The following is a 72,089-nucleotide window of genomic DNA, read 5'->3' as shown; positions in this document are numbered from 1 at the left end:
ATACAATGATTGTGTGAGTTGCATCTGAACAAGTCCTATAATAAGTCTTAGTTCCCAAGACTCAGTGGATTTCAAGCAGATTTTCTTCAGAGCCATTGCAAAAATCAACATCTCTCACAGACCTATCCAGCCGCTGTCGTAAAAATCAAAGTGAGGTTCACGCCCAAAACAGCACATGTCCCATGTACATACACAGCGTATAGTGAGTACAGGGATACCCTATTAATGAACACGAGCAGTAGCCGGACAGCCGACACGTATGTGCGCGCAGTGTTAGGACTTGGGACTATCTGGGCCTCTAGAGGCCGCTATGTTACCTTTGTTTTTTGTTATGTTTGTTTTGACAGCTAGAGGCCGCTATTGTCTCTGTGTTCTGTGTTTGTTTTGACAGCCATGTGCTCCTTTGTTTTCATGTGCCTTTTGCCCCACCTGTTCGTTATTTTCTGCCCCGCCTAGTTTCTTAATTACCCTGGGTATATATACTTCCTCAGTTTGGTCTCTAGTTACTGAGTCTTTGTTCTGTTTCTGGCTAGTCTCCCCTGGGCCCTGTACTACGAAGCGGGTTTTCTGGCTTACCAGGGTAACTTCGAGAGTAACTTGATCACGTGCAGCGTAACTTCCCGATTAACCCATACTACGAAAGTTGGCTATGTTCAAACCGAGGTATGCTGCCATGGCAACTTACGCTGCATTTCAAACCTGCTCGTCTCAGGTTATGTTCTTGGTTAACCCGAGGTTTCCGATTAACCACACCCTTTTTAAACACCACCTCTCCACCGACATTTCCTCTAGAGACAATGCCAGCGTACCTGGATGACCCGTGCGATATCGGAGCGCAGATTAGAGATGGGATTTATGGCTCTTTGATCGGATCCGCATCTTTGTGATCTGTTCTTTGAAAAGAGCCGTTCAAAAGACTGGCTCATTTGGCTCTTTTTAAATATTTATTCAGTTTTAAGAAGACAGCGTCTAAAGAAGCCAGATCCCTCTGCTTAGACAGTGACATCAATATTTCTGGACATACCTTTTATATAAAGCAACCTAGACTTACATTATTGTATTAACCCCTAAACGCTCATAAATAACCATTAAAAAACAATGAGGGCTTCAATGAATGTCCATGCAGAACGGCTTTTCTGTTAAAAAAAAAAAAAAACACTCAAGAACATAGTTATCAAGAACGCAAGAATATTTTATCGAAAAACACTTGTTTTACAAAAATTTTTAAGTCTGAGATACAAAATAGATACAACTACAATAAATATAACACAAGAACTAGTTATCACACAAGAACATTTTAATAGAAAAAAAACAAACTTTCTATATTAAAAATATTGAAATTGTAACAAAAATAGATACAACTAAACAGTCAGATAAATAGATAAAGTTATAACAAGAACACAAGATTATTTTAATAGGAAAAAACAAACTATTAATGCAAAAAATATATTATTAGAAAAATAGATACAACTAGACAAACAGATAAATAAATAAAATACACATAAATAGAACAAACAAAATGACGATAGAATAAATTAAATGAACGTCCGTGCAAAGTAGTTTTCCCACAATATTATCATTAATATCACACAACAACATTATAAACTATATACAAAACAATTTGAACTATTAGGCAAACAGATAAAACTTGAATAAATAAAAGGCAAATGAATGCTTGCTTGCACGCACGCACACACACACACCATTATGAATGATGTTTTTATATTTCATTTTCACCTGTTGCCAGGTGCGTTTGGCACTGCTGTTGCCTCTGAAATGTTCACAGGACATAAACCAACTTAGTCAAAGGGACTGAACAGTCAGTCATCCTAATTCATGTGACTCTGTGCACATATCAGCTTAAGTAGGCTATTCCATGAATTTACCATACCAAATTTTATTCAGGATTTTTCGGACATTAAACAAGCTATATATGACTGGGGCCATGTCGAAGGACCATTTTCTGTGACTTGTGATTGATCATGAAGCTTTCTCTCATCCTATACTTCTGTTCTGGAACATGTAGAAGGGAGAATGTACTTACGCATTTACCCGATCGGCAATTCGTTGCCAACATGCTTGCCGCTCCTTATTGGCAGCCGCTGTGTTAGATTTTTCTCTTAATGTTGTTTTGAACTCCTCGTAGCTTTGCATTATGACAGCGCATTCTTCCTCCGTGAAGTACGGCGACCGTGCCATTGTGAACAGTGGTGATTTGCGCTGATAACCTCCCCTTTCACGTGAACGCGCATTAACCCTGATTAGGTTAAACCAGGTTCAACAAATCAACTTCATAACTGGCGTCGTAGTACCGTTTAACCCCAAACAAGATAACCAGGTTTTGTCAACCCCGGTTTAGCAGGGGAACCCTGGGTTACTTCTGGGTAGGTTGACCTCCGTTCGTAGTACAGGGCCCTGGTCTGTGTACCTTTGCCTGTGTGCTTTTGGGGATTTTGCTTTCTTGGGACTTTTTGGATTGTTCTTTGCCATTTTGTATCTTCTGAGCGTTGGGATTTTTGCCTCTTCTTTCTTGGGACTTTTTTGGACTGTTTATTTGCCATTTTGTATCTTCTGAGCGTTGGGATTTTTGCCTCTTCTTTTCTCGTTTTGGATTTTACTTTTGTGGATTTTGTTTTGGACTTTTCTGATTTTCTGAGCTTTGGCATTAAATTGTTTTGAACTCTACTTTTGTCTCTCTCCTCTGTATTTGAGTCATTCCCCTGGTGGCCTAGTGGGGGTTTGCTGGGTTACCATGCCAGCGACCTGGGTTTGATTCCCAGCAAAACCTAACATGCAGTTTGCCTGCTGCAGCATCTCATGTTGGCTTGTGAACATGCATGTTAACGATACCATAAACATAAAAGGATGGTGCACACCCTTTACGGTACATGTAGTCTACAGTGCAGTCCGGGAATACAGTATGTTATGTCGTTGCACAAAGTTCCCATGCCTTGTTAAAATCCAGCAGGACTCGCCCAGCTTGCTTTTTACTGCATTCGCATCATGAGCGGAAAAAAAAACTAAGCTCAGACATACTATTAAATATAAATTTATACCATAAACTCTTCAGCTCAATCCCACAGAACTATTTATTTTGTTAAAACATTATTAATTAAGGGTGGCATGGTGGTGTAGTGGTTAGCGCTGTTGCCTCACAGCAAGAAGGTCCTGGGTTCAAGCCCCGGGGCTGGTGAGGGCCTTTCTGTGTGGAGTTTGCATGTTGTCCGTGTGGGTTTCCTCCGGGTGCTCCGGTTTCCCCCACAGTCCAAAGGCATGCAGGTTAGGTTAACTGGTGACTCTAAATTGACCGTAGATGTGAATGGTTGTCTGTGTCTATGTGTCAGCCCTATGATGACCTGGTGACTTGTCCAGGGTGTACCCTGCCTTTTGCCCGTAGTCAGCTGGGATAGGCTCCAGCTTGCCTGTGACCCTGTAGAACAGGATAAAGCGGCTAGAGATAATGAGATGAGATTATTAATTAAATAAAAAACGGCAGGCATATCTCGGTATCTGCAATACTAAAACTTTTTTTTTTTTTGATAGGGGTCACACACCAGGTGCGCTCTCCCTTAAATTCTCACCAGTGTTCTTGAACATCTCTGCTATCGGCCTGAGACAGTCTTAAAGTGATCCACATAACAATAAGTGAGGTATCTGCTGAAATCTGGTAGATGTTTCGGTCGGGGGGGGGGGGTTGGTCTTTTTTTTCGGGTCTGTTGGTCATGGTTAAAAACGGGGACATTTCTGGGGACATCTCCAGCCAGGGACAGGCCACCAGGGACTTTCCCCAGAAAACGGGGACATCTGGTCACTCTATGTTTTACTGAATGAACACGAGGCTAGTTTTTTTGTCAATAAAAATAAGTGTTTAAAGTGAGTTATGATGATGGTATTATATTTTTGTCCATCGCTGTGTCTGTACGCTGCTGCTTTGAGGTCACTGTCAGGGACATGACACAACATCCACACGCAGAGATTATTAAAGAGCAGCAGGAATAAAAAGGAGAAAAGAAATAAAAACACAGAAAGCATTCAGAGAGAGAGAGAGATGAAGGAATGGAGAGATGATCCTGTTGGACATTAGCATGCATCTCCTTCAGCAGAGAGAGTGACAGCCTCAGAGGGCCGAGAAGAATTTTATCTCTCCGTTCTGTCAGTAGTGAGCGTGGAATACTGATGTGGAGAGAAAGATTACTTATTTTTTTCTCTTTCATTTTTCAAGTTATTTCTTCTCTCTTTCTTTCATTCTTACTCTGCCATTCTCTTTCTCTCTTTCTTTTTCTACCTCAATCATCATCAGCACCTGTAGCTTTGTGCTATAAGCACCACCCCTTCTGTCCTGTGGTGCATGATGGGAAGGTCTCATCTCATCTCATCTCATCTCATCATCTCTAGCCGCTTTATCCTTCTACAGGGTCGCAGGCAAGCTGGAGCCTATCCCAGCTGACTACGGGCGAAAGGCGGGGTACACCCTGGACAAGTCGCCAGGTCATCACAGGGCTGACACATAGACACAGACAACCATTCACACTCACATTCACACCTACGGTCAATTTAGAGTCACCAGTTAACCTAACCTGCATGTCTTTGGACTGTGGGGGAAACCGGAGCACCCGGAGGAAACCCACGCAGACACGGGGAGAACATGCAAACTCCACACAGAAAGGCCCTCGCCGGCCCCGGGGCTCGAACCCAGGACCTTCTTGCTGTGAGGCGACAGCGCTAACCACTACACCACCGTGCCGCCCCGATGGGAAGGTCAGTAGAGGAAATGTCCATCCAACACACTTCATATGTTTGGTCAATTTTCATTGTGAACCTTTTATAGGAACTCAGGAATTTTTTGTCTGCTTGTTTTTGAAATAGTACAAAAACCGGGAATCTCTTCAGGAACACATGTACATTTTCTATGATTTTACTTCCTGGACTTTTGTACAGGAACCTTTTTATAGTTCCTACAACAGTGTCCTTACTTTTCTGTGGAGCTTCACAGTGACTTTCATTTTTTAACCAGGAACCTGTGGAGGAACCGTGGTGTTTTATTTCAGGAGAGAAAGAACTCTGTAAACGGTGTGTCTGCAGTCAAGGTTTTAACAGTGTTGCCTGATTCACCTGTAAAGTGTGTGAGAGGCTGCATTATTGTATGATCAGGTAACACAGTGCAGCGTGTATTACACGACTCTGTGTTTGTGTGTGTGTGTGTGTGCGCGCACGCGCATGCGTGGTGCCTCTGAACTGCTTGAGTGTGTGTGGTTTGATCAATGTGAATGGGTCAGCAACTTCATTTCCTGTGTGATGCTGTACATCAGGAAGCTTGTGCTTTTTATCCCAGGAGATGGAGAGGGTCAGACAGATCATGAAAAGGAGGCAGGAGGAGGGTGGGCTAGATTGGAGGAGGGAGGAGAGTGAGATAGATCATGAGAAGGAGTGAGGGTGAGATAGAGCAGGAGGAGTGAGGAGAGTGAGATGGAACAGGGGATGGAGGAGGGTGAGACGGATTAGGAAAAGGAGTGAGGAGGGTGAGACAGAGCGGGGGATGGAGGAGGGTGAGACAGTGAGGAGGGTGAGACAGATCAGGGGCCAGAGGAGGGTGAGATGGCTCAGGGGATGGAGGAGGGTGAGACAGAGCAGGGAATGGAGGAGGGTGAGATGGATCAGGAGAAGTAGTGAGAAGGGTGCGACAGATCAGGGGTCAGAGAAGCATGAGATGGATCGGGGGATGGAGGAGGGTGAGACGGAGCAGGGGATGGAGGAGGGTGAGACAGATTGGGGGATGGAGGAGGGTGAGACAGAGCAGGGGATGGAGGAGGGTGAGATGGATTGGGGGATGAAGGAAGGTGAGACAGAGCGGGGGATGGAGGAGGGTGAGACGGATTGGGGATGGAGGAGGGTGAGACGGAGCGGGGGATGGAGGAGGGTGAGATGGATTGGGGGATGGAGGAAGGTGAGACAGAGCGGGGGATGGAGGAGGGTGAGATGGATTGGGGGATGGAGGAGGGTGAGATGGATAAGGAGGAGTGAGGAACAAAGGAGCGTGAGAATGAGAGGTGACAGAGGAGGGTGAGATGGAGAGAGGGACACAGGAGAGTGAGAATGAGAGGGGGATGGAGAAGGGTGAGAATAAGAGGGGGACAGAGGAGGTTGAGATGGAGACAGGGATAGAGGAGGGTGAGAATGAGAGGGGGATGGAGGACAGTGAGATGGAGAGAGGGACGGAGTAGGGTGAGAATGAGAGGGGGATGGAGGAGAGTGAGATGGAGAGAGGGACGGAGGATGGTGAGAATGAGAGGGGGATGGAGGAGAGTGAGATGATGAGAGGGACGGAGGATGGTGAGAATGAGAGGGGGATGGAGGAGAGTGAGATGGAGAGAGGGATGGAGGAGGGTGAGAATGAGGGGGGGTGGAGAAGGGTGAGACAGAGGGATGGAGGAGGGTGAGAATGAGAGGGGGACAGAGGAGGGTGAGACAGAGGGATGGAGGAGGGTGAGAATGAGAGGGGAATGGAGGAGAGTAAGATGGAGATGGGCACAGAGGAGGGTGAGAATGAAAGGGGGCAGAGGAGAGTGAGATTGAGATGGGGATGGAGGAGGGTGAGACGAATTGGCAGACAGCCTGAAGAGTTGAGAGAGATGAAGGAGAGTGATGGATCTGTCATGAAAGCATGTTGTTCTCTTCCACTTCACTCGCCCTTCTCCTCCTCCTCTTTTTTCTCCCAGGACTCTGACTATCACCCCTTTTATCTCTTTGTCTCTTAAACGTCGTGCAGAATCGACTTCTTCACTTTTCTAATAGCACACACTGCGAGTAAACGCTGAGATCTGCACTTCCCGACTTCACACACCTGAATCTCTCTCTCTCTCTCTCTCTCTCTCTCTCTCTCTCATATTCTCTTTTGGTCTCTAGTTCATACACTTTTCTTTGTCTGATCTCCTTGGGATTCTGGAAAACCTGGAAATTTATGGAATATTTTAGCAGTAAATGAAAAACTCCCTGATGATTTTCTTAAAAGAGTGTGAATCCTGATGATTCCTTTGCAAGAGCAGGAGCGCTGTCGAGTCCCTAAAAACAGCCGGAGTTCTGATGATTCCTTCAAACAACAGGAATCCTGGTGATTCTCTAAAAACAGAGCAGGATTCCTGATTATTCCATAAAAGAAGTGTATCCCTGATTATTCCCAGGAATTAGCCATTTTTTCTTGTCCTAAGGAAACGGGGGATGTGTTTGTGGCTGCATGCTCCGGTGTTTAAACTCTTATAGGTTTTGTATGCGAGCTCATCCGTGGTCAGGAAGAACATATGGAGCACCAATCAGATTTCAGCTGTCAGACTGTCCCTCCAGAGAATTCCTGATCCAGAAGAAAACCTCATGCATCCCACGCCATGGACAGTAAAATTCCACATAGTCAATGGCATCCCACTTTTATTATTTTTATGGTTTTATTTCCACCCTAATGGAGGATGAAAAGTGAAAATTTCAGAGGAAATAATGTGAGCGTGAAGGTCTGGAACGTTAAGTTATTAATGCATTTTTAATCGAGGAAAATCGATGTGTGTTAGCGGTGAAATCGAAGCAAGCTGTCGGACACGCAGGAATAAACGAAGACAAACGAGTGAAAAGATGTTCATTAAACGACAATAATGGAGTCAATTAGTGCAGCATGCATGATTCATTAACACTCTAACCACACACGCACACTCTCTCTCTGCACACACACACTCAACACAGACAGAAACACACACACACACACACACACACACACACACACACACACACACACACACACACACACACTCTCTCTCTCTCTTTCTCTCTCTGCACACACACACTCAACACAGACAGAAACACACACACACTCTCTCTCTCTCTCTCTCTCTGCACACACACTCAACACAGACAGAAACACACACACACACACACACACACACACACACACACACACACACACACACACACTTTCTCTCTCTCTCTCTCTCTCTCTGCACACACACACTCAACACAGACAGAAACACACACACACACACACACACACACACACACACACACACACACACACACACACACTCTCTCTCTCTCTCTCTCTGCACACACACACTCAACACAGAAACACACACACACACACTATCTCTCTCTCGCTCTGAACACACACACACTCTCTGAACACACACACTCTCTCTCTCGCTCTGAATACACACACACACACACACACACACACACACACTCTCTTTCTGAACACAACACACACACTCTCGTTCTGAACACTCTCTCGCTCTGAACACACACACTCGCTGTGAACACACACACACACACACACACACTGTCTTTCTCTCTCTGAACACACACACTCTATCTCTGAGCATATTCAAAATATGTCTGAGTAATAATATATGCACCGTACATTCACGTCAACTACTGCACAGAGTTTTATAAATAATCTCCCAGAGTTATCAACTTTGACTGGGTCACTGTCAGCCCCCGCAGAACTTGATCAGGGAACTGAATGCTTCGAGTCAACGTTTCGCTATACTTTAGATAATGTAGCTCCACTTAAAAGGAAAATGATTAGAGAGAAAAAAATAGCACCCTGGTATAACGATGACACTCGCACATTAAAACAGACCACTTGAAAATTAGAACGTAAATGACATCAAACAAAATTGGTAGCGTTCAAATTAGCATGGAAAGAGAGCCTCCTGAAGTATAGAAAAGCTCTTAGTGCTGCTAGATCAACATATCTCTCCAACCTAATAGAAGATAACAAAAATAATCCTAGAGTCCTATTTAATACTGTAGCAAAATTAACTAGAAAAAAAAACACTATAGGCACATGCACACCTGCAGCATGTAGTTGCAACGACTTCATGAATTTTTTCAATGGCAAAATTGAAAACATCCCAAAAAAATTCAAACCACTAATTTAAGGTCAGACAACTTAAAGCAGATACGCAGAACCATGGCCTCACTTTCGTTTATAAATGCCTTGAGACTTCAACAATGGCACAGGAATAGTTTCAAGCATTAATAAATCTAATATAGTAATTTTTACGATTAAAGTAATTCATATCGGTAGCGGTCTGAGTGAATGACCTTGACGTCTGTAACGTCACAGCAGGAAGTCTATCAGTCTCATCGCTATTTCTGCTATACTAAAACACAGAGCTGACTGCAACTCCAATCCTCCATTTTGAGCTAATTTATCGCCATGCCACGTAGATGTGTTGCTGGCCGGTGCAGCAACACGACAGAAGGTGAATTTATGTTGCATTCATGGTCCAAGAATGTTCAAACTGCAAAGATTTGGATGCATTTTGCGAGAAGTTTACGGGCACATTGGGCGCCTATGAAGTGGTCTCTCCTCTGCTCTGCTCATTTTACTGAAGACTTGTACGAGACCTCTGATCTGTTGAGGAGCGTTGGCTATAAGCCCGTATTGAAAGAGGGTGCAGTACCAACAATTAAACAAAACTACAAGAAAAGGAAAGTATTTGTTTCATTTATTTTTTTTAAAAAGTAAGTTCAGTTGCACCAGTTCTCCCAGAGTGTGAGCCAAGGGTTGTTGGTAAAACCTGGGATGGGACATATCGCTCAGGCAGTGACCTCCCCGTGGTTGTTGCTAAAACAGGTGACGTCCCGTTCCATCCCGGGTTTTAGTAATTGCCTGAACCGAGCAGTAATGGCGGAGTACTCAGTCATGGAGAAAATGGAGAATGAGTGGTGCAGCCGTCTGATTTTCTCCACTGGATATCGCTGCCATCTCACCCTTATGTGGAAGAAGCAAATGAAGGGAGAACTGAACAAACAACTGAAAGTCAGATTGTTTTAAAACAATCGGCCATAAGATCGGCCTTCAGGAAGCGAGGACACAGACGGGTAAGCTGCGACTCTCATTTGGATAAAAAAAACAACAACAAAAACAACTTGTTGTTTACCTGCATTTAGATTAATACATGTAACTTGTATTGTGTATTTAAGTTACCAGTATAAGATTATTTAATTTGCTTCAGAATGTGATTGTCTCAGTTCATCTAATTATTTAATTAGCCTTATACGTTTTATCAGTGAAAATGCATGCATGTACATGTATGTTGCATAAGTTATAACGCCTATCCTGTTTTAATGAGAGTCAACTCACAATCAATAAAGTCAAATCAGTCTTAGTTGAGCAAGTCGGTAACGCGATTTCTTACTTTCACCATAAATTTTTATTTATATGACTTTGGTCAATAGCTGTAAAAGGCCTCAGCCTAAAACCGGTTAACACAGTGACGTCACGCACTCAGGGCTGGCTGGCTCAGCAGGGCAGCTCGAATGCCAACTTTGCGGTCGATTTTAACTCTCAAAAATATATATTTTTTTTATTCCCATTTATGCAGCATACAAGAGTTAAGGATGGAGATACTATCCACTCAGAAATTTATTTAAAAATAAAGGTTCTGCGTATCTCCTTTAAGTGACAATTTAAGTAACCCTGTAGTTAACAATATAACTGTATCAGATCAGCAATTAGAATGTTTTACTCCCCTTAGAGAATTTGAACTAATTCCATTAATCTCCACATCAAAATCCTCAACTTGTGTACTAGATCCCTTACCTACATGTCTATTCAATCAGATAACACCTGAAGTAATTGAACCATTTCTAAAAGTAATAAATTATTCTCTTACGATTGGCTATGTACCCAAATCCTTTAAACTAGCAGTTATCAAACCCCTGATTAAAAAAACCTGACCTTGATCCCTGTCAGCTGTCCAATTATCAGCCAATATCAAGCCTCCCCTTTATCTCCAAGAGCTTTGAAAAAGCTGTGGCACAGCAGTTATATACAGGAATAACATCCATGAAATGTATCAGTCAGGATTTAGAGCTCATCATAGCACTGAGACAGCTTTGGTTAAAGTAGTAAATGACCTACTGTTGGCGTCTGATCAGGGCTGTGTCTCGCTGCTTGTGTTGCTTAACCTTAGTGCAGCATTTGATACCATTGATCATTCCATTCTTCTGGATAGACTATAAAATGTTGTGGGAGTTAAGGGAACAGCCCTCTCCTGGCCCAGGTCTTATTTAAAGGACATGGGACATGAAACATAAATGCACGCTATATCAGTTTCTTTCCATTAAAAATATGAAATAATTGCATCAACAAATACAAAATTATCTATTAAATTCAGCAAAATCGTTATATTCGTGATGATTATATGGCATTTCTGCTCGAGCTCCGATATGCATATTTTACAACCGGAAGAGCCGCTGTCACGTGATCATACATCACAAAAACTTTCGGGCACAGCACAAGCGGGTAGATGAATATGGAGAAGTGGATGGCAAGAAAATTGTTTTTATAGTCTTTAATGTACATTGAACATCATGGTGTATTGTGCTGCTTATGGTTGCAATAATTCCAATGGGAAATGCCCTGGAGTAAGTTTTTTTGCATTCCCCAAGGACCCGAAGCTGAGGAAAGTGTGGGCTCACTACTGTCGTAGAAAAAACTTTGTACCTACTGTTTCCCACAAACTGTGTTCGGACCATTTCACAGAGGATTCTTTCAACATTAATACTCAGGTACTGAGCGATATTAATTGCCAAGCCAAATTTAAGAGGTTACTTAAAGATGGAGCCATTCCCAGCGTCCCAATTCAGGAACAAGACGGCGGAGTGAAACCCGAAGTGCTACGGCCACCACGAGGTGCATTCGCTAAGCAACTGAAAGCCGAGGTAAGGATTAGTATTATAATTTTGGGTGTATCAATTATTGATTATCATAATTCTGACTCATCTCTTTCGCCAAACGGCGTAGTGTTGTTGGCTGTGTGATGGCGTTTCGCCATTTTGAATGTTTTCATCTCGGACTCTGGAAGCATTGTATCCAGGGTTCGAATTATAAATTTGACCCTATGGGGGTCTCTATTTAAAAAAAAAAAAAGCAATGCATACTCGCTCTCCTGGACCAGCGCACTTTTGCGCACTGCAGTGCACAGCTTTCACACACAGGTGCGCGCATGCACGCACGCACGCACACACACACACGGTGTTGCATATATATATATATATATATATATATATATATATATATATATTGTTAAACAAAGGAAGATCGTTGTGAGATAGAGGACAAGTCTTCTTCGGACGTAACTTCACATTCGATTTCGCAGGCTGCAAATTTCAGTTTGCACGCATAGTGGTGTGGTGGTGAAGTACAGCCATACATGTTGCGGTTTAATAACACGTTCAATACAAAGTTATGGCTGCATGGTGATCGGAAATGAAACGAGTTTTATTTATATTTATATGGTGATATAGGCTATTCAAGCTTATTATGGTGATATATGACGTATTTGAGAGACTTCCACAGAAAATTAAGTTTGCTTCTTTTATGGGAGCCTGAGGGAATGGGAGCTCAGCTCCCACTGGCTCCCACGTAATTCGAACTATGATTGTATCTCAATCAATCTCGAAAAATATCAGCAAAAAAAAACTAGCTTGCAACGGACTTTAGCTAGATCTATGATGAACTTTCAATGTATGATACAAAAATAATACTTCTTTCAACAGATCATTAGCCTTTGAGCAGAATTGTTTTTAACTTACCAGGATGTGTTATCGAGCCGACCGCTTTCAGTTTCATGGGGATTGAATGAACTCTCACTCTCAGAATCATCTGACTCGTCAGAGTAAAGACAAGATCCATGTTCATGTGAATTTCCAGCTATCGGTTCGAATTGATAGGGTCTAACTTCACATCTCTGTGAAACATCGGGAATGTCACTGTCGATGGTGTCCATTTCGGTAACCTGTTTACATTAGATACCCACTGGCTCCTTGGAAAGTTTTTGTGACGTCACGGGTCACGTGACCACCTAGCTAATTAACGAATCATTGTTTTATGCTGATGTATAAAAAAGCTGAATAATGTGATGATTTTCACATTTTTGACACCCTGCAGTGATTTAGATGGCATTTCTTATGTCCTTTATACATAATTATACCCAGAAAAAAATCCATGTCCCATGTCCTTTAACTGATCGCTATCAGTATGTTGATGTAAATGGTGATTTTTCTATGCATACTGAGGTAAAGTTTGGTGTTCCACAAGGTTCTGCCTTAGGCCCACTGCTTTTTCCTTTATATATGTTACCTCTGGGTGATATTATTTGTAAACATTGTATTAGTTTCCACTGTTATGCTGATGACACACAGTTGTATGTTTCTGCAAAACCTGATGAGAGACACCAGCTTAATAGAATTGAGGAGTGTGTAAAGGACATTAGACACTGGATGCTTATTAACTTCCTTCTGCTTAACTCTGACAAGACTGAAGTACTTGTACTAGGACCACATGCAGCTAGAAATAAGTTTTCTGATTACACAGTAACTCTGGATTGCCTTTCTGTTTCTTCACGTGCAGCAGTAAAAGACCTCGGAGTGATTATTGACCCCAGTCTTTCATTTGAAACTCATATCGATAGCATTACCCAAGTAACTTTCTTTCATCTCAGAAATATTGCTAATATAAGAAATTTAATGTCACTACATGATGCAGAAAAACTAGTTCATGCTTTCGTTACCTCCAGGTTGGATTATTGTAATGCCTTACTGTCTGGATGTTCCAATAAGTGCATAAACAAGCTCCAGTTAGTTCAAAATGCAGCAGCAAGAGTCCTTACTAGAACTAGAAGAAATGACCACATCACCCCTCTCTTATCCACACTGCATTGGCTCCCAATCAGATTTCATATTGATTATAAAATACCACTATTGACCTTTAAAGCACTGAATGGTCTCGCGCCACAGTACCTGAGTGAACTTCTGCTCCTTTATGATCCGCAACGCCTACTTAGAACAAAAGGTGCAGGCTATCTGCTGGTACCTCGTATAATGAAGGCTACATCAGGGAGCGGAGCCTTTTCTTACAAAGCCCCACAGTTATGGAACAGCCTTCCAAGTAGTGTTCGGGAATCAGACACAGTCTCAGTGTTTAAGTCGAGGCTGAAAACATATCTGTTTAGTCAAGCCTTTTGTTAATAGTGTTTATGAGGTAAAGGTGTAGATCTGGAGGGTCCTCAGGCATAGAGTGTTTTGGTAAACTGGGATGTATGGATGCTGTCAGTCCCCCGCTCACTCGGGTTTGTTGACAGTGTAGTGGCTGCTGCTTTATGTCCCGGGGATCCCTCATGCCTGTGTTACCTTCTGGCTTTCCCCTTTTAGACACGCTGTCATAGTTAGTTTTGCCGGAGTCCCTGCTTGTACTCTGCGCAAAATGTATACTGTTCTTATGCATCAGGTGATATTGGGCATACCTAACAACCTGTCTTTTCTCTCTCTCTCTCTCTCTCTCTCTTTTTCTCTTTCTCCCCTCTCCCCCACTCTGTCTGTCCCTCTGAGTTACATGTCAATCCCGAGATCAAGATGCGGACCTCTTCTGCTCCTTGGACCTGCCTGATCCATCCTGATGCCCGACATCTGGTTGGAGTCTCATCGCATCACTCCTGTGGAGGACGGCCCCATATGGACAGTTGAAAGTCACACTTGGAGGACACTCTGGACACTTACAGTAATGCTTTTATGGCTGAGGACTACAGTTGACTTGCTAACTTTACGGCTGCAGTTGTCATGAACAGTTTTGCACTCAAGTTTCCATCAACGAACAGTTTATAACATCAACTAAACTGACTTCATGTTAAGACTGTTAAAAATGTTATAATCACGTTGTCTGTTTTTGCCCAAATGAGGATGGGTTCCCTTTTGAGTCTGGTTCCTCTCGAGGTTTCTTCCTCATGTCGTCTGAGGGAGTTTATCCTTGCCACCGTCGCCACAGGTGCGCTCATTGGGGACAGATTAGGGATAAAATTAGCTCATGTTTAAAGTCATTAAAATTCTGTAAAGCTGCTTTGTGACAATGTCTGTTGTTAAAAATGCTATAAAAATAAACTTGACTTGACTTCACACACACACTCTTTCTCTCTGAACACACACACTTCATTAAACACCCACTAGTAAGAACGCTGAAGCTGGCCAGTGGTTTGGGGCAGAGCCTGACTTGTGAATTATTCCTGAGCTATTATTGTTACTGTCTGTGTCTATGTGTCAGCCCTGTGATGACCTGGCGACTTGTCCAGGGTGTACCCCGCCTTTCGCCCGTAGTCAGCTGGGATAGGCTCCAGCTTGCCTGCGACCCTGTAGAAGGATAAAGCGGCTTGAGATAATGAGATGAGATGATGAGATGAGATTATTGTTACTCATTTAAGACAGAGGATCTGTGTTTGTGAGACTGTAAATGGTTTATTATGCGGTAGTTAATATGAGTGTAAAACAGACACATGGAAAATTAGTGAGATTAGAGTCTGACTTTATTCATAAAATCTGGGTGTGTTTAACGATAACAGCTTTAGAACCCTCATTACACCCTCGTTACACCCTCATTAAAGCCTCGTTAAGGTTATTCGTGTGCTTGTCCTTGATAAGGCCGCAGTGCACTCTGCTCACTTGCTCACTCCCTTCCAGAGGTCAGATTCGGGCTGAACCCAGCCTTCTCCCATAATGCTCTGCAGGCTGAAGGGCTGGAAATACTCCAGACGGTGACTGAAAACACACACACACACACACACACACATTATGCTTTTCTGTATGTCTCTTCTAACAGCACTGTCACTGTCCGATTCATGTCTGTTAATAATGATACAGATAGGAAGGATAATCTCTCACAAGTCAGGCCCCTGCCCGGGGACCAGGTCCCCAGGGGGGATAGGGTAAAGAGCCTCGTAAGTACGTCCCGCCCCTGAGCCATGGATAGCGTACGAGTTCATCTTATTGATCTCTCGGGGGAAGAAGCTCCAGGGCAGTAGGGCCTCACCCTTCCACATGTCCCCCGTTATGGAAGCACTGAACACCATAGGGAGCTGTTGCTGAAAAAACACAGCAAAACACACGAGTGTGAAGTGAACCTGGTGAGAGCTGTGCTTTTATGCACACGCTCACTCTGTACATCATTTATTATCTCATCTCATCTCATCTCATTATCTGTAGCCTCTTTATCCTGTTCTACAGGGTCGCAGGCAAGCTGGCGCCTATCCCAGCTGACTACGGGTGAAAGGCGGGGTACACCCTGGACAAGTCACCAGGTCATCACAGGGCTGACACATAGACACAGACAACCATTCACACTCACATTTACACCTACGGTCAATTTAGAGTCACCAGTTAACCTAACCTGCATGTCTTTGGACTGTGGGGGAAACCGGAGCACCTGGAGGAAACCCACGCGGACACGAGGAGAACATGTAAGCTCCGCACAGAAAGGCCCTTGCCGGCCACGGGGCTCAAACCCAGACCTTCTTACTGTGAGGCGACAGCGCTAACCTCTACACCACCGTGCAGCCCTCATTTATTATTATTATTATTATTATTATTACCTCATCCGGGACGGAGTCCACCAGGGGGCAAGGTATTGTTTTCGGTGGGGTTTCTTTGGGGTTTTTTTGTAAACGATATTACGGGAAAACGGCTGGACCAATCTTCATGAAACTTTCAGGATAGATGCACATTGGTCTCAAATAGAACCGCCAACATTTTGAGTGTCATCCGGTCAAGGTCACCAAAAAGGTCAAAATAAGTTTTGTTGTGGCTACTGCCTCATATAGAGGCGCTAGCCACGATGTCACTGTGCTGTAAGAGTGTAACAATTGCGCACTGCACATGCACGTGTTCCAATTAAAATGGCCGGTGAGTGTATACAATTCGGTTCACCATTCAAAATAAATGGACGAAAGAAATCGCTTTCAGACATGTTTATGCTAATTACAGAGGGAAAATGCGTTCCACTGAGCTCTAGCGCTGGGCCATTTCCGGGAAATAAGAGTTTCAGTCATGGCAACAGCGTGTGTATGTCAGCCTCGGTTCGGAGGTTTCAGTTTCGAAAACTGTAAGAAGTAAGAGTAGAATAATATAAAGTGCAGACACTTGGTATATTTTACTTCTATGATTTTTAAATTGTTCGTTTTTGGATTACACTTAATTTTTGTGGCTATTGCCTCAAAGTAAATATATATGCTATATTTACTGTATGGACATGGTATCAGAAAACTATCTTATTTATAAGCAGTAGCCACATGTACCCATAGGGTACCTATTTTTTTCATGATATCTTCCTTCATATTCATCATAAGTGCTACCAGGCGAGGTTTGTTTTGCCTGGCGACAATTATTATTATTATTATTATTATTATTATTATTATTATTATCTGATGGGTGAGTATTGATCAATTCTATTATTCTGTAATCTTTTTTATGTTTACTACAAGCTTTATTTCAGCTTTTATGTAATATTATAATACAGTATTGTATATTATTTGTTGAGTTGCTTTTACTGGTTATTTTATAATTATATACAAATTTATACATGCATGCATATGTGCAAATAATAAAAACCTCATGCATCTACACACACACACACACACACACACACACGTATCCGTGGTCTGTTGTCTCACCATGAAGGCGTTGTGTTTTCCGTTCAGCAGCAGAACCAGGTGCTGTCCGTGTCTGTAATACAAGAACTGTGTTTACTGATAAGTCACAGTAACCATAACAACATCAACATCATCATCATAATAATAATAATTTAAAAAATGATAATATCACTGTAATTTATCAGAACGGTGATAAACTGCACCACTTACGGACAGACTTCAACCTCCAGATACTGCTCAGTCCTGTTGTTTAAAAAGAATGACTCAACCACTGCACAGCGCGCACACACACACACACACACACACACACACACACACAGAGTCTATGACAAATCAGCCTGCTGAATAAACAGCTGCAGAAATGTCTCCTCATGTTTTCCAACTGATTTTAATCACAATCATTCATGATTCAGTGACAGACCCAGATTAACTATACTGTTATAAATATATTCAGCATTTATTTAATCAAATCATCCATCCATCCATTATCTGTAACCGCTTATCCTGTGCAGGGTCACGGGCAAGCTGGAGCCTATCCCAGCTGACTGTGGACGAGAGGCGGGGTACACCCTGGACAAGTCGCCAGATCATCGCAGGGCTGACATTAATCAAATCATATCACATTCATCTTCTATAGACATAATCACTAAATACTGTAATATTTAGGTGCTTTGTTGTCTTTCTGCACATGACCTGAAGTTTTATTCCATTCATATTACAGTGACTCTCATTACGGCTGCTGAAAAAGTGTCTCTGATGTTTTTCAATACATATTAATATTTTATTATTACCACAAAACGTTATCAATCTCATATTCAGATTAAAATCTGGAAGATTTATGGTTAGTTATTATTCTTGAAATCTCTTCACACACACAATATATATATATATATATATATATATATATATATATATATATATATATATATATATATTTCTTCTACAGGTACGATAATAAAAGTGTTTTCCAAATAACTTTCAATGTTTTAATAAGAATGTTTTGTAACGAACACGTCTCCTACCTTCATAGTCCCAGAGTCCGGGGAACGGATGTCCCGGAGGACCAGAAGGAGCTGCTGGATCGTTGAAGAACGGAGCACAAACCTCCATCTTCAGACCTCCAGAGCCAGGAGAGAAACAGATCTTCACCGGGGCGTGATCCACAGGCTTACTGTCCCATGTGTGCTTGATGCTGAACTCCATCTAAAAGGAAAAAAGAGGAACAGAGTGTCATTTTTGACCAGCAAGATAGTACACTACTTTAGAAAAATGGATGTCACTGTTCAAAAAGAATTATTTCACCAAATCTGTACATCTAGATTTGCTTCAGAAAAAAAGAGTTTCTATAAATGAGGGTAGTTCACGTCTTTTCCTTAATGCAGCATTCAAGAAGAAAGTTCTAAACCCTGCAATGGTGGATTATAATCCAGCTGTGTGACTTTGTTGTTGTTCTTATCATTACCTCTGCAGCACATCTGATTTCCTCAAACTGAAGTAAAGGAAGTGTGGGACTCCACTTTTTATAGTGTGATAAAGCTGGCAGTCATATCATATACCATATCATATCATATATATCTCTCTCTCTCACACACACACACACGACTCAGGCCAGAAACTTCCTGGATTGAGTAAAACACTCATCTCTAGGGAGGATGACATCAATTCAGTATTTTTATTATTTTTTTGCAGTATTTGTGTAACTGAAATGTGAAAACATGTCATTGCAAGTGTAAACATTTTATTTGTAATAAGGAAGAAAATAAATAACATTTAAAAAATAAAAAACCCTAAATTAAAGGCGAAACAACCCGGAACCTTCAGCACTTGTTTTACTGTTTGTCCGGGGACGTTTTTAACGGACGTACCGTATGTTTTTGAAGCGTCTCCAGAAGTGACTCTGATTGGCTGCTCAGTTCGGCTTTAAACTGACGGCGGAGGATTTTTCACGGTAAATATTTGACATTTCTGTGATTATCGACGTGGTTTATTTTGTTAGATCGTTTCCACAGCGACATGATATTAATTTTTAGGATTTAAAATGTATCTAGTTTTATCGTGTTGAAAAATATTGGGATTGTTTTGTATTAATGCGGCTCCATAGAGATCTGTGCAGCCGGAACGCTAGTTAGCATGTTGTCCCTGTTACCGAGTTCCATCATCCAGCTGAACATGACTCCGTTTTTATCGTTAATATAATTTATATTTATATCCTGGGTGCGATTTGCTGGGGGGGATCATCCCCCCTCTGGTTTTCATCTCTGCTGAAAAAAAAAATCCTCGGGGACAACCCCGTCAGTAAAACAAACAAACCAAAAAAAAAAAAAAAAGTTGACATGACAGGCATGTTGTGACACAGTTTTCTATGGTCTACATTGCACTCACTTTCAAAATGACCCGAAGTGGCAGCTTTGATGTTCACGAACGTCCCCAGCAAATAGATACATTGTAGATAATAACCAGAGTGTGAACGTGGATTTAGCGCCATGAATCACATCCTTCCTGATGAGCGCAACAGAATGAATGTATCCACACTGAACAGCCTTCTTTTCCTCGCTGTCAATGGGCCAGACGTGCGTTCCTTCCCTGCTGAGAAATTCGCAGAAATGTGGATTAAAGAAGGGCGAAACGCGGCGGATAGCGCACCGACGGGAAAGTAGAAAAGGCCACATGAACTGCGCCATCAGAGCAAACTGTTCATTTACACTGTAAAAAAGAATAGTTGAGAATACTTGAAATTTCAAGGCAATAGTCTGCATTAATAATTTTATGTTTTGGCAACGATGTGCCCATGATAATCCAAACTCTGATAACACTGTTATCTTTATTAAGAATTCTTAATTAAGTCAATTTTCAATTCCTCATTCTGCCAACATAGATTTCTCTTTTTGCTGAACAGTGGCATTCACAGTAGTACAAAAAGGCAATTGAGGTTATCACAATTTTTTTGGGGGGGGGGCTTTTTTCACCTTTATTTGGATAGGACAGTGTAGAGACAGGAAATGAGCAGGAGAGAGAGAGAGATCAGGAAATGACCTCAAGTCAGAATCAAACCCAGGCTCCCGGATTTATGGTATGGCGCCTTATCCACCTGAGCCACGACAACATGAACTTCAACCGGAGAGAGAACCACATTGCCCAGCCCTTGCATTTGGGAGAGGAAACCCCGTGTCTTGGTCATTCAGAGCATGCGCTGAATAAACACCTGTGACAATTATGTATTTTCAATTCAGATTATTCACTATTGTATATTTACACATCATTGAGGTGCACCCTATCAGTTTGATGTGGATTTTTCTTGATGTGGATAATTCTAAAAAATAGAATTACGCTTTGTTCAAGTAATTCCATATTCACAATTGAATGGACAAGAAAATATGAATAATTATTAACGAACAGAAAAATCCACATCAAACTGATAGGGTGCACCTCAATGATGTGTAAATATGCAATAGTGAATAATCTGAATTGAAAATACATAATTGCCACAGGTGTTTATTCAGCGCATGCTCTTAATGACCAAGACACAGGGTTTCCTCTCCCAAATGCAAGGGCTGGGCAATGTGGTTCTCTCTCCGGTTGAAGATCATGTTGTCGTGGCTCAGGTGGATAAGGCGCCATACCATAAATCCGGGGACCTGGGTTCAATTCTGACCTGAGGTCATTTCCCGATCCCTCCCCGTCTCCCGCTCATTTCCTGTCTCTACACTGTCCTATCCAAATAAAGGTAAAAAAAGCCCCCCAAAAAATTGTGAGAACCTCAATTGCCTTTTTGTACTACTGTGAATGCCACTGTTCAGCAAAAAGAGAAATCTATGTTGGCAGAATGAGGAATTGAAAATTGACTTAATTAAGAATTCTTAATAAAGATAACAGTGTTATCATAGTTTGGATTATCATGGGCATGCATCGTTGGCAAAACATAAAATTCTTAATGCAGACTGTTGCCTTGAAATTTCAAGTATTCTCGACTATTCTTTTTTTACAGTGTAGTATTCATGTATTTCAGTGATTTTCGAGTCACTGTCCATTTAATCCGGAGGGAGAGAAACATCACAGCAACGCGACAAGCAATGCGAACTTTGTTGTGTGTTAGTGTTCGTGTATTTAGTCAGAGAGATAGGAAGATGAATTTACTATCTCTGGTTTAGTGTTATTCATTTGATATCATCGGATGTTATTGAGCTGTTAGCAGTGGTGTAGTGGAGATTTTTAAAGTGGGGGTACGCGATTCGTGACTTCTCCCCTCCCCCCTTCTGTTCCTCTCCCTCGCCCCATTCCCCCACCGCGGAGGCGGGGGCCGGCTCCACCCCATTCATTTCTATGGAATTAATTGAAAAAAAAAAGCACTTTTTCAAACGTCCGCTGCTCTGGCATGCTTTCACCTAGAGACGTGATTCAAACTCTAAAACGTAGGAAAACTTCTCCTCTGTGGATCTGGCGTTCAACTTTTCTGCTAGTTTCTACACTTTCGGATCAGTCCCGGCTCAAACGCCATGTGGGTTCCGGGAGAAAATCCGGCTTTATAATGGGTGTCTATTGCGTTACACACCAGTGGAGCTCGTTTAGTTAGAGTGTAGAGAGCTTGAAAAAATAGCTCAAACTTTCTCACTTAAACTGTGTTTTCAGCCACAAATTTCACTCTACAGACATGATTTTCTCAAAAGTAGTAGTCACACTTGTCCTGATTCACACAATGTGTCTACGTAACCGATAGGATTTACAGTTTTTGAATGAGAAGCCTCAAACTGAGGAGAGTGCAGCCGAGAGGCCTCATTGACACCCATTATAAACGTGACAGAAAAGTCACTCATTTTTAACTCGCTCTAGCGTCCTCATTTTTAACACTACAGACAAAAGAATTACATCAGTGTATTCAGGAGACCCTTGTAGCGCTCACTGTGAAATAATTTTGTGAATAGCTGCTTTCGTTTTTGAGTTATTTGTCGTTGTTCGAGGCCTGCTCCTGAGCAAAAAACAGCAGAAAACTGACAAGATCTTGTGTGACTCGGCGCTCCTGCTCAGGCCCGTCGCCATGCCGACTGGGGCCAGTGAGGGAGCAGAGAGGGGGGGGGGGGGGGGGCTGCTGTCTCAAGCACACACATAATCATTGTAGCTTCATAGCAGGTCACACATTCACGGCCAGCAAACATGCGTGACCAAATTGCTTCGCGCACTGCATCCTCTCACAATTTCCAGTAGGGGAATTGTCACCTCGGGAGAAGTGGGTGGACGGCGTACCCCCGCGTACCACGCCCACTACACCCCTGGCTGTTAGCCTATTGTTACCTTAATTTTGTGACGTTTCATGATTAAAAAAAAAAAACATCCCCCCCTTCTGTTTTTTTGACAAATCGCACCCTGTTTATATCTGATGATCACAGAAGAGCTGCAGTAGTCACTGTGGAGAGTTTATTCTCCGTGACAGCACAGAGGCAGATCAGGAGACGTTAATAAAACAGCGGCTACAATTATCGACACCTTAACGATCTTTTTGGCCGTTGCAGAAGGAAAAAGACTTTCAATACGTAAATTGTGCATGAATAACTACTCAGACTTCCACTGGGGAGGTTGATTCCCGATTACTTAGTGTCTCAGATCATGTGACACCATTCCACAAGTATTGACACCCTTGTCCACAGTTATCGACACCTTAACGATCTTTTGGCTGTTGCAGAAGTATAAAAGACTTTCAGTACGTAAATTGTGCATGAATAACTACTCAGACTTCCACTGGGGAGGTTGATTCCCGATTACTTAGTGTCTCAGATCATGTGACACCATTCCACAAGTATTGACACCCTTGTCCACAGTTATCGACACCTTAACGATCTTTTGGCTGTTGCAGAAGTATAAAAGACTTTCAGTACGTAAATTGTGCATGAATAATTACTCAAACTTCCACTGGGGGGAAAAAAGGTTGATTACCGATTACTTAGTGTATCAGCTCATGTGACTCCGTTCCACAAGTATTGACACTCTTGTCCACATTTATCGACACCTTAATGATCTTTTGGCCAAGCAGAAGTATAAAAGACTTTCAGTATGTAAAGTGTGCATGAATAATTACTCAAACTTCCTCTGGGGGGAAAAAAAGGTTGATTCCCGATTACTTAGTGTCTCAGATCATGTGACACTGTTCCACAACTATTGACACCCTTGTCCACATTTATTGAAACCTTAACGATCTTTTGGCCAAGCAGAAGTATAAAAGACTTTCAATACATAAAGTATGCTTTACTCAAACTTCCACTGGGGAAAAAAAAGGTTAATTCCCTATTACTTAGTGTATCAGATCACGTGACTCCGTTCCACAAGTATTGACACCCTTGTCCACATTTATCGACACCTTAACGATCTCTTGGCTGTTACAGAAGTATAAAAGACTTTCAGTATGTAAATTGTGCATGAATAATTACTGAAACTTCCACTGGGGGGAAAAAAAAGGTTGATTCCCGATTACTTAGTGTCTCCGATCACGTGACACCGTTCCACAAGTATTGACACCCTTGTCCACAGTTATTGACACCTTAACGATCTTTTGGCTGTTGCAGAAGTATAAAAGACTTTCAGTACGTAAATTGTGCATGAATAATTACTCAAACTTCCACTGGGGGGAAAAAAAGGTTGATTCCCGATTACTTAGTGTATCAGATCACGTGACACCGTTCCACAAGTATTGACACCCTTGTCCACATTTGTCGACACCTTAATGATCTTTTGGCCAAGCAGAAGTATAAAAGACTTTCAATACGTAAAGTGTGCATGAATAATTACTGAAACTTCCACTGGGGGGGGGAAGGTTGATTCCCGATTACTTAGTGTCTCCGATCACGTGACTGCGTTCCACAAGTATTGACACCCTTGTCCACAGTTATCAACACTTTAACAATCTTTTGGCCGTTGCAGAAGTATAAAAGACTTTCAATATGTAAATTGTGCATGAATAATTACTTAAACTTCCACTGGGGGGAAAAAAGGTTGATTCCCAATTACTTAGTGTATCAGATCACGTGACTGCGTTCCACAAGTATTGACACCCTTGTCCACATTTATCGACACCTTAACGATCTTTTGGCTGTTGCAGAAGTATAAAAGACTTTCAATACGTAAATTGTGCATGAATAGTTACTCAAACTTCCAATAAGGGGGAAAAAAGATTGATTCCCGATCAGGCCTGGAATTTCGTCATTTTAGGGGCAAGGCCACTTGGCCTTTTGTGCTGTCAATTTTTTGAGGCCACGAAGGCCAAAAGCCAGGGCACCAAGGCCATAAAATAAAACAATGATTTTAAGTTCATGTCAATAATGAATTTAATTTAAGGACTAATGACTCTTCTGAGGAAGATTGGAGTCATAGTTGAAACTATCAAGCAGGTAAAGAAACATCTCCTACACTATTATGTCTGAAGATAAGAAAATATTGAACACATCTAAACTTATCAATCCATCACTCACTTCAAAAATTGTAAAACTTATTAAACCTATATCCTCCCATAATTTTTGTTCAATTGACACAGAATGTGCAAGAGCATCTTCAGACTGTACTACTACGCAGATTTTTTGTTAATCAAAATTGAGCCTGGCGTTCATCAAAATGTTTGACTTTAAATGGAACATATACTAGCATGCAGGCTACTGATTAACCCATAAGAGCCCAGACCGATTTCTCAATCAAGGAAAATTATTGAGGAAATAAAATGAACTAAATAGACAACAAAGAAAACATTTCTGACCTTTTATTTTTTAAAATAGCACTTTCATGTCTCAAGATCTGAAATATTAAATTGCAAATTTGCAGAACAGGGGCGGCACAGTGGTGTAGTGGTTAGCACTGTCACCTCACAGCAAGAAGGTCCGGGTTCGAGCCCCATGGCCGGCGAGGGCCTTTCTGTGTGGAGTTTGCATGTTCTCCCCGTGTCCGCGTGGGTTTCCTCCGGGTGCTCCGGTTTCCCCCACAGTCCAAAGACATGCAGGTTAGGTTAACTGGTGACTCTAAATTGACCGTAGGTGTGAATGTGAGTGTGAATGGTTGTCTGTGTCTATGTGTCAGCCCTGTGATGACCTGGCGACTTGTCCAGGGTGTACCCCGCCTTTCGCCCGTAGTCAGCTGGGATAGGCTCCAGCTTGCCCGTGACCCTGTAGAACAGGATAAAGCGGCTAGAGATAATGAGATGAGATTTGCAGAACACTGCAACACTGTTAACCCGAAAGTTCATTCTATGCAAACAGTTTGAGTAAATACCACTTTTAAAAACGAGTGTATAACGAATAACGAGTGTGATCATGTAATAACACGTGTAATAATGTGTAATAACAATGTAATATAATAATGCATGTAATAACGTGTGTATTAATGAGTATAATAATGTAATAATGCATGTAATAGCGAGTGTAATAACGCGTGTAATAATGTGTAATAACAATGTAATGACGAGTGTAATAACAATGTAATAATGCTTGTAATAACAAGTGTAAAATGTAATAACGCATATAATAATGAGTGTAATAACAAAGTAATATCATATACCTCCATAATCTCTAACCAAACAGTTTAACTGCCAAAATTTCAACTTTCAGGTGAAATTTCAAATGTGTACACATTAATACTATTTAGGTCAGAAATAATTGAAACACTGGTAAAAGCTATCCTATAATCATGTATCAAAAACCTCTCAGAGACCCTGAAAATACACCTGAGAGCATCTATTTTCAAAAAAATTTCCAGGGGGATATGCCCCTGGACCTCCCTCATTTCATTTTGAGCCTTTGGCACTCGCTTTCACACCATTGGTGCTCAATTGTCTGTGTATTATCATGCCAGAATTTAGGGCTTTAATTTTTTACTGGGGAAAACATTGATATATGCTAGGAATTTAATTCTGACCTAATTCTATTTATTGTAATTGGATTCCAAATACTCTATAAGCATTTAATTATGCTATGAATCGGGGGAAAAAAGGACAAATCGCAGCACTTTTATTTTTTTTACCCAAAGATCAATCCATAACAGTCGTAAATGTCACTTAATTCCACAGGGTGTCGATAATGATGGACAATGATGAAAGTGATCACTATTATCAACACCTCACGTGACTTCTCAAACGCGCATTTAGATACAAAATGGCGGCTGTAAAATGAAAGAGTAAGAAATAAAGCAGGTTTCGACAAGGAGATCATGAAATATCTGTGAACTTGATGAGTAAAAACATGTCCGTGATCTTTCCACCACGCTTACCTGCGATGATGACGTCCAGGTTTTCCTCAAATTGCTGATCGTGCTAAAAAAAATTCCATCTCTTATAACAAGCTGTGTCATCGGACAAGATCAAAGGGCAACGGGGGTCTTTCGGTTGATTATTTAACCAATAATAGCTGTTGTAACTGCAACTTGCCTTTGTAAAATTGTTTTTTATTGGTAAATCTGAAAAGGTGTCGATAATTGTAACCACCATTCTATCGAACAGTTATTCCATGAAATCGAGTCGTACATGAGCTGATAGCCGGTGAGGCGCATAGCACAGAGTCGGCTATAAGCCATGTACTATGAGATCAAATCGAATAACTGTTTTATTCTATCTGCATTCACTGGATTTTGAGAAATGGAGCATTTTTATTTTTTGTAAATTCAGTAAATAAAAACTTTATACAAAACGTCCAACAAAATAATTTCCTCTTAGAATGTAAACAAACTGGTGAAATGACAGTAGCAGTTTTTTGTAAAATTCTATAATAATAATAATTGAAAAAAAAATGTTCTTACCATCAAATACTTTCCTTCCATATTTTGTTGCTTTCTTTTTTTTTTTTTTTTTGGGGGGGGGGGAGTTGTTTTTGAGCAGAGTTTTTATTTCATCCTCGCTTGGTTCAGAAACATGGTCTGCCATTTTGTTTATCTTCTTTAGGGATTTAGGGATTTTGGCAGTTGTCAAACCAACTTAAAGGTCATAGGCAGCGCTCGGAGGTGAAACGTAGAATATCAACTTTATTGTCTAGAAGAACGACCCAAAAAGCGAAATCAATCTTCCTAGTGTCTAATTTGCGCCCTAAAATTGAATAAAATGGTTAAAATATACTGTTTTGCCCAAGTTCTGAAGGTTTGTTTATATCTCACTCATGTTCACCGCCAGGGGACCGTCGTCGTGACGTCATTCAAGCCAAACAGACTGGGAGTAGTTCTGTGTTTACTTGTGAACCGAGCACACGTGTACGGACTTTGGTCGTGAGAGGTTGTGTAAAATGTCTGAAAGCAATAGCGATTTTGAAGTAGGAACTCTCCAAATTGAATATCAAGAGGTGAAACCTTATATGTATGAACCTGTGGCCGTTGCGAAGCAATCGGTGAATGTGGCTCGCTGGTTTGACCATGTGGCCTCGGAATCGGACAGCGACTCGGCCGACTCTGATCGCGGTGACCCCAGGCCTCAACAAGACTCGCGCCCAAATGATTTATCCTGGTAGTTATGATAAATTCCTACTTTTGTCGTAATACTAAATAAGAGCCCTTTTGAAGAATAATTAAACCGCCCTCCCTAGTGGATAAAGGTAACAATTACTTGACAGTGCGCCGGTAGGCCACATTAGCCTGCCATCCGCGGCATTAGATATTTATAGCCGACTCTAGGCGAGGAAATATCCCTTTGTCTCATTTCCACAATGATTGTACAGGATCCCTCAGGATTCTTGACTTGTCAATTGCAAGCAAAAGTAAAAATGTTTACCTCCAATCTTCTCCTTTTTGCTTGAGCGTTGCTGCTCCATTTCTTCTTTGACTGCTTGGTTTTGTTTCACGCGCACAATCCACACTCTCCGCCTCTCCTCCTCTCTCGGAAAAAGCCAACCCACTCGCTCCGCCTCTTCTCCTCTTCTGAAAAAAAAAACCCTCTGGCTTTACGCACACAATCCACTTTCTCTGCCTCTTCTCCTTTTTCGGAAAAAGCCAACCCACTCGCTCTGCCTCTTCTCCTCTCTCAGAAAAAGGTAAAAACTTCTTCCTGAGCCGGTCCCGTTGTTACAGTTCACTGCACAACAATAAGGCATGGGGTTTTTCTTTGGAAATTCCCGAATGCACGTCTGCACTCAAGCCGAACAGCAATGCAAGTAAATGGAAGTGGACTCAACTCAAGCAATTTGTTTGGCTTAAATGACGTCATGCGCCGGAGTGGTCACGAAAATAGCCGACAGAAATTCGCCGCGATCCACGCTAACTTATTTTAATTATTACTTATTAACAATACTTCTTGGGACCAGAAGAAAATTACAGAGGGTTTAACATATAAAGTTTCAAATATGCATAAAACTGTTGCCTATGAGCTTTAAAGCTGCATTACCACCACCGACTGGGCCGGAGTGTGGAAAAGGCACTGTATGGGGGAGGGGCGACTATATTCTTTTAGCTATTTCTCTTTCTTTTAAATACTTGATGAAGTGCTATATCTGACTTGATGCGCTCCGCCATTTTGTTTTTCTCTACTCACGGTATATGAGCTGATATCCTAGTAGTAGAGTAGCCAACCAGCGCGCACGATTGCTCATATCCAGTGACTGTGGATAGAATAATAGTGATTAATTACAGATTATTTGACCAGTTGAGAGAATAATGTTAAATCCATTATCAATAAAACTGGCCTGGAGTTAATTAGAATGTTAATCTCATTGTAGTTTCTTTACAGTGAATAATGTAAATATTTTGATTGATTCATTGATTGATTGTATGGAAAATGAGCTCAGGCTGTTGGCTGAAATATACACACACACACACACACACACACACACACACACACACACACACACAGAGCTTTATATCATGAAGTACTAACAATATATTTTCCAAAACAAATATTTTATAGTTAATGTGTCACCCTGTTTCCTGTCCAGTGTGTGTGTGTGTGTGTGTGTGTGTGTGTGCGTCATCATGGCTTCAGAACTCGAGTTTCTGCGAGATCAGGGTGAGAAACACAGTGTTTAATTTTTTCACTTTAACTGTAAATAATAAACATTTAAAATTCTGATTGAAAACAAATATTCAGCATTAACATGGTGTGTGTGTGTGTGTGTGTGTGTGTGTGTGTGTGTGTGTGTGTTAGTTAACAGGTTGAATTTTGTTCTAGGTCGTTATCAGGATGCTTCATCAGCGTTCACACAGGTACACACATGTATGTGTGTGTGTGTGTATATATATATATATATATATATATATATATATATACAGGGAGTGCAGAATTATTAGGCAAGTTGTATTTTTGAGGATTAGTTTTATTATTGAAAAACAACTATGTTCTTGATGAACCCAAAAGACTCATAAATATCAAAGCTGAGTATTTTTGGAAGTTGGAGTAGGGCTTTCTTAGTTTTAGCTATCTTAGGAGGATATCTGTGTGTGCAGGTGACTATAACTGTGCATAATTATTAGGCAACTTAACAAAAAACAAACATATACCCATTTCACTCATTTATTTTCACCAGGGAAACCAATATAACAACTCAACATTCACTAATATACATTGCTGGCATTCAAAAACAAACAAAAAAAACAAATCAGTGACTAATATAGCCGCCTTTCTTTACAAGGACACTCAAAAGCCTGCCATCCATGGATTCGGTCAGTGTTTTGATCTGTTTGCGATCAACATTGCGTGCAGCAGCAACCACAGCCTCCCAGACACTGTTCAGAGATGTGTACTGTTTCCCCTCCTTGTAGAGCTCACATTTGATGAGGGACCACAGGTTTTCTATGGGGTTCAGATCAGGTGAACAAGGAGGCCACGTCATTAATCTTTCTTCCTTTAGACCCTTTCTGGCCAGCCATGCTGTGGAGTACTTGGATGCGTGTGATGGAGCATTGTCCTGCATGAAAATCATGTTTTTCTTGAAGGATGCTGACTTCTTCCTGTGCCACTGCTTGAAGAAGGTGTCTTCCAAAAACTGACAATAGGACTGGGAGTTGAGCCTGACGCCGTCCTCAACCCGAAAAGGTCCCACAAGCTCATCTTTGATGATACCAGCCCATACCAGTACCCCACCTCCACCTTGCTGGTGTCTGAGTCGGACTGGAGCTCTCTGCCCTTTGCTGATCCAGCCACGAGCCCATCCATCTGGCCCATCAAGACTCACTCTCATTTCATCTGTCCATAAGACCTTAGAAAAATCAGTCTTGTGATACTTCTTGGCCCAGTCTTGACGTTTCATCTTGTGTGTCTTGTTCAGTGGTGGTCGTTTTTCAGCCTTTGTTACCTTGGCCGTGTCCCTGAGTATTGCACACCTTGTGCTTTTTGACACTCCAGTGATGTTGCAGCTCTGAAATATGGCAAAACTGGTGGCGAGTGGCATCTTGGCAGCTTCACGCTTGACTTTCCTCAGTTCACGGGCAGTTAGTTTGCGCCTTTTTTTTTTCAACGCGCTTCTTGCGACCCTGTTGACTATTTTGAATGAAGCGCTTGATTGTTCGATGGTCACGCTTCAAAAGCTGGGCAATTTTAAGAGTGCTCCATCCCTTTGCAATATATGTCACTATTTTTGACTTTTCTGAGTCCGTCAAATTCCTCTTCTGACCCATTTTGCCAAAGGAAAGGAAGTTGCCTAATAATTTTGCACACCTGATATAGGGTGTTGATGTCATTAGACCACACCCCTTTTCATTACAGAGATGCACATCACCTGGTATGCTTAATTGGTAGGAGGCTTTCAAGCCTATGCAGCTTGGAGTAGGCCAACATGCATAGAGAGGGTAATGTGGTCAACATACTCATTTGCCTAATAATTCTGCACTCCCTGTATATGGGTCCGTCTCAGAAACTGGTCTCTCGTTTGGGACGAATTTTCTAATTTTACTTTTTTTTTTGCATTTACCTAACGCTCAATGTTTCTTTTGTCATGTTTAATAAGAATAAAGATAGCATCTTGCTTTATCTGGCCTCCGCTGTGGAAAATTGTTTTGATTACAATTCAGATGCTTTTGTAAAATTGATTTATATATAAAATAACTACATCATGAAGAATTAAAGCCCCTCCTTCACAGATGAGTGAAAATTTTGAATAAATTTCCTTTTTTTGATTGCTTGGGTTAAAAATGCCAAGTTATGATGACTGAATTGATTGATTATTCACTTAAATATGAATAATATGATACATTTTGGGTATTTGATATGGCGAAATAGGACACAATGGAAAAATCAAGAACACACCGGAAAGATGAGAATAACGGCGGTGGTAAAAGAACAGCGACTGTACCGGCTGAAGGTCGCGTGAGTGTCTGCTGCGGCACGCGAGCAATGGGACATCACTACCGCACCGGACAGAGCGCGAGGTGGGGGCGGGACAAGATGACTGGCCGTAGATTCTATCCAAAAGTTCGATCTAAATTGACCACGGTTGCAAAATATTGGCCAAAAATATGCAAACACTACGAAATATGAAAGTAAGATGAAAAAGAAACATTCTATTGCCTTATACTGCAAGACTAAAACAAAATAAAACTGTCAAAACTCACTTTTTCAGTGATAACGTCCGAACAGATCACTCGCGTAACAGAAAGACCACAAATGGAAGCACGATCAACTTCTAACTGTTGGAGTGGAAAATTCCATTCTACACATGCAAATTATTAATGTGTGTCCTTCCCCGCACACAAATAACACGCTACGGTAAAAAATAGACCACAACTCATTTTATAGCTCAGAAATTCATACAAGACCAGCTACCATCGTAACATATTCTGTAAGAAACATATTCTATACCTAACTTTCAGCTTTCGTTTTAAAAAACAAAGTTGCAGATTTATAACTAAATGTTTATCTGGCGTAGTGATTTTAAGTTGCTACTTTTGGTGAGGTAGTGACCTCGACCCTGAGGCTTTCCGTTTAGATCAAAACACACAATCGTATTGGTTTTGGGTCTGCGGAAAATGGAGTTACAACGGTGATCAAATATTTTGCATGATGTTTTATTACGGTTATGATTATTCTGTGAGCGCACCGATCCTTAGGTGTATAAAGTTACAACTTAAACTACAATTAGTGATAACTGTAGACTTTTCAGTGGACTACAACCTTTTTAAGGGAATGCGATGTAGTCAACCATTTATCATGTCCCAGATCAAGCCGCCATTTTTCCACAAATTTGCAGAATTTTTGCCAAATTCTGAATATTCACATCAAAGATTTAATTTTATCTGTATTATTTCTTTCATCATTTTATTTCAAATTAAAACCAACATCACCATTCAAAACCGTATAGTTTATTGAATGTGAGTATACTGTATTTAGTGGGGTACCCCCACAGTACCCAGTTTCTGAGACAGACCCATATACATACAGAGAGAGAGAGTGCAGGACTGTTGGACCCAGAACTGTGTGTGTTGTGTTTAGGGTGAAGATGTAGAGTGTGAGTCTGCAGCTCCGTGGATTGCAGACCAAGGGTGAACATACACACTCACTCACACACACACACACACACTCTCTCTCTCTCTCTCTCTCTCTCTCTCTCTCTCTCTCTCTCACTCGTATAAGCAGATTATTATGTACATTATAAATCATGTGCTTTTAATATAATTCTCCTTCCTTACACTCTGTGTGTGTGTTTCAGCATCATGGCTCCTCTGATAGTGGAATATGATCGATACATGCAGCAGATGGAGAAACAACTCAAACTCTACCAGGTACACAACACCTCTCTCTTTTAACAACAACCGTAATAAATCAATAAATAAATAATAATCAGCTTGGCAGTGTTTGAACGTCCACCCTGTGATGAACTGATGGAATCCCCACACCGAGAGGATTTACACTCAGCTTTTCTCATTGGACCAAATATACACATCACAGATGTGACCAGGGCTTTCCACTAAAGCTCATACTAGCCAGCCATGACAAATAAGTAGCCAGCCGGGGGGGGGAGTAAACACAAAATAAACTCCTGTGCACGCAGTTCCCAGGATTAAATGTATTTTCCACAGACCATTTATTTATTCACTTTACTCAAATACAAAGTAAAATGGCAGTAAATCTTCTTTCTTTTCTTGCGTATTGCATCATGAGGCGTTCCTGGCTTGTAAATCTCTTATTTTCGGTGCATGACACATTCACACAGCTGAGCATGCTATGAATTAACAACGACAACGGTCTGCAGTGGGGCTACACAATTACACACTCAGCGAACATTTCTCCATTTGTGTATGAAAATACACTCCAACCACTCAGTTTGGTTTCACTTACAACCAACGGTGTCTTTTGATGCCAGCACGTAATTGAACGAGAGAAGACTGGTTTACCGGAGACAAAATAAGCGTTATCTCTGCTTCTGTTCCCTCCGATGGCCCCGACACACTACTGCCTCTGCCGAGCGCGCGCGCACACCGCATGTCGGGGCCGCAGATGAGTTTCTTTCCCTTGATCAACGAAGTCAGCGGGGAATTTGTGGTTATTATCGGTACAAACAGCACGAATCACAATTTAAATGAGTGCGGTTCAGTTTGACATTATTGTCAGTCCGTTAGATAAACATTTAATTTTATTAAAATCGAAAATTAATATTTAGAGCCTGTGGGCTACAAAAATAATAGTCATTAAAGTAGCCAGCTGGACTTAATTGTGTAGTCGGCTGTATGGCCGGCAGCCGGCGCTTGTGGAAAGCCCTGTGTGACACAACTGTGTTTAATTTTTGAACTTTTCTGGCTTCATGAATCTCCCCTTATACTTGGTCAGTTAAATTATTGTAATTAACGGGGTGCGTGTTTTTGTTTTTTTTTTTAATTTTGAACCAGATCATGTAGAGTTAAAAATGATGGCGTTGTCCTGTAAAATGTCTTTCTAAAACAAGTTCCAGCCCCAGAGTAAAGACTGTGAATGATTGTGCGCTGAACAGGGAGTGAGTTCGGAACTCACGGAGCCAGTGGACAGAGAACTGAAAGGAAACGTAGGAAAGGAAACGTGGCCCTGCCGTGACGGAGCTTCATTTATACAACAGAGGAGATTATAAAACTCCTTTAAGAAGGAAATCCAACATGGAGTGTGGAAGATGTCGGTTGTTCTCAGTCAGCTGTGTCTGAAATGCGGTGCAAATAGAAACAAAACGGGAAAGTTGTTATAAAAGGAAAACATACGAGTCAACCAAGATGTCACGGCGCCAGGATAGAAAACTCCAGCAGTGCAAAGGCCTCGAGAACAGGAAATGCACAACAAAACCCATGAGCAGGAGGAGGAGTCAGGGTCTGTGACCGAACCGTTCGAGAGTTCACACAAAAGAGCAGCACTGACACCTATAGACGAAAACAAGGCTCCAGTGGGGGTGGGTGAAGAGAAGCTGGAGGACTGGATGGAGAAGAGCGTTTTTCATGAATCAGGTCCTGCCTTAAAGAATTCAGGAGCAACAGAGTCCTCGTGGGGATTTTCTGTTGATGATGCCATCATTTATTCCTCGACTTCATCTGGAAAAAAAATCCACCTTTGACTAAATTAATTAAATTTATTTTTTTCGCGGTCCAAATCCTGCACTCTGATTGGCTGGCGAGCGGGTCCGTATCCTACGGTACGGACCCCGGTTACAGACCTCTAACGACTCACTCGTTCACAACAACAAACATAGTAGCAAATTTTGTCAACATTTATCTTTTTTTTATAACTTTTATGGGGCGGCACGGTGGTGTAGTGGTTAGCGCTGTCGCCTCACAGCAAGAAGGTCCGGGTTCGAGCCCCGGGGCCGGCGAGGGCCTTTCTGTGTGGAGTTTGCATGTTCTCCCCGTGTCCGCGTGGGTTTCCTCCGGGTGCTCCGGTTTCCCCCACAGTCCAAAGACATGCAGGTTAGGTTAACTGGTGACTCTAAATTGACCGTAGGTGTGAATGGTTGTCTGTGTCTATGTGTCAGCCCTGTGATGACCTGGCGACTTGTCCAGGGTGTACCCCGCCTTTCGCCCGTAGTCAGCTGGGATAGGCTCCAGCTTGCCTGCGACCCTGTAGAACAGGATAAAGCAGCTAGAGATAATGAGATGAGAACTTTTATTTATAAGATTATCAAAAATCTTATAAATTTTTGCGAGCATTTCTCAGGAGAATAGCATTAATTTTACAGCATGGATAGTGATAATGACAGTGTTCACAGCGAAAGCGAGTTTTACTACCCTGAGGAAGAAGAAATAAAAGGAAACATTTCAGGAGAAAACTAAAACCTGTAACTTGCTAACACCGAGCAAAAACATGGCTGAATCCTGAATGACTCCTATTTGTATAAATAGGGGACTACATAGGCGGCAAAATGTAGTTTTTTTTTCCTGCCATGGAAGTGCACTTGTATACCAAGGAGGAAGCCATTTGCATTACAGCCGTGAATGAGGATTCAAAATAGCGTCTCGGCTCGGTTTTCCCTTTCGGGCGCTCTCGTTTTCTGTTAGAATTTGGTAAAGAAAAAATAAATATATTATTTACCAGCTTAAGGTCGGTCCGTATGGTGAAATACCGTGACCTCAGCCTTGAATACTGACCTCAACCCAGAGGGCCTCGCTCAGTACTTTCAAAACCTCGGTCACGGTATTTCACCATACGGACCTCCCAGCTGGTAAATAACACATGTAATTAGCGTGAGGTGTTTCACGAAGCCAGAGCAATCAGCGATTAAATGAAAATGTTTGGTGTCGCATCTATGATGCGTTTATTTGCGATGAAGTAAAACACTGAGTGAAAATCCTGTGTGCGGATTCCATCAGTTCCTCAGCTGCTGTTATCACACTTTAGTTTAAAGCGCGGTTCATTTTACACACCAGTCCTTTATTTTCCATCTCTAATCACTGATTTATGACTGCGCTCTCCATTTATTTCAATTACTGCCTCTTAAAACTGTGTGTGTGTGTGTTCAGGACAGATGGGATGTGTAAGTCATAGTGATTTGACAGTTGAACTGTGTGTGTGTGTGTGTGTGTGTGTGTGTGTGTGTGTGTGTGTGTGTGTGTGTGTGTGTGTGCAGAAGCAGATGGTGGATGTCAGGGCGAGTCTGGAGCAGGTGGTGCGTGAGAATGAACGGTAACGCTCTCGCTGAGCTCGGCTCTGACTCTCCTGCAGCTGTTAAACCCCTTCAGTCCCTTTAACACCTTCAGTAGGACCAACGAAAATAAATTAACACCACACACAGCATGTCATAAACACTTCAGCAGGGTGCTCATTAGCATATTGAAAGCTGATTGGCTGAGTGTGGTGTGACGTGAAGTGTGGTCTTCATTTCTATCTAACATTTTCTATTATCTTCTTTTTTTTTTTTAGTCTAAAAGCTTTATTTAAATGTAGTTTTCGCCATCGTTTTGTCCTGTAAATCCACTCTTGCTTTTATTTTTATTTCGTATTTCTGTTTTCTCAGTATTTTTCGTGTGTGTATTTTGCATGTATGTCTGTATGTTTTGTTTGTTTGTTTGTTTACCCTGCATCGCTGGCATTCCCATGTGGTTCCCTGTGCAGGCTGTATGCAGAACAGCGTCTCTCTGTAGAGAAACAGCTCCAGTCTCTCTCTGTGGATGAAGATGCTGCAGCAGATGCAGTTGCCGTTAGCAACCTGGAGGAGCAGGTCAAGTGTGCAGTGGAGGTACACACACACACACACACACACACACACAGTGTATATGTGATTAGGCATATCAGGTGAAAATTCAAATTCAGTCTAAATTGCTTGAAACTGCTCTCACTGAATCAGTGTTATCCACTACCTGTTACCTATACTACCTGTTATAGCTCGGCAGTAGTGTTGAGCGGCCGTCACCGGGGGGTTCGCGAGGGGGGTGTCCCCCCTCGCACCAGAAAATTTTGAAATAAGAAACCCCTCAGATGCCATTTCCTGGCATCTAAGTTGCATGTTATTTATTTCCCAAGTAGCTGCTTTTGTGCAAAATCTTCTGACACTGGGAGCCGACTTTACATTTATTTTGTCACTCCGTTACTGAAATGTTTATTGAATAGAATATTTGTTTTTAGTTGAATTCTACACAAAATTACCTTTCATTTGATGTGCAGTATGTGTCTTTTCTTTCCACCGTACTCCTCTCAGAGGTCTGAGGCAATCGGAGCCACTTAACTGACACGCACTCCTCTGTCGCCGCACTACACATGCGTAGTGACAAGTGAGCGACCAAGCGTTAAGGGCCTCTGTTGAACCTATTGTAAAGTAAAGCGCATCAACGACCTGTGATCAGAGAATTACTTTGGTGTTTGTATTTGGTGTTTGTATTGGCGTGGTTTTTTAACTTTTCTTTGAAGTAAACTTTTTTTTTTTGACTGGGCGGACAAAAATTAAGGCTTGGCGGCGCATTTATGAGTCGGCGGTAATAGCTTTTCTAGCCGTTATGACTCGGCAGGCCGCCAAGTCATTAACGATAGTGGAGAACACTGCTGAATTCAGAACTGAATGCTGAACAATATACTTTTTTTGCAAAATTAAAATGTTTATCCGTTCTTGAGACATTACCAATCAAAGATTGAAGAAACGGCTTAATTTTTAGAATATTATGTATTCGGATAACACGGTCCAAAATGTTTCTCAACGCATGAGATCAATTTTTTTTCTTTTCTATTTTTCAAGATATTTACAGTTGTGGTCAGAAGTTTACATACGGTGACATGAATGTCATCTTGGATATGAATGTCATGGCAATATTTGGGCTTTCAGTAATTTCTTTGAACTGTTCTTTTTCTGTGACAGAATGTACAGCATATGTCTTTAATTAAAAAAAAAACACTAGAATTTGGTGCACAAGTTTTAATTTTCTTTGGGTTTTCTGAAATCAACACAGGGTCCAAATTATACATACAGGGTCAAAAATGCCCATATGCTCACTTAGATTATTAATTCAGAGGTGCTGAAACTTCCAAAATGTCTCTTATCTTGCCAAGGCCGAGGTCTCTTAACTTCCTGTTAGTGATCATGATTGACTACAGCTGGTAGTTTCTCTTTGCCTTCATAAAAAGGGTTTGTTTACAGCACTCATTGGATTGACCAACACACAGTAAAATGGGAAAGTCCAAGGAGCTCAGTGCAGATCTGAGAAAGAGGATTGCAGATCTACACAACTCTGGAATGTCTCTTGGACCCATTTCTGAACAACTGCAAATTCCAAGATCAGTTCAAACAATTGTATCCAAGTTATTGTGAGGTGTAGTCACTTTGCCAAGCCACTTTGCTTCAAGAAAACCCAAACTGTCCCCTTCAGCTGAAAGGAAATTGGTTCGGATGATCAGAAACAACCTGGGAACCACCGTGGCATAGCCCTGCCATGAACTGGAAGTTGATGGATCACTGTCTACAGTTCAGATCACCATGGACTAAGAGGCTGCTATCCAAGAAATAACCCCCTGTTCCAAAATTGACACCTTCAAGCTTAACTAAAGTTTGAAACTGACCACACAGACAAAGAAAAAAGGTTTCTGGAGGAAAGCTGTATGGTCAGATGAGACAAAAATTGAGTTGTTTGGACACAATGATCACCATGTACAGAGGGACACTGTACCAGCTGGTGGTGGTGGTAGGGTCATCATGCTCTGGGGCTGTTTTGCTGCCAGTGGAACTGGTTCATTGCACAAAGTGGATGGAATAATGGAGGACTACCTCAGAATTCTTCAGCATAAACCATCAGAAATTTGAACACGACTTGGGAGTCACAACAGGACAATGAACCCAAACACGCATCAGAGCTGGTTGTGGAGGATAAAGCAGGCTAATATTAAGCTTAAAACAAGTCCTGACTTCAACCCGATTGAAAATATATGGACTGTGCTTATAAGTCGCGTTCATGCCAAGGGAAAAAAAACAAATTTAATTGAACTCTAGCAATTCTACCATGAAGAGCCATAAAATATCTGTAGCAGTTCATAAGAGTGGGAGGAGCACAGAAGACGGCAGGACAGAACTAAGTTTCGTAAACCTTTTTATTTTTCACACTTTTCAGTGGTCTCTCAGAAAACACATAGACAGACACTCGCGCACACACACATCTGGTGCCTGGTTCGGGAGAGAGCTCTCCTCTGCTCTCGCTCTCTCCTTAAATAGGGCGTGGTCACTGGGGAAGACACACAAACACGTTAATCAACATCAGGTGCAGTGATTCTGCCACTTACCTTCCCTGACTCCGCCCTCCGGTCACAGACCGACGCTTGACCACGCCCCCGCTGCCACACACACACACACACATATATATATATATATATATATATATATATATACACAACCCCGATTCCAAAAAAGTTGGGACAAAGTACAAATTGTAAATAAAAACGGAATGCAATGATGTGGAAGTTTCAAAATTCCATATTTTATTCAGAATAGAACATAGATGACATATCAAATGTTTAACCTGAGAAAATGCATCATTTAAAGAGAAAAATTAGGTGATTTTAAATTTCATGACAACAACACATCTCAAAAAAGTTGGGACAAGGCCATGTTTACCACTGTGAGACATCCCCTTTTCTCTTTACAACAGTCTGTAAACGTCTGGGGACTGAGGAGACAAGTAGGATTCTAGTTGCTCAACTGTCTTAGGTCTTTTTTTGTCGTATCTTCCGTTTTATGATGTGCCAAATGTTTTCTATGGGTGAAAGATCTGGACTGCAGGCTGGCCAGTTCAGTACCCGGACCCTTCTTCTACGCAGCCATGATGCTGTAATTGATGCAGTATGTGGTTTGGCATTGTCATGTTGGAAAATGCAAGGTCTTCCCTGAAAGAGACGTCGTCTGGATGGGAGCATATGTTGCTCTAGAACCTGGATATACCTTTCAGCATTGATGGCGTCTTTCCAGATGTGTAAGCTGCCCATGCCACATGCACTAATGCAACCCCATACCATCAGAGATGCAGGCTTCTGAACTGAGCGCTGATAACAACTTGGGTCGTCCTTCTCCTCTTTAGTCCGAATGACACGGCGTCCCTGATTTCCATAAAGAACTTCAAATTTTGGTTTGTCTGACCACATATCCAGGTTACCTTCCCTGACTCCGCCCTCCGGTCACAGACCGATGCTTGACCACGCCCCCGCTGCCACAATATCCAACCAGAATTCTGCCAGAAGCTTGTTCATGGTGAATCTTGCGAAGAGACATTTTACCCAAATATTAGGTACTGTATGTATATTTTTGACCCTGTGTTGATTTCAGAAAACCCAAAGAAAATTAAAACTTATGCACCAAATTCTAGTGTTTTTTTTTTTTTTAAATTAAAGAAGTATGCTGTACATTCTGCCACAGAAAAAGAACGGTTCAAAGAAATTACTGAAAGCCCAAATATTGCCATGACGTTCATATCCAAGATGACATTCATGTCACTGTATGTAAACTTCTGACCGCAACCGTACATGGAAATTGGCGGGCTCATAGATGGTTGTATACCGAATACAAAGTTTAAAAATGAGTAAAAACCAATTATGCAAATTAGTGTTTAATTCGTATTAATTGTTAATTGTGTGAAAAAAAGTTAAATGGGTACACTCTTCTTCAAAGTTTTCCCAAATGGCTTTATTAACTCTCATTTATACATCACAACAAAGGAGAAGTCAATGTTAATGATAAAGCATGCATAAATAAGCACTGAATGTCATTCACATCTACCATTCTCTATCAAAATAAAAAAGTCATAAAAGATTATTTCTAATACCCTCTTTGTACTTTGTAGGACTTTGGATTTCTAAATAGGGCCTACTAGTGTGTTTATATGAAAGAATATTAATAATTATTTCGATTACTATTCACAGCTTTCAAGGCGAACCTTGAAAAAACTGTGATCCACATCTAAGAAACAATTCCAATTAATTGACCTGAAATCGACTTTCGCTATGAAAACTCAGTTCAAAGTCTCCCGTGAAGCAGAACGTCAAAACTAACTGACGGAAAATTTTGCTGAATACTTCATCAGAAACAGTAAGAGCGAGAGAACATCCCTATAAAAGTTATCTGACTAATATTCATGAGTAATCCAGTCAGAAACCGATTAGGAGGGAGAGAGAGAGAGAGCAGAGATGCCAACCACTACGAAATTTTCGTATTTTATACGATTTTCTGCCACTTTTGCACCACTACGACCAGTTAATTCGAAACTACGAATTTCGCAGTGATCGGAAAAAAAATCAGTTCGTTCCGCAATTTTGTTTGATACGTTGAACTCCGCCATGATCGAAGAAAATTCAGTCCGTTCCGCATTTTCGGAAGGATGAAATCCGCGGGAATCATTCAAAGCTTTCGTGATACATCGTCGCTGATTGGTTGATATTTGCTTCCGGGTTTGAACTCGATCAATCAAAATTCATGATAGTACCATCGTTCGTTCGCAAGTGGTTGTTGGTCTTATCGTTTCTGCCGTCCGACAACGGAGAAGCCGAGCAAGAATAACCAGAAATTTAATGATAAATATACAGCAACATGGCCGTGTATTGTTCCTTTGCGAAAGGGGATGTATTTCGCACAATGCACGGTTTGCAACTGCGATATTTCTGTCCGGCACAGTGGACAGTACGACGTGAAAATGCACATTTCATCGCCGAAGCATCGAGGAAACTTACTATTACTTACTATTGTGTGCATATATATATATATATATATATATATATATATATATATATATATATATATATATATACACACACAGTGGTGCTTGAAAGTTTGTGAACCCTTTAGAATTTTCTATATTTCTGCATAAATATGACCCAAAACATCATCAGATTTTCACACAAGTCCTAAAAGTAGATAAAGAGAACCCAGTTAAACAAATGAGACAAAAATATTGTACTTGGTCATTTATTTATTGAGGAAAATGATCCAATATTACATATCTGTGAGTGGCAAAAGTATGTGAACCTCTAGGATTAGCAGTTAATTTGAAGGTGAAATTAGAGTCAAGTGTTTTCAATCAATTGGATGACAAATCAGGTGTGAGTGGGCACCCTGTTTTATTTAAAGAACAGGGATCTATCAAAGTCTGATCTTCACAACACATTTTTGTGGAAGTGTATCATGGCACGAACAAAGGAGATTTCTGAGGACCTCAGAAAAAGCGTTGTTGATGCTCATCAGGCTGGAAAAGGTTACAAAACCATCTCTAAAGAGTTTGGACTCCACCAATCCACAGTCAGACAGATTGTGTACAAATGGAGGAAATTCAAGACCATTGTTACCCTCCCCAGGAGTGGTCGACCAACAAAGATCACTCCAAGAGCAAGGTGTGGAATAGTCGGCGAGGTCACAAAGGACCCCAGGGTAACTTCTAAGCAACTGAAGGCCTCTTTCACTTTGGCTAATGTTCATGTTCATGAGTCCACCATCAGGAGAACACTGAACAACAATGGTGTGCATGACAGGGTTGCAAGGAGAAAGCCACTGCTCTCCAAAAAACTTGCTGCTCATCTGCAGTTTGCTAAAGATCACATGGACAAGCCAGAAGGCTATTGGAAAAATGTTTTGTGGACGGCTGAGCCCAAAATAGAACAATTTGGTTTAAATGAGAAGCGTTAAGTTTGGAGAAAGGAAAACACTGCATTCCAGCATAAGAACCTTATCCCATCTGTGAAACATGGTGGTGGTAGTATCGTGTTTTTGGCCTGTTTTGCTGCATCTGGGCCAGGACGGCTTGCCATCATTGATGGAGCAATGAATTCTGAATTATACCAGCAAATTCTAAAGGAAAATGTCAGGACATCTGTCCACGAACTGAATTTCAAGAGAAGGTGGGTCATACAGCAAGACAACGACCCTAAGCACACAAGTCGTTCTACCAAAGAATGGTTAAAGAAGAATAAAGTGAATGTTTTGGAATGGCCAAGTCAAAGTCCTGACCTTAATCCAATGGAAATGTTGTGGAAGGACCTGAAGCGAGCAGTTCATGTGAGGAAACCCACCAACATCCCAGAGTTGAAGCTGTTCTGTACGGAGGAACGGGCTAAAATTCCTCCAAGCCGGTGTGCAGGACTGATCAACAGTTACCGCAAACGTTTAGCTGCAGTTATTGCTGCACAAGGGGGTCACACCAGATACTGAAAGCAAAGGTTCACATACTTTTGCCACTCACAGATATGTAATATTGGATCATTTTCCTCAATAAATAAATGACCAAGTATAATATTTTTGTCTCATTTGTTTAACTGGGTTCTCTTTATCTACTTTTAGGACTTGTGTGAAAATCTGATGATGTTTTGGGTCATATTTTTGCAGAAATATAGAAAATTCTAAAGGGTTCACAAACTTTTAAGCACCACTGTATGTATGTGTGTGTGTATATCTGATGATGTTTTGGGTCATATTTTTGCAGAAATATAGAAAATTCTAAAGGGTTCACAAACCTTTAAGCACCACTGTATGTATGTGTGTGTGTGTGTGTGTGTGTATATATATATATATATATATATATATATATATATATATATATATATATATGCATACAGTTTGCAACCGAAAACTACAGTTCTATTTTATTTCTCCTGACCGCCAGAGGCGGTGCTTTAAGCACCCGGATATCCATCACATGCGCATGCAGTTCGAGTGTGTATACCAACAAAGTCGCTTGCGACAGGGGTGACGTATGTCACTGCACCGGTACTTAAGGTGCGTTTACCCCGGAAGCGTTCTCTTGCATCTTCTCGTGCAGAGCAGATTATTCGAGTAGTACTATTTTCTAAGAGCAATCGCTGGAGTCTTGCAAACCCTTAACGGGTTGGAGCTGCGTTTTTTTCGCCCTCTTAAGACTGCGATTTGCCATTTGCTTAAGGTAAGAAACCGCTTATTGCAAGTATGACACTTATTTGGTGCTTGTGTGCGCTTCTGATTTGCACTGTAGCTTGTTTACTTCAGCTGATTGCTGAGTGAAGTTCGCTCTGACTTCGGCAACTAGCAACTTTTAATTATAAGTTTCAGTTTCACTGTGATCATAGGGGTGTTCTCTCGCCTTGTAGCGATCTAATAAGTATCGTTTTGTTGCAAGTATGACACTTATTTGGTGCTTGTGTGCGCTTCTGATTCGCACTGCAGCTTGTTTACTCCAGCTGATTGCTGAGTGAAGTTCACTCTGACTTCGGCAGATAGCAACTTCTAACTATAAGTTTCAGTTTCACCGCGATCATAGGGGTGTTCTCTCTCCTTGTAGCGATCTAATAAGTATCGTTTTGTTGCAAGTATGATACTTAATTGGTGCTTGTGTGCGCTTCTGATTCGCACTGCAGCATGTTTACTTCAGCTGATTGCTGATTACCTAAACGCGGCTGGGTGAGCGTGTTCGCTCCTGACTCCACCGCGGATATTTCATTTTGGTTGCTTGGCTCTGTATTGGTACTTCGACACTGCTTGTTTACCGTCACCTAATCCATATTTAGGTAAGTAGAATAAACAGCGGTCATGTTTATGTGCTGATTGTCTCAAAGCTTTAAGGTAAGTAAAGTATTTTCAACTAAACCGGTTATGAGTGAGTCCACTCGGACTTCGGCAGCCAGCAACCTCTAATTATAAGTTTCAGTTTCACCGCGAGCATATGGGTATTTTCTCGCCTTGTAGCTTGTTTATTTCAGCTTTGATTGCTGATTACCTGAACGCGGTTGGGTGAGTATGTTCGCCTGACTCCGCCGCGGATATTTCGGTTTTTTTGCTTGACGCACTGCTAGGCTTGCTCAGCTGGAAAGCAGTTTAGGCTCTCGACTGCCCCCAGCACCGAGCGACTACGCTCTGCCTCCTAAGTCTAGGAAGCGCCCTAAGCAGCCGTCACGGGAGACTCCCTGTAGGCCCAAGTACCAGAAGGTGGACCCCTTGGCGCAACAAGTGGGCACCTTGGCTCTTTTTGTATTGTATTGATTTATTTCGCAATAAAAACATACATAACATGTAAACATAATATAAATATTACGGAGGATAACACAAAAGTAAAAATACTTATTTCCATTGTGGTCCTTCAGAGCTTGCTGAGATTAAGGCTTTGCTCTATAACCTACAACCGCCTGAAGCACGGCCTGCTGATGCTCTCGCCTCTGCTGCTTCATTTACTCCTCCTGAGCCACAGCCTCCGGTGCTGTCCCCAGCCGCGGAGCTTCTGGGGACAGCACCGTGGACGTGCTTTCCACTATGGTCAAGCCTGCGATTAAAAATGGCGCCTGGGGTTGGACACGGCACCATCTGAAGTACGGATGCAGAGTGCCTTTTTTAGACCCCCCTCTCTGCTGTTTTCACTGTTCCACCTTCAGCCCCCTTTATTGAGGAGCTGTAGAGATACAGGATGCGTCCAGTCAGGGTCTGGTCAGCATGGAGGCGTTGAGACCCGACGCTCGCTGTCCACAGCCACAATGTCGTTTGACCGATGACTTCATCGGGAAGAGCTATGACGCTGCAGCATGGGCTGCATGCATAGGCAATTCGTTATCTCACCTGATCCTGGCCCAGTCTCAGGCTCTTCAGTCTTCTGGAGCAGACCCATCACTGCAAAGCCTAAGCGAGGCCTAGCTGCAGGCATTTGCTTTCATGTCCAGGGAGCTGGGCAGGCTAATGTCGTCTTTAACTCTTGCCAGGCGTCAGGTATGGTTGGCTCAGTCACCACTCTCAGATCCCTGCAGGAGGGCCCTCCGCACTCTCCCAGTGATTCCGGGACAGCTCTTTGGTGCCGCCGCACAGGCACATCGGGGTACAATTCCCACTCCCTCCCCCCCCATAGGGGGCGTGGAGGCAGACGTTGACTACTCCACTCCGGCGGTCGGACACTTCACCAGTCAACAACTTGCCTACTGGGAAGTGGTAACATCGGACCCCTGGGTTATATCCACCCTCTCTCAGGGTTACAGCATACAATTCAGATGCCGACCGCCGAGAGTTCAAGGGGTCAAAATGAAAGCTCTGGCAGTATGCCAGGAGGTCTTGACCCTCCTGGAAAAGGGTGCCATCGAGCCATTAGATCCACCTTCACAAAACAGTGGTTTTTATTCCACCTATTTCATCATCCCCCCCCAAAAAAAAAGGGGGTGGGCTTCGCCCCATACTGGATCTGAGACATTTGAACGACCACCTCAAGGTCTTCAAATTCCGTATGCTGCGCACATGTGACGTCTTAAACAGCATCAGACGGGACGATTGTTTCACAACCATCGATCTGAAGGATGCATACTTCCCAGAATCTTTATGAGATTCATCGCGGCAGCACTGTCCCTACTTCAGAGCAGGGGAATGCGTATCCTCCCCCTACCTGGACGACTGGTTGATTTGTTCTCAGTCAATGGTAGATGCGCTCAGCGACCCAGCCGTGCTGGTTTCTCACATCACCAAACTTGGGCTCAGGGTGAACCACGCCAAGAGCTCCCTCACACCCAGCCAGAAGACTGTTTTTCTTGGCCTTCAGCTGGATTCTCAGCTGTTGAAGGCAACCCTGTCTTAGCGACGGGTGAGCGATATTGTCCGACGGTTACATCGCTTCAGGAAGGGACGAACCCTGACCTTCAGGTCTTTCCAGACACTACTAGGTATACTCACCGCGGCCTCGTCGGTAGTTCCGTTGGGCCTCCTAACACTCAGGCCTCTACAAATCTGGATGAACAGCCTTGGGTTACATCCACAACATCACAGGCACAGGCCAGTCAGAATCACGGCCAGTTGCTCCTCATGTCTACACCCATGGAGAGAAGGCTCTTTTCTAACGCGGGGGGTCCCCATGGGGTCCATACCCTCTCGCAGAGAAGTAGTCGCCACCGATGCATCACTGATCAGCTGGGACACAGTGTGGCAGTGCAGGACTGCCCGGGGCATATGGGCCCCACAACAGCGGGGACAACACAATGTGTTAGAGCTGCTGGCTGCTCGCCCTGAAACATTTCTGTCCGGTTTTAGCGGGTCGGCATGTCCTTATAAAGACCGACAATACATCTGTGGTCTATCATATAAACCACCAGGGTGGCACCAGGTCACTACCTTCCCTGAAAGCTCACTTGGCACCTACTGACATGGGCTTACCCTCGTCTGGTGAGCCTGAGGGCATTGCATTCACCAGGAGTGAGGAACACTGCTGCAGATCTTCTGTCACGACAGAACCCCGATCCGGGGGAGTGGAAGCTGCACCCGGAAGTGGTGCAGAGTATTTGGCTGCGATATGGCAGGGCAGAGGTGGACCTTTTCGCCTCCCAGGCCACGACACATTGTCCCCTGTAGTTTACACTGAAAGAAACGCCAAGCCCCTCGCGCCAAGATGCACTGGCACACGAGTGGCCACAGCAGCTCCTGTATGCTTTCCCACCACTCCTGCTAATTCTGCCCACTCTCGAGAGGATCCTCAAGGAGGGTCACAGGGTGCTGTTGATAGCCCCCTATTGGCGGGGAGAGTCTGGTTCCCTACCCTGTACGGGTTGCTGCAAGGAGCCTTGGGGTCTCCCTGCACGGATGGACCTCCTCTCACAGATGGGAGGTCAAATTTGGCATCCGAACCCAGCACGGTTGCAGCTGTGGGTGTGGCCTCTGAAGGGCCCGACCCACTGCTAGCAGAATGTGAGTCGACCGTTGTGCGGACCATCCAGTGTTCCCGCGCACCTTCCACCAATGCGCTCTATGCCAATAGGTGGAAGCTCTTTGTGAGTTGGTGCCAAGCACGCCATCAGGAACCATCATGTTGCCCGATACCAGTGATTCTCAGCTTTTTACAGTCTCCTCTGGACGAGAGCCTTGCACCCTCCACCATCAAGGTGTATGTAGCGGCTGTATCCGCAATGCACAACAGGCTAGATGGGCTGACTGTGGGATCCCACACACGGGTGAGCCACTTTCTTAAAGGTGCTCAGCGCATAAGACCCCCTCAACACAGTCCAAGACCAGCTTGGGACTTGCCTCTGGTTTTAAGAGCACTGTGTAAACCTCCATTTGAGCCCCTACAGGGGACGGAGCTCAAGTGGCTATCTTTAAAGACAGCATTCCTTTTAGCTATGACGTCGGCTAAGAGAGCGGGTGAACTACACACCCTGTCTATCAGCCAGGAGTGCTTACAATGGAGCTCCGATGGCACGGGTGTAACATTGTGGCCTAATCCTTCGTTTATGCCCAAGAACTTCTCCTCTTCGTACACCAATCAGCCCCTCAGCCTGGAAGCCTTCAGACCACCGCCTGAGGAGAATGAGCAGGGCCAAGGTCACGTCCTTCTTTGCCCAGTTCGAGCACTGAGGGCATACATTGAAGCGACTGCTGCATTTCGGCAGTCAGATGCACTGTTTGTGGGTCACACTGGACATAGGCGCGGCCACGCGTTGTCCAAACAGACTGTCGAACTGGACCGTGGAGGCCATTAGCAGCAGCCTCCCGGTCCCTCCCCACATCCGAGGCCACTTCACTCGGAATGTGGCTGCATCATGGGCGGCTCTACGTGGAGTTCCACTCTCTGATATCTGCGCCGCTGCCTCGTGGGTCTCAACTTGCATGTTTGCAAGGTTTTATAGGGTTAATGTGGCCATGCACAATCCACTGGCCACAGCCACCCTTTTCAGCCATTCGTAGGGTAAATAGGTCTTCCTTGTGACCCTGTTGATATTAGTCATCCGGGTGCTTAAAGCACCACCTCTGGCGGTCAGGAGAAATGAAATAGAATGATGGTTACGTATGTAACCGCGGTTCTATGAATTTCGGATGACCGCCAGAGCTTGGCCGTCACTCAGAAGGCTGATGAGAAGACTGCCAAGAGAACGCTTCCGGGGTAAACGCACCTTAAGTACCGGTGCAGTGACATACGTCACCCCTGTCGCAAGCGACTTTGTTGGTATACACACTCGAACTGCATGTGCATGTGATGGACATCCGGGTGCTTAAAGCACCGCCTCTGGCGGTCATCCGAAATTCATAGAACTGCGGTTACATACGTAACCATCGATTCTTCGGCCCCGGACTACAGATCTGTTTATTGAAAGGTTGGCATCTCTGAGAGAGGGAGAGCCTGACTGCTTTGCCATGATTCAGAAAGCACCGGTAGTTTCCTGATGTCCCGCGAGCAGAGAATTTTTACTCTGTTGTACCAGCTTCAACCTGCCGTTACTCCCAAAGTATTGAACAGATCTTAACAAGATACATTTCTTTGGAAAGCAGAGATTATACACTTTTTAGTGATCTGTGGCAGCGGGGGCGTGGTCAAGCGTCGGTCTGTGAATGGAGGGCAGAGTCAGGGAAGGTAAGTGGCAGAATCACTGCACCTGACGTGAATTAACCTGTGTTTGTGTGTCTCCCCCAGTGACAGCGCCCTTTAAAAGGAGAGAGAGAGCAGAGAAAGGGAGCTCTCCCCAACCTGGACACTTGTGTGCATGCGTGTCGGATTGGGAGAGTGTGAAAGGGAAAGCTGAAAAGCTAAAATAAAAAGTTTGTTTGTAACACTCAGTTCTGGCCTGCCGTGCTTCTGTGCTCCACCCACCTTCAACAATCCTTACATGATCGTATTCATGATAGAAAATATTCAAGAGTTAAGCAATAACAGATTTGGAAGCTTAGATGAGTGTCTGCATGCACGGTTTTCACAGCCCGTCCAGAGAGCGTCTGATCTTCCTAATGTAACGTGTGCTGTGAGGAATCTCCACTGACTCCTGTATTAACCCTAATTTTAACAAGGTTTTTTTTGTTTGTTTGTTTGTTTTTGTTTTATTTTCCCCCCTTACATTTCCTTCTTTCTTGATTCTTGTTTTCACCTTTTTTGTTTTTATTTTTTCCTCACTCCAAGTTTCTCTTTCGCGAAAAGAGCAACTACAAGCAATTTCTTTATAGAGAAAGAAAGAAACATGATCTTCCAGCCTATTATGTTTAATTTTCATTATTTGTAAATGAAATCAGAGAGAGGTTGTGTTTTGCAATCAAGTCGGGGATCATGATGTCGGAGAGGTGAGGGGGCGGGGCTTATTTCACTCGCCTGCTGTGTTTAATGAGGGATCAGGGAGAACAATCAGGAGTGTAAATGAAACTTTTTTGTGTGTTTTGAGGTTGTGTGTGTGTTCTCTGTTTGGATGATGTAGGAGAAGGAGAAGGCAGTACAGATGTGGCGAGTCACCTCTCAGGAGCTGGATCGTCTGCAGAAACTTTACCAGACCACCATGAGAGACGAACACAGACACACTGCACAACACCAACATACACAGGTGTGTACACGTACACACAGATTTGTCTCACTATCCTTGTGAGGACCTTCCATTGACATAATTATTATTATTGCAGTTAATTAATGCTGTGCCTGCACCTCAACCTAACCCTTACCTTTAGTAATGAAAAGGAAACTCTTTGGCTCATTTATTTTTGTGTACAAAACAAAACAGCAATTTCCTTGTGGGGACCATCTGAATGTCCCCACAAGGTCGAAATGGTCAGATTTTACTATCCTTGTGGAGGCATTTGGTCCTCAGTAGTATATAAACACCAGAGGTGGACAAAGTACTCAACTTCATTACTTAAGTCAAAGTACAGATCCCACTGGTCAGATGTTACTCCGATACAAGTAAAAGTTGTCCAGTCAAGTTTTTACTTAAGCTAAAGTACTGAAGTACTTGCTTTTAAAAATACTGAAGTATTAAAAGTACATTTTCTGTCAACACATCGTTGTATTATTGCCACAACGCTTACAAAACCTAATGCCGTTACCAAAGACAGAAATGTGAATTCACAAAATGAACGCATGCTGTGCATCATGGTGGTTTAACGTTAAACTAGCTAGTCAGTGAAGCTCCACCTGACTTCTAGCAAACTCTTTTCAAACTCGAAGTCATATTGGGTAACTAACGCTACTAGAAAAGAAACATTTCTACATTGTTTATTTGGCAAGATTATGCTCAAACATATTTCTGAAAGGACTTCAGATAAGTTAACGTGATTCATGTTAGCGTAACTCCATTTTTACACGCTAAGTAACAGTGTCCAAGTTAACTAGCTATGTGTTAACGTTAGCTGTGGACAAGGCTACGGCAACTTGGCGGGCAAATCCATAGAAAGTCATTTGACTAACCAGACTGCATAGCTATTGCAGCATTATCACTAGCTCTAAAAGCACAGACAACTTCGCTGCAAGCTTTCTCTTGGAATAAAATGTTTATATACCTTAATATGCTTCGGCAGGTCGGATGGCGAGTTTTTATAGGCCGTGATGTGGTTAGTTTTCGGCAAACAAAGCAAACATTTAAATTGAAATGAATCTTTAATCCTTTCAGAAAACTGAAACATGGGTTCTAGGTAAAGCCGTGGGTGCGTGCATTCCCCAGAAGAACCGCCTCCTTCCATTCTGCCATCAACTGATCGTGTTTAAATAACGCATACAGTCTATGGATGTGACGTGACCCTAGTGATTACTGATCGGCTGTCTCAGTGTCACCTGTGAAAAAAAACAATCACGTTTAAGAAAAGAAAAAAACATCCACTTTCAAAGCTGCTTCATAGTAACGAGTAACGAGGACCTTGATAGAAACACAGTGGAGTGAAAAGTACGATATTTGTCTTTCAAATGTAGTGAAGTTAAAGTCATAAGTTTCCAAAAAAAAATAAAGTACAGATACCGTATTTTCCGGACTATACGTCGCTCCGGAGTTTAAGTCGCATCAGCCAAAAAATGCATTATGAAGATGAAAAAAACATATATACGTCGCACCGGACTATAAGTCGCACTTTTTTGAAGGGTTATTCTATCCATAGAATCTGTGATTGTATCTGATAAGCGTCGCGTGGTTACTGCGCGACTGCATTGTTTATTTAATAAACGAACAGCTGAGCAGTGATAACGCGCCCTTTGCCCTGTAAGTAGCCTAGTCTGATTATTTTAAATATCTACTACTATCTTTAATACTATCACTATCGTTATTACTAATAGCCTATATTATTATTATTATTATAACTAATATTAGTAGCCTATTACTGATGCATTAATCAGTTTGCTTTTAGAATATTTTTACCGGTAGGGCTGATTATCGCCCCATGGCTCTTTCATCTGTGTTATTAAAGCTGTAGTCATCATCGAGGAGTGTCATTCTTCATTTTTGTCGAATTTTATTTCATCAAATCAGAGGTCAAGTAGGCTATAGGTATATCATCTCCAAAGACAGGTACGGTAGTAAAAACAACCGTCTAGTGAAAAAAAACAACAACAACCGCTTTTAAATCCCCTACTTAAATCCTTGAAATGAGTCATTTAACTCATGTCTTGTGTGATCTGATCTCCAATGGTGAAATAAACCGGTTGTGATGAGTACAGTCTGTTATTTTAGAAGATAAATGTAATATATAATTTAATATATAGACTAATAAAAATTAATATTTTATAATATAATATCACGACATATTACTGTCTGTAACTGTTTGTCACTAAAGCGTTTTCTAAGATCATAATGTCTGATATTATTATTATTATTTTACACACACAATAAGCGCATGTGCGTAAAGTTATAGTAAACCATCCCCTGCCTTTTTTTTTTTTTTTGAGTCGCCGGACCCACCCACCTCCTGCGTTCCGGGACCTCCCACTTCACAAATTAAGCACTGCCTAAAATCACTACATAACTATTTAAATAACTATAGGCCTGTCATTAATAATAAAACACAGGTCAATCAAGTTTATCAAGCTGCTGATTTCACTCCAAATCAGCAAATCCATTGAATTCCTCATCCTCGGTGTCGCTTCTGAACAACTCTGCCAACTCCAGCGGCAGACGAAGCGCCGTTTCCTCTTCTTCTGCGTGGCTGTCGTCAGACTCAGCATCAGCTCCAGTTATTCCGCGGTGAAAAAAAAAAAAAAACATATATACGTCGCACCGGAGTATAAGTCGCATGGCCAGCCGAACCATGAAAAAAAGTGCGACTTATAGTCCGAAAAATACGGTACTCAAGTAAATGTACTTTGTTACTGTCCGCCTCTGATGCGCGCACACACACACACACACACTGCATCATGCATGTGCGTGGTTTGACCACTAGATGGTGTTAATATAGTGTATATTCACAGCAACACCACTAGAGGGCGCCTCTTCATTGAGTGAGTGAGAGAGAGGGAGGAAGTAAAACACTGCCTCTGATTAAACACCAGTCTTCTTTTAATAAATAATTAACACGAGAATAAAATGTTTAAATCTGAGTGTTTTGTTCTGAATAAATGAAAAATGTATTTATTTTTAGAATCAGATTGCCCAGCTCCAACACCACGCCCAGAAACTTCAGACGACAAATCAAACCCTGGAATTGGTAAGACTCCACCCACTTTCAGCACATTTCCACACATTCATTCATTTATTAATTAGATATTTTTATAAAATAAATAAATAAACTGGTGTTATTGGACAGGGTGTGAAGTGTGTTCGTGTCTCTCACACACCCTCTGTGCTGCTGTAATTTATACTCCCCACACACACACACACACACACACGAAAACCATCTGTTGAAGTGAGAATCCGCTTTATTTAGCGTCGTGTCTCACACACTGAGTCGTCCTGTGAGTAATATTACACCAGAGATAAATATTTAACAAACGTGGGCGGAGTTTCTCTCCATCTTCTCTTTATTTATCACACCTCTTCTCTACACTGCTCCTACAGTATCTTGTGGGTGTGTGGCAGATGCTTATGTCTCTTGTGTCACATGCAGACGAACGAACAGCTCCTGAAGACTGTAACAGAGCAGAGCAGTGAACTGGAGGAGCTACGAAATCAACTTAGGTAAGCGGGGACACAGGTGAGCTCTCTACCTGCGATTACACCGCAATCTGATTAATGTGTGTGTGTGTGTGTGTGTGTGTGTGTCAGGCAGGCGAAGCAGGAACTCAGGACAGCTACAGCTAAAGTGGACGAGATGACGAAGCTCATGAAGAACATTCAGGACCAGATGCAGCGCACGGTGTGTGTGTTTTATGTACTTCTTTATTTTGATAGCTGACCAGTACATCTGGGTCAGTGAGAACTGATTGTGTGTGTGTGTGTGTGTGTGTGTGTGTGTGTGTGTGTGTGTGTAGGAGGAGGATGCAGCGGAAGCTCATGGGAGAGAGGAAGCATCTGATCGCAGGCTTTTGCAGCTACAGACGGCATTGAACCAGATAGAAGGCAGGCACGTATACACACACACACACACACACACACACACACACCAGTGTTCTCCACGGGCGCTTTTAAAGTGGCGCACCGCCACGTTATGATTCTGGCTCGTCACCCTTCCCATGGCCAAAAAAAAGGCGTAAATTCATCGGTATACAACAAATAAATCGTAAAGTATTGGCTTTATTATAATTTTGTATCTATTTAACACGCAGAAGACCTTTAAACGAATGAATACGGGTCTATGCCTGTGTTACACTACACCGCACCACGTTACACTACACTACCGTTCAAAAGTTTGGGGTCACTTTGAAATGTCCTTATTTCTGAAAGAAAAGCACTGTTCTTTTCAATGAAGATCACTTTAAACTAATCAGAAATGCACTCTATACATTGCTAATGTGGTAAATGACTATTCTAGCTGCAAATGTCTGGTTTTTGGTGCAATATCTCCATAGGTGTATAGAGGCCCATTTCCAGCAACTCTCACTCCAGTGTTCTAATGGTACAATGTGTTTGCTCATTGCCTCAGAAGGCTAATGGATGATTAGAAAACCCTTGTACAATCATGTTAGCACAGCTGAAAACAGTTGAGCTCTTTAGAGAAGCTATAAAACTGACCTTCCTTTGAGCAGATTGAGTTTCTGGAACATCACATTTGTGGGGTCGATTAAATGCTCAAAATGTCCAGAAAAATGGCTTGACTATATTTTCTATTCATTTTACAACTTATGGTGGTAAATAAAAGTGTGACTTTTCATGGAAAACACAACACTGTCTGGGTGACCCCAAACTTTTGAACGATAGTGTATACTGACACATAGTAACGTTGGAAGCTACATACTGCAGCTAGCCAGCAGCTAAATAACTGCAGGTTGCTTGTAGCATTATTGTGCTGCGGTTACGCTTATCTATCCTCTTTTCTGACCATACACAGGTACAGTAATCATATAACAGCACACACACACACACACATACACATTAGTTAAGTTCAGGTCTTTTATTTGACGTATCTGTGATCGTGTAGGCGAGAGCTGCATTTTCCTGTTGCTTCACTGTGGTTCTTTGCTGCAGGACTTCCGGGTTCCTGGGTCAAAGGACCCGAACTACAGAGGCCGGGGTGGTTTTGTAGTGCCAGTCTCGGGCACGTGCACCAGCTCATGCATGGATTGGAGTGGTTTCACCCAATTAACATTAATTATGTGTATCGTAAAAAAAAAAACGTATGCATTTATTGTAATTGGGTATTTTGTTTATGCATGGAAGTTCATTTATTTTTCTCACAGAGAAAAAAAAAATTAATTCAGGGATGCGCATCAGTCTCAACTGAAATGTCAGATGAGTCTCACGTTGACAATAAAGATGGTATGTACAGTAAGAGTGTTAATTTTTTTGTAAAATGATATGATTTAGCATTTCCTATCCACTTATCGGCCAGTTTCACTGTCAAAAAAGCCCAAAGTCCGTCAGCTTCAGGGGGACTTCGTCCCTCTGGCCCCCCACCGGGGTTCCAACCCCTCCGCCACCTTTTATTTTTGAAAAGTAAGTTGTGTTGTGTGGGTGGCATGGTGGTGTAGTGGTTAGCGCTGTCGCCTCACAGCAAGAAGGTCCTGGGTTCGAGCCCTGGGGCCGGCGAGGGCCTTTCTGTGTGGAGTTTGCATGTTCTCCCCGTGTCCGCGTGGGTTTCCTCCGGGTGCTCCGGTTTCCCCCACAGTCCAAAGACATGCAGGTTAGGTTAACTGGCGACTCTAAATTGACCGTAGGTGTGAATGTGAGTGTGAATGGTTGTCTGTGTCTATGTGTCAGCCCTGTGATGACCTGGCGACTTGTCCAGGGTGTACCCCGCCTTTCACCCGTAGTCAGCTGGGATAGGCTCCAGCTTGCCTGCGACCCTGTAGAAGGATAAAGCGGCTAGAGATAATGAGATGAGATGAGAAGTTGTGTTGTGTGGGCGGCACGGTGGTGTAGTGGTTAGTCCTGTCGCCTCACAACAAGAAGGTCCGGGTTCGAGCCCCGTGGCCAGCGAGGGTCTTTCTGTGCGGAGTTTGCATGTTCTTCCCGTGTCTGCGTGGGTTTCCTCCGGGTGCTCCGGTTTCCCCCACAGTCCAAAGACATGCAGGTTAGGTTAACTGGTGACTCTAAATTGACCGTAGGTGTGAATGTGAGTGTGAATGGTTGTCTGTGTCTATGTGTCAGCCCTGCAATGACCTGGCGACTTGTCCAGGGTGTACCCCGCCTTTCGCCCGTAGTCAGCTGGGATAGGCTCCAGCTTGCCTGCGACCCTGTAGAACAGGATAAAGCGGCTAGAGATAATGAGATGAGATGAGATGAGATGAGAAGTTGTGTTGTCATGATGATGTCAGGCTGAAGGTGGCAAGTCAGGAGGTGGAGTCGGTGAGGAGGAAGGAGGTGCAGTGGGAGAAGCAGGTTGGGGAGCTGCAGAGTCGCTGCGCTGCGTTAGAGGACGACAAGTTCGAAGCGTTTCAGAGACTTCGGGATTCACTGCAGCTGGCAGAGGAGGCGGCACTACAGAGAGACCAGGTGAGACAGAGAAAGACAGGGTGAGGCATTTGTGAGCTCAGGTGTTATGGTCTGAATCTCAGAGGCTCCGCCTACATCGTGTATAATGATTACCATACACACTCTTGTTCACAGGAAGCAGAATCTGGAATGATTGGTTCTCTTTAGAGAGCAAAAAAAAAAAAAAGCGATAATCTCAAAGGTTTTCCCATGGGCTACGAGAAACCTCACTGATTGGTCAGTTGCTACATAAAATAGGCGGAGTCTTGGCTGTGTTTAATACAGATTAGAGTTTCGGGAGGAGGGATCTGATGTTTATGTGCTGTGTGGGAGTTAAAGTGTGTGGGGGGGGGGGGGGTTCTCAGGCTCAACTGCGGGAGAAGCAGAGGGTGGAGGAGTTGGAGAGGATGAAGGAAGGGATAAAGCAGCTGGTGGAGGATGCAGCCATCCGTACCAGGAAGGAGGTCTGTATCCCACAATGCACTTGTTTCCCTGATGCGAAGTGTGTGCGTGTGTGTGTTATCAGTGTGTTTGTGTGTGATTACTATGTTGCAGGTGGACTGTGTGCGTCAGCAGTGTAACACACAGATTCAACGTCTCACTGAGGAACTTGCCGCTCTGCAGCTGGTCAGGACTATTTCACCTCACACACACTCACTTTACACACTACTCTCACGCAGTTCTTTACAGGAGTGTGTGTGTGTGTCAGGAGTGTTCTGATAAACAGAGTCAGCTGGAGAGAGCACACAGAGAGAGGAAGGTGGTGGAGGAGGAGCTTGAAAAGGTGCGCACACACACACCTCACTCTGACTTGCATACCTTTCGTACACCTACAGGATTAGTGATGCCCCCTAGAGAGCAGCTCAGAGAGGTTTCCATAGCAACCCAATAGGGCTTTGCATTAACTTTTTTGCTCACCGGCCACTGTGGCTAGTGGTTTCCCGAGTCACTAGCCATTCAGCCTCTTCACTAGCCACAATTTTGTTGCCAGGAAATCGCAGTTTTTTCTTCACCATGATCCGTTAAAGTTCGGAAGATCTAGATTTAATTATGAATGGCAGCGTATAATGTATCTCTACAGTAGCACTCAAGTATTCAGTGCTGTTCAGGTAGCTCCCTATAGACCCTTTTCAGTCACGTGACCTTCGTAAACGCGACCGCCATTTTGGACATGTAGTGGGCTTCGGCTCAACTCGGTTTGAATGCGAGGAAGGCGACAAACATAAAAGAAAAAGGAGCGAGATGCAGAAAACTGTATTTACTAGTTTGCTGTAATTATGATCTGGCAGCTATTTACACCGGATCCAGTGTAAATAGCTGCCGGAGCCAACGTCCGAGGTTCCGGAGCGCGCACGCTTAAAATACACAAGCGTTGGTATGCCGCTATCCATCTTCTCCGTCGGTCAGCATCTACCGGGATCCGATAAAATGATAACCCTTGCCTTGTTTGTTGATGGTTACTACATCCAGGTGCACAACAATATAGTGGCATGATGGAAGTCTTGCTGAAAATAAACACTTTCTTTGCTGCCGTTCCTCAATGTTGGCTGTGGTAAACTACTGGTAGTACATGTCCAAAATGGCGGCTGCGTTTGTCGTGACGTCACGTGAAAAGGGTCCATATGAAAACATGCAACCAATTCAGACAAAAACATAAACAGAGTATTCTGTTTATTGAACTCAAATTCAAGCCCCTTACAATATGAAATATCGTATAATATGAAAAGTAACATTCAGTACAACTGAACTGATTCTAATATTGAAAGTCCAATGCAAAATATTTATCATTGAAAAACATTTGATGTTTTGATATGCAAGCATTGTGTATTATCAAGTATTATTATGTATTATTCATTAATACCGTGTGTGTGTGTGTGAACATGTGTAGAGAGAGACATTAAATGTCCTCATTACATTCATCATCAGATGAGTCTGAATGGTCCATGAAAAATGGTCTTCGTGACCTGAGGCTTCCAGCAGGCCATAAGTTGATAGCTGGGGTGAGATCAACTTCTTTCCAATCGCATGAACGTTTCTAAACAGCAGCTCCATCCTCTCCAGCTCAGCCGACTTCATGACAGCCAGGGACTGAAAGCAGTGCTGTCCTGTAGTGAACCAGCCGTCTTCACCTGTTTTGATGTTATAGTACCGATGTGTGCATTTGATTTTTCGTGGTCCTTTATAGTTTCCAGTTTAAAATTACTGGTGCCTGTCTTTGCCAGACTTTCTACAGTCTTCACAGTACAGGGTATTTTCGGTTTTGCTATGAACTAGCCAATCTCACCCGAACTTCCATTTGTCATTGAACTGTCTTATCTTCCTATTAGTGTCTTGTTCATCTCTATGGCCGCAGCCAGCTATGAGGCCACCGAGGTCCGGACCTCGGTCATTTTTAAGAGCTGAAAATACATTTGTATGCTAAATATTCAACTGGATAAAAAAATAAAGAATAACATTAAAACATCTCTATAAAAAGTGCATTGTTAATTATGTTAAACGTTGATTCTGTGTCTGTTTCGTGCGCGTGGCTCTGAGACCAAGAACACAAAACTGAATGAGCGCGCGACTTGGCAGAGGAATGCAGTGCAGGAGACACGGGGTTTTCATGGTAACCATCAGCGCACTTTCATCAAGCTGTTAAATTTACATTTTCGAAGCAGCGCAGTTGTAGCCTGCCTTGTTTGTGATTTTAAAAATAAATCATTCAATAAGCCAAAACAATAGAGTGGAAAGTTTCAGCTTATGTTTGCCTTGGATAACTTTGCCTAAAACATGGTGGTGTGTATACTGATTTTTTTTCCCAGAATTTTTTTTTTTTTTTGTGTAGGTGTAACGGATGCCAGATTGTTAATGTATCTTAGTTCCATAGGCTACATGGTGAGGGTATCTTTTGTCCTCATTGCTTGGGCCAGATCAAACCATTAAACAAGCTTAAATTATTCTTACTCTTGGCACATACATGATTTTTTTTTGAAAACTGATGATATTCAGTTCAAACACCATTAAAAGTAATTTCAGGAATAGATCTCTTGTGTGGCATGTAATTCACCCTCTCATTTAAATATGTCAAATGTTTCGGCGCACTTTGCACATCACGGACCTTGGTGATTTTAAAATGCTGCTGCGGCCCTGCTCATCTCTGCCCCTTTTTCCCTGAGCAGCAGGGTTTGAAACTCCAGCTATATGCCACCACATAGTGCGCTTGTCAGTCGTCAGCAACTTTGTTGCTTCGTTCATTAACCGCAGGTTACCGTATCATTGATTTTATCTGAGACGTTAATGAACGAACATGGTGTCAGAATGTTTATGCAGGTGCTCATGGGAGTTGTAGGCGCGTAATATTACATTGCAATGTGTTTATTATATCAGATGCCTTCAGAGAAAACTACAATTAAAATATATTGTCATACCACAGAATAAACCACCCGCCAAAGTGGCTAGTGAGACTAAAGTCATTACCCGCCAAAGCCGAATTTTACCCGCATTTGGCGGGTGCTAATGTAAAGCCCTGCAACCCAATGACAACATTAGCACCTCGAGGTTAATTTTGAAGTCCTGTTTTATTTCCAAGAAAGTTTTTAAAACAAATAGGTTTCCATAGCAACGAGTAAGACATTTTGTAGTTTCACACTGTTCTGTCTGTTGCATTACAGCAGGATGAAGATGTTAAACACGTGGTTGTGCAGATGTTCGTTTCTCTTTAGGGCATTCCACTATCGTCGTGATTTGCTGTCATGAGCTGCATCTCAGACAGATCTTTATAAACTTGCATGTAAATTATTAGTGTGTGTGTGTGTAGGTGTATAGAGAGGGTCGGTACGGCGAAGCAGACCTGAGAAAGACTGAGGCCCTACATCAGAGGTGTTTAAACGCAGAGAGAATGAAAGACGAGCTGGAGCACACACTCAACACCACACACTCCAGCATGAAGAAGATGGAGCTGGAGTGAGTGTACACGCATGCGCACACACACACACACACACACACATGGGGGGGGGGTGTTTGTGAAGCAGAGAAATGTGGTCTTTAGCACTTCTTGTGTTGTGTGTAAACCTGAAGAGCTCTCTCTCTCTCTCTCTCTCTCTCTCTCTCTCTCTCTCTCTCTGCCCTCTAGTGGACACATCAAGAATTACACAGACAGTACAGTGATTTGGCTTGTTGGATACAGGAAGCTCAAATATACTGATTGTGTGTGTGCAGACTGAGTGAGGAGTTGCTGCGCTGTCAGGAAGAGGTGCGCAGGCTGCGGGAGGCGCTGTCGAGCACAAGAACAGAGTGCAGCAGTGTGAGTGAGGAGAGACTCCACCTGCAGCAGGAGAACCAGCAACTGCGCAGAGACATGGACACACTGCGCAAAGAGTGTGTGTCTGCTCAGAGACATGCCAAACTGCAGGTACACACACCTTGAGTTTAATTTTATGCATCTGAGAACCGAAGCAATGTGATGACCTGTGTGTGTGTGTGTGTGTAGGTGTCACGCATGCAGCAGGAGGTGTGTGTGAGGGAGCAGGCTGTGGAGTCAAAGCTCAAAGAGATGGAGGAAAGTAACAAACACTCCACTGCTGAACTGCAGCACCGCCTACTGGCACAACACAACAACAACAAGCGCTACAGGGAGGAGAGCATCCAGCTCACACACACACTGCAACACACACTCTCCTCACTCAGGTGACACACGCACACACTGCAACACGCACCTCACCTCACTTACGTAGAAGCGTAGGTGAAGAATGAAAAACACTGTGTGTGTGTTTCAGGACGGAGTTAAGCAGACAGAAACAACGCTGTCAGGAGCTGGAGATTAATTTACAGTCAGAGCAGGACAAGATCCTGGAGGTACGTGTATACGTTACAGTAAGACTGTGTATTGAGGAATTTCACGAATTCGCTGAAAGTAACACTTATTTATTTTTTTCACGGTCCACTTTCCATCAAATCCTGCGCTCTGATTGGCTGGCGAACAGGTCCGTATCCTACAGTACGGACCCTGGTTACGGACCTCTGGCGACTCGCTCATTCACAACAACATAGTAGAATTTTTTGTCAACATTTATTTTTTTTTATAAGATTTATTTATAATATTATCAAAAATCTTATAAATTTTTGCCAGCATTTCTCAGGAAAATAGCATTAATTTTACAGCATGGATAGTGGTAATGAGAGTGTTCACAGCGAAAGCGAGTTTTACTACCCTGAGGAAGAAGAAATTAAAGAAAACATTTCAGGAGAAAGCTAAAAACCTGTAACTTGCTAACGCCGAGCAAAAACATGGCTGAATCCTGAATGACTCCTATTTGTATAAATAGGGGACTACATAGGCGGCAAAATGTAGTTTTTTTTTTTCCTGCCCTGGAAGTGCACTTGTATACCGAGAAGGAAGCCATTTGCATTACAGCCGTGAATGAGGATTCAAAATGGCGGCTCGGCTCGGTTTTCCCTTTCGGGCGCTCTCGTTTTCTGTTAGAATTTGGTAAAGAAAAAAATAAATATATTATTTACCAGCTTAAGGTCGGTCTGTATGGTGAAGTACTGTGACCTCGGCCTTGAATACTGACCTCAACCCAGAGGGCCTCGCTCAGTACTTTCAAGACCTCGGTCACGGTATTTCACCATACGGACCTACCAGCTGGTAAATAACACTAACACACACACACACACACACACACACACACATATATATAATTTTTTTATTTTACACAACCTTACTGGACAACTTTCAGGAAAGTTGTGTAATCACATCCATAGCTTTCATGACTTATGTCCGAGTGTTTATCACACCTAATTAGCTGCTTTGATTGCTGTTTCTGATTGCTTTAGTGTGGTGTTTCAAAGCACTAACTGTTAATATGATAATTACAATCAAGCGTGGGCGGCACGGTGGTGTAGTGGTTAGCGCTGTCGCCTCACAGCAAGAAGGTCCGGGTTCGAGCCCCGTGGCCGGCGAGGGCCTTTCTGTGTGGAGTTTGCATGTTCTCCCCGTGTCCGCGTGGGTTTCCTCTGGGTGCTCCAGTTTCCCCCACAGTCCAAAGACATGCAGGTTAGGTTAACTGGTGACTCTAAATTGACCGTAGGTGTGAATGTGAGTGTGAATGGTTGTCTGTGTCTATGTGTCAGCCCTGTGATGGCCTGGCGACTTGTCCAGGGTGTACCCCGCCTTTCGCCCGTAGTCAGCTGGGATAGGCTCCAGCTTGCCTGCGACCCTGTAGAACAGGATAAAGCGGCTACAGATAATGAGATGAGATGAGACAATCAAGCGTAACCACCATATAAAGGGTAGCGCCGCCATTCATTCTCATTACTGCATTTGATGCGGAATGGCGCAAATTTTGAGACGGTATTCAAAGAGGTTTTGTTCAGGAAGTATTCTCAGTGTGAGAAGTATCTCCTTCCTAAAGAGGTCAGGCCTTTCTCTCATCTCATTATCTCTAGCCTCTTTATCCTGTTCTACAGGGTCGCAGGCAAGCTGGAGCCTATCCCAGCTGACTACGGGCAAAAGGCGGGGTACACCCTGGACAAGTCGCCAGGTTATCGCAGGGCTGACACATAGACACATACAACCATTCACACCTACGGTCAATTTAGAGTCACCAGTTAACCTAACCTGCATGTCTTTGGACTGTGGGGGAAACCGGAGCACCCGGAGGAAACCCACGCGGACACGGGGAGGACATGCAAACTCCACACAGAAAGGCCCTCGCCGGCCACGGGGCTCGAACCCGGACCTTCTTGCTGTGAGGCGACAGTGCTAACCACTACACCACCGTGCCGCCCCAGAGGTCAGGCCTTTCAATTACATAATTTGGGCTACACTCTGTATTTCTGAATTTGGGCTTTTTCTGTCGTGATCCAGGGTAATTTGGGCTTTTCTGCACGCACAAAGTGCTGTTTTCCCAGCGCTCTGTGTTTAAACCTGCTGCTGCCTTTTTAGCTACAAAGTTATGAATAAATAAAGAAATCTATGAATGTTATTTTTACTTTTATTGCAAAATGTCTACAGCATTAACCCCTCTTGATGTGCATGACAAAAATAATTAGAATACAGTTAGTTAGTATTTAAAAGATGTGTCGGGGCCTGAGGAGAGCCTGGAGGAAAGGAGCCTGGGAATGAAAAAGCAAGTTCTCCACTGTTGCCATCAAAGAGACGAACCTGTAGCAGACCTGCGACACAAAAGGGTTTTCAGTCACATCACAAGAATCGGCAGCGCAATTCACAGCATGTAGTCGGGTAAAAGATCTTAGTTTAAATGAAAGGCCAGTGTCTAAGACTATCATTAACAAGAGGACCAAGCCCCAAGTCACTGATTCCACCCACACTTGCACAACTGTGTGGATTTCAGATGCAAGCTGTATCTTAAATACACACAGTTGTATACTGAATAGCTCTCCTTTATTCAGTCTTTTACCTGATTTAAATCATATGTCACTAGGTATCAGAGAGATATTGCAGTTGAGGTCAGATAATGTGGGATATAGGGCTATTTTTAGGTTTTTAAACGATACAGGAATTATTAGAATTTAGCACAATAGGGTAGTAAACATTCTGGTTCACACTTCAGTCCAGAAGGTGGCGGTAATGCACCTAAAAGCTGTTTGCCAACCGCCATAAAACAATATAAAAGAAGAAGAAAGATGATTTACCTAACGTGGAAATCCCGCTCTGGTCATTGGTACGCAAGTCTCGCTCCTCCACGAAATCATGGCGTGCCGATCGCCGTTGATGGAGAATTCGTGCTTTGCGCGAGGCTTACGTCGAGTTCGACGAACCCGGAACAACATGGGAACGGTGCGGATTTTGTGTCAATTACGAGAAATACATGTTAATTCTCGCTAATTTCCATGTTTTTAAAGAAGAAAGTCAAGACATTGGGTTTTATGCAGCCAAGTTTTTTTACTTTTGGTCGCATATTTTGGGCGCTTGACCTTAATTTGGGCACCTTTTTAATTTGGGTGCCTATGACGTTATCCGTCGCAGGTTTCATGTAATTGAAAGGCCTGGAGGTGTACTGTAAGAATATTGAGGATCTGAAAACAGCAGCTGAAATTTCCACTCCAAAGTCACGTCACCAGTATTACATCCTAAAGAAGTATGAAGTACTTCAGTGTGGTCATGTGGAGAAGCTTATTAAGAAGAGTGAGGCACTAGAAGATCACCCAGTCTACTATGCAACCATAGAAGACACCTAATGATATCATCAGCAAGGCTGACATTGCAACTAGCCATGGTGGTCATGACAGGATGCTGAAACCTCTTGGGCAAACATATGCCAACATCACAACGTTCTGTCCAGCGAATTTAACTCTCATGGTCAAGTTGATCTTGTCAACATGCAGTCATCCCCACAAGGACAGTTCAAGTGGATCATGGTTTACCAGTTTGTTTTCCCGAGGCCCAGGTCTTCCAAGAGAGCTGCTGAATTCGCCTTTTAACTGTTGGATATTTTCCTCCTCTTCAGTGCACCAGCCATCCTTCAGAGCGACAATGGCTCAGAATTCGCAGCCCAAGTCATCATGGAGCTGAAAGAGTTGTGACCTCAGCTCAACATGGTTCATGGTAAGCCCAGACATCCCCAAAGTCAGGGCTCTATAGAAAGGGCAAACATTGGCATGAGACATTCTAGTGGCTTGGATGAGTGACACCACCACCCAGGACTGGACAGTGGGACTCAGAGTTGTTCAGCACCAGAAGAACTGTGCTCATCATGCTGGTACAGTGGATATAAAAAGTGTACGCATCCCATTAAAATGATTTTTTTTTTTTAAACACCAGGAAAAACCTATGAGACCACGATAAATAATTTCAAAACTTTTCCCACATAACCTGTACAATTCAATTGCATAACAAACAAATCTGTTAGAAATTAAAAAAAAAGTACAATAAGCTGGTTGCATAAGTGTGCACATCCTTAAACTAATACTTTGTTGAAGCACCTTTTGATTTAATTACAGCATTCAGTCTTTTCGGGTAGGAGTCTGTCAGCCTGCCACATCTAGACTTGGCAATATTTGTCCACTCTTCCTTGCAAAAGCGCTCCAAATCTGTCAGATTGCGAGGGCATCTCTTGTGCACAGCCCTCTTCAGGTCACGCCACAGATTTTCAATTAGATTTAGGTCTGGGCTCTGGCTGGGCCATTCCAAAACTCTTAATTTTCTTCTGGTGAAGCCATTCTTTTGTTCATTTCGATGTATACTTGGGGTCATTGTCATGCTGAAAGATGAAATTCTTCTTCATCTTCAGCTTTCTAGCAGACACCTGAAGATTTTGGGCCAAAATTGACTGGTATTTAGAACTGTTCATAATTCCCTCCACCTTGACTAAAGCCCCTGTTCCAGCTGAAGAAAAACAACCCCAAAACATGATGCTGCCACCACCATGCTTCACCATGGGTATAGTGTTCTTTTGGTGATGCGCAGTGTCTTTGCACCAAATGTACCTTTTGGCATTGTGGCCAGAAAGTTCAACCTTGGTTTCATCAGACCATAACACATTTTCCCACATGCTTTTGAAAGAGTTGATGTATTTTTTTTTTGGAAAATTTAGCTGGGCCTGGATATTTTTCTTTGTAAGAAAAGGCTTCCATCTTGTGACTCTACCCCATAGTCCAGACATATGGAGAATACGGGAGGTTGTTGTCACATGTAGTACACAACCAGTACTTGCCAGAAATTCCTGCAGCTCCTTCAGTGTTGCTGTAGGCCTCTTGGCAGCCTCCCTGACCAGTTTTGTCTTGTCTTTTCATCAATTTTGGAGGGACGTCCAGTTCTCGGTAATGTCACTGTTGTCCCATATTTTCTCCACTTCTTGATGACTGTCTTCACTGTGCTCCATGGTATATCTAATGCTATGGAAATGTTTTTGTACCCTTCTCCTGACTGATACCTTTCGACAATGAGATCCCTTTGATGCTTTGTGAGCTCTCTGTGAACCCTGGCTTTTGCTGGAGGATGCAACTGAGGAGTAAATGTCTGAACTTTATTTGGGGTTAATCAGTCATTTTAATTGATGGCAAGTGTGAACCCAAAAAGACTGAATGCTGTAATTAAAATAAAAGGTGCTTCGACAAAGTATTAGTTTAAGGGTGTGCACACTTATGCAACCAGCTTATTGTATTTTATTTTTTTTTGTTATTCCCCTTAACAGATTTGTTTGTTTTTCAATTGAATTGTCCAGGTTATAGGTCACATTAAAGGTAGGAAAAGTTTTGAAATTATTTATCGTGGTCTCATTTTTTTTTTTTTACACCAGAAAACCTGATCATTATAACGGGGTGTGTACACTTTTTATATCCACTGTATCAACTGAACTCCCTACAAAGCCATGTTTGGAGAGGACCCTCAAGTTGGCTTGACATCTAGTCTCCCACCTGAAATTCTAGAAAGGCTTCAATCTGAATATGATCTTCTGCCACTTCATCAGCCACAACCCCCTGCCACCAGTGAGCCAGCATCTATTCACACCAGTGAGCCAACCCTTGCTCGATGAGTTATGGATAAAGTTCATTCCAACAACTTCTGTCTTTTAAAAACCTATGAATCTATACATGAAACATCCAATACTGTATATCTAGTAGGATCTTTGACTAAAGAAGCCTAATCACTGAAATAATGAAGAATCATCTCCAAATAAATTGCAATCATGGATTTCGCAAAATAACTGGAGCATCTTTTCGGTAATTACGTGAAATTCCCAGAAGTGTGTTTTTTTTTTTTTTTTTAAGTGATTCCATGAAGGTCCTAAATGAAACTGTGATTTCACAAATTCCCTGAAAGTGTCAGTCTTACTGTAACACACACACACACTTCTGACAAAAGTATATTAAATAAAAGGTGTGTGTGTGTGTGTGTGTGTGTGTGTGTAGTATGAGCGTGAGTTAGCTGAGCAACAGGAGAAGAATACTCGCTTACAGACTCGACTCACTCAGGCTGAGCACCGAATGTCCACCGCCTCACAGCAGGTACGTGTGTACGTACATACGTGTACACACACACACACACACACGTTAGTTCACTAACTTCTCCACGTTTGTGTTTTCAGCTCACTCTGATGACCTCGAGGAGGAAAGCTGCTTCTCTGATGGATCTGGAGATGCTGTAGTGAAACTGTATTCATTACTGCACTGTTTCAGTAGTGCTGTTAATATAACTGCAACATGAAATGTAGTTTGTCTCTTTGTTTACAAAAAAGAAAAAGAGATTATTTTTTTTTAAATAAGCCATTTTTCCTCCTGTATCCTAAATCACGCACATTTGCAGAAAGCCATATGAACAGCCAATTCAGTTCACTCAAGCGATAACTATTTTTTACTTTACATTCTGCATTAACATGGAGCTGTTTCTTGCACATGTGCGCACACACACTTTGCCTCAGGTACTAATAATTGATTTTTTTTTTTTTATAAGTGTGAAACAGCTGCATACATGGTTCAATATGTTTAACTTTCATCTGAGTATTTGTGTTCCTTTTTTTTTTTAAACACCAAACAAGTTTATCAATAAAAACCCACACCTCTTGATCAACAACTACGCTCCAACTGACATTTACCATTCCCCCCCCCATTAACACCTACACTATCATTGACACCACCCTGACCAAGAGTAACTGCAAGCAGAACTCTGACATCCTTCCCCTGACCTCCACATCAGCAACAGTTGTAACTCCTCCCCCAAGAAGACTGCTCACTATCCACCTGTTATCCGTAACTACTTATCCTGTGTGGGGTTGCAGGCAAGCTGGAGCCTATCTCAGCTGACTATGGGCGAGAAGCGGGGTACACCCTGGACAAGTCCACCAGGTCATCGCAGGGCTGACACATAGAGACAACCAACCATTCACACTCCCATTCACACCTACAGTCAATTTAGGGCCACCGTGTTAGCCTAACCTGCATGTCTTTGGACTGTGGGGGAGCCTGTCAACCACTGGGCTCAAACCTAGAGCCTTTGTGCTGTGAGGCAACAGTGCTAACCACCGTGCTACCACAAAGAGAAAATGAAGAATTCACATCATTTCATGAGTCGTTTCATGTGATTGTTGGTCATGACACTATGCTTGACAGGTTGTAAAGCTAAGTAGCATCACATCACACAGGCACTGTGGTGTTTCCTGGACCAGAGCCATGTGTGCTGAGGTTCATCCCCAAACCAAACTTTAAATCAAGCAGTTGATGTGAAAGCAACATAGTCCTGTTTTTGAGTACCTTACCAAGGAGCATGCACTGAAATCTAGACTTCATGGATGTAAAGTACAACTTCGTGTTGTAATCAAGACTAAGATTAAGGCAAGGTGAGACAGAGTCTAGACCTGAACCAGACCAGTGTGTGTGGAGGGGTGATAGCTGTTAAAATTCGCAATTAGTCACATTATTGGTTGCATTTGAAGCAGGAAGTTTTACATTCCCTTACAGTAATGATGTTAACAAATAAATCAGACAGTGCACAGGCAGTTTAGTGGAAACCCCCACAGGGGTGGTCTTGAAATAAAATCCCGAGTCTCAGTCTGAGTAAAAAATGCAGCTGATTCTGAGACGAAATCAAGACCTTCAAAGAGTGTTCTTGAGACCGGTCTCACATTCTACACTACTACTCCATCACAGACATCATAGTCACGTTACCAGATTGGTGGTTAGTTCTGTTTGTCTGGATGTAGATGAATGTTTATGTAGAGAGAAAAACTAGCCTCCTGGTATAATGATTACACACACACCTTAAAAACAGACCACTCAAAACTTTGAAGAAAAAATTGGTAGCATTCCAATTAGTATGGAAGGAGTCTCTTGCACTACAGAAAAGCTCTTAGTGCTACAAGATCAGTGTATCTCTCCATGGCTCATTCATATCCTTCATTTGATTTTCTCTTTCGGAATTTCTTGAACTCCACTGAATCCTTTCTAATGAGCATTGAAGTTTCCAAAACATTTATTTTTTATACACGAGGTTGTGACTTGGTGGTAAAAGCCTTGTGTTTGAGCCTGGAGACTGCTGGTTTGAATCAGACTTGTCCATAAGGACAGGTGAGTGTAATGATGATGGGTGGAGAGACTGAGAGCAGGCAAAGTATATGGTGCTTGAAGATGCAAAAAAAAGTCTGAGTGATGGAGGATTGTATAAATCAACACTCTCTCTTCAAGCTATACCTTTCACATTGCATCACTGAACCTTCTCCACTCATATCCTGGAGCTCTGGCTATAGTTCAAACCAGCACCTTCTTGACCCAGAGGTGATGCTCCTCCAGTTAAAGCACAGAATCTCACACACAGTAGTTTACACACACACATATATATATATATATAAATCTCACTTTTATATTATACTTCAACTAAAACACAGCCAGGAATATTAGTAATATTACTTACATGCACTCACTATTTTAAAAACTCAACACAATTTACTGCAAAAACTTGAATGGTATGGCTGCAAACAAAAGTTGGTGACCACTGTAGTACATGCATGATCAAGGTATTAAAAAGTTTTATATTTCCAAATGGATTTCAGAAGGAATTAGCCAGGTCTCTGCTAAACTGGTGATATGGCTCTGTTGGACAATTTCATCTTTCATCAGAGACCAAAAATGAGGAAAGAGTGAATTGATATTGAAGAAAAATCACTTTCAAATATCCGGTAGCAGACTTCTCATGACAGTGGAACAGATGGTAAGAATTTAGCATCTTTTTTCATTCTTTGCATTTCTGACAGGGACTTTTGATTTACTTTTAAGTATCTTTAAGACCTTGGTTTAGGATTATTTTCCTTCACGCACATCTTCAGGTGGTATACTGCAACCACAGTTGTAGTTGAATTACTAAACCTCGAGTCCGAGTCCAGTCTCGAGTCCCCAGTGTTCAAGTCCAAGTCATTAAAAATAAATCAAATAATATTCGAGTCGAGTCCGAGAACAAGACTCCACCTGCACCATTTGACGGTGGCTGTTTTAGCGCCATTAGTTTGTTCCTGAACATGACGTATGAACAGGTGAATGTGCTTCTCTTTGTCAGGGAGCGCGAAGTATTCTGTCAGAGATGGTTGGGAGATGGATGCAAGTGCAGAAAGCGTGTTTATTAATACAAGTGAAGACAGGTAAACAATCCAGAACTGCAAGCAAAAATCATCTCATTTCATCTCATTATCTCTAGCCGCTTTATCCTTCTACAGGGTCGCAGGCAAGCTGGAGCCTATCCCAGCTGACTACGGGCGAAAGGCGGGGTACACCCTGGACAAGTCACCAGGTCATCACAAGGCTGACGCATAGACACAGACAACCATTCACACTCACATTCACACCTACGCTCAATTTAGAGTCACCAGTTAACCTAACCTGCATGTCTTTGGACTGTAGGGGAAACCGGAGCACCCGGAGGAAACCCACGCGGACACGGGGAGAACATGCAAACTCCGCACAGAAAGGCCCTCGCCGGCCACGGGGCTCGAACCCGGACCTTCTTGCTGTGAGGCAACAGCGCTAACCACTACACCACCGTGCCGCCCAGCAAAAATCATAAAACAGTGAAACAGGCAACAGGTCGAGCGAGGCGCAAACAGGCCATCGTGGACTCAGCAGAATTAAAGACGAGAAACAGGAAATCAGGGATCAGGAAACCAAACAAGGAAATAAGGCTCGGTAATGCATCAGCAACGCAACTCAATACTTCGCAAAGTGTGTTTTCACAGTTTTTATATCAGCATGCTGATTACACCTTAACCCTGTGTAGGTGCGAGTTGTTTACGGCACGTGAGAAAGTCTGCTTGGCGTACTATCTGAAGGCACCCAGGTGTGACACTCTTGCATGAAATTAGTACAAAATTAATGTAGATATAAATATCTTATGCCAAATTATTACGGCATGTTACAAAAAAATAAAGAAAAAAATCCAAGTCCTCGTCTCCAATTTCCAAGTCCGAATGCAGTTAATGCACGAATCTGAGTCCAAGTCCTCGGTGCTCAAGTCTGAATTGAGTCACAAGTCCTTAAAGCAGATACACAGAACCATGGCCTCACTTTCGTTCATAAATGCCTTGAGACCTCAAGAATAGCAGAGGAATAGTTTTAAGTGTTAACAATAAATCTAATCTCTCATCTCATTATCTCTAGCCGCTTTATCCTGTTCTACAGGGTCGCAGGCAAGCTGGAGCCTATCC

At 42.6% G+C, this 72,089-nt stretch overlaps 2 protein-coding genes across 4 annotated transcripts; one reads left to right on the top strand and one right to left on the bottom strand.

The window, feature by feature from the left end:
• Positions 1–15,326: 15,326 nt before the first annotated feature.
• c3h4orf33 (chromosome 3 C4orf33 homolog) lies at positions 15,327–19,086 on the bottom strand. The gene is made up of 6 exons (XM_060915897.1): positions 18,925–19,086; positions 18,485–18,665; positions 17,673–17,733; positions 17,484–17,535; positions 15,700–15,899; positions 15,327–15,576 (listed from the first exon to the last, which is right to left on the bottom strand). Exons 2-6 carry the CDS (start codon positions 18,663–18,665, stop codon positions 15,477–15,479), a joined length of 594 nt encoding a protein of 197 aa, XP_060771880.1. The 5' UTR covers positions 18,925–19,086; the 3' UTR covers positions 15,327–15,476.
• Positions 19,087–19,338: 252 nt separating this feature from the next.
• Positions 19,339–68,476, top strand: sclt1 (sodium channel and clathrin linker 1). Of its 3 annotated transcripts, none has more exons than XM_060916801.1 (22): positions 19,339–19,410; positions 29,336–29,406; positions 29,569–29,603; positions 32,824–32,873; positions 33,041–33,113; positions 36,410–36,465; positions 36,895–37,018; positions 50,398–50,520; positions 53,531–53,596; positions 53,996–54,066; positions 54,154–54,244; positions 54,360–54,451; positions 56,802–56,979; positions 57,324–57,422; positions 57,514–57,585; positions 57,668–57,742; positions 60,758–60,903; positions 61,159–61,351; positions 61,430–61,626; positions 61,716–61,794; positions 67,816–67,911; positions 67,992–68,476. In XM_060916801.1, the coding sequence occupies exons 2-22, from the start codon at positions 29,373–29,375 to the stop codon at positions 68,049–68,051; spliced, it is 2,010 nt and encodes a 669-aa protein (XP_060772784.1). In that variant the 5' UTR covers positions 19,339–19,410; positions 29,336–29,372; the 3' UTR covers positions 68,052–68,476. The 3 variants fall into 3 exon arrangements, with proteins under 3 accessions (XP_060772784.1, XP_060772785.1, XP_060772783.1); XM_060916800.1 differs by having other exon boundaries at positions 19,343–19,410; positions 29,338–29,406; positions 29,545–29,603; XM_060916802.1 differs by lacking the exon at positions 57,668–57,742 and having other exon boundaries at positions 29,545–29,603.
• Positions 68,477–72,089: the final 3,613 nt, after the last annotated feature.

This window comes from Neoarius graeffei, chromosome 3, assembly GCF_027579695.1.
Source record: "Neoarius graeffei isolate fNeoGra1 chromosome 3, fNeoGra1.pri, whole genome shotgun sequence".
Lineage (NCBI taxonomy): Eukaryota > Metazoa > Chordata > Actinopteri > Siluriformes > Ariidae > Neoarius > Neoarius graeffei.
The sequence above is the reverse complement of the archived record's forward strand: the minus strand, read 5'-3'. Positions and strand labels throughout refer to the sequence as shown.

Bases quoted from the DNA above. Each gene is read 5' to 3' on its own strand.
- c3h4orf33 (XM_060915897.1), bottom strand. From the start codon at position 18,665: ATGGAGTTCAGCATCAAGCACACATGGGACAGTAAGCCTGTGGATCAC. The intron at 17,536-17,672 runs GTAAGTGGTGCA...CTTGTATTACAG, and splicing joins CTGGAGGTTGAAGTCTGTCC to ACACGGACAGCACCTGGTTC. The intron at 15,577-15,699 runs GTGAGAGATTAT...GTGTGTTTTCAG, and splicing joins CCCGGGCAGGGGCCTGACTT to TCACCGTCTGGAGTATTTCC.
- sclt1 (XM_060916800.1), top strand. From the start codon at position 29,373: ATGGCTTCAGAACTCGAGTTTCTGCGAGATCAGG. The intron at 54,245-54,359 runs GTGTGTGTGTTT...GTGTGTGTGTAG, and splicing joins AGGACCAGATGCAGCGCACG to GAGGAGGATGCAGCGGAAGC. The intron at 57,743-60,757 runs GTGCGCACACAC...GTGTGTGTGTAG, and splicing joins TGGAGGAGGAGCTTGAAAAG to GTGTATAGAGAGGGTCGGTA.